A 56686-nucleotide genomic window follows, 5' to 3' on the forward strand; every position below is an offset into this window, starting at 1 on the left:
GTTGCTTTCATGCATTTTGTATTTTCTGTAAATAAAAACTGAGGAATTCCCGTGAGGAAATTTTCTATTTCCTCACGGGCACCTCTCCCTTTCTGTCTCTCTCTCTGACTGACTATTACTACACACTACACACAAATCTATTTTTTAAAAGTTCAGTTTTTCTTTGCTTTGATTTTTTCCTCCGAATGTCAAATATACAGATTAGCTGGTTGCTTGAACTGAAACGACAAGTGAATTAACTGCACAACATTCTGCAACTATTTAAATAATCGATGGACCATTTTTAAAATTGTTCCAGTAAAAAACGACAAGGTCTCTCTGATTTCAACATCTCAAACAGCTTTATTTTCTTGCTTTGTTTCATCAGGAGATGCAATCATTAAGTTCTGCGGTGCCAGCTTGTGAACCATAACTTGATTTAAATGTGACACATCTTCCCTATTAGGGCATGTCTTTGGGCAGTGCTACAAGCCTCCAGCGCCTATTTCAAACCCTTCCCTGCACGCCCTGTTCTGACCACTTCAACTTTTCTTTCAACAGTGCATGTTGGATCTCCTCCACCATGTCAAAATGCTGACCCCTTAGCTTATATATAATTATGTGAAAGATGAAAAAGTTGCGGCTAGTTGCAGATTGAAGACTGGAAGCAACCAGTTCAGGTTGATTCCACCAGATATACTCTATTGGACACTTCAGGTTTTTTCATTCTGAATTAGTGCAAGCCCCTGCAAATATCTTAAGAAATAACTATCATCCTAATCCGATGCACTGCCTTCATGGTTGGACACCGTGGGGAACTTTCACTCCAAACAGCAGTTTGGAGTGAAAGTTCCTTGCACTGGCGGAGCCTGTTCAGCTTGTCATGGGGCAAGAGTTTGAGGAGACCACGAATAGGTTGCTAATCTGCCACAGGGGCGACACAGAGAAACTGACAAATCAGAATTTAACATGCACATCTTTGGACTGTTGGAGGAAACCTGAGCACTCAGAGTCACAGGGACAACATGCAAACTCTGCAGAGAAAGGCCCCAGCCAGTGGATTCAAACCCAGGACCTTTTTCTGTGCAAACCACTGAACCACATAATGCACCGCCCATTTAATTCCAGAGCTGAGGAAGGAGCAGACTTGAAGGCGAGATTTGCTAAATTTAAACCAGACATGGTTTCTGGTTTTAAGGGTTGGAGTAACTGGACTTTCTGATTGCACCCCAAGTTATATCCTGGTGTTGGACTGTTGGACTGACTCTGGGAGATTGTAATGGCAGTTTTTCCACTATTTCTTGACATATGACTGACTGAAGAGTTCATAAAAACAATGTCTTTCTTCTGCAAGCAAGAACACGAGAAAGCTTATTCTCCTCCCACTAAAGTTCAGCCTTACAGGGACTCTCTTCTTAGACAGGTGTGGTCCTCCTGTTGGAAGCGCAGTTTCCAGGCAGCATCTCTGTGTTGTTGTGAGCAGCTACAGCTGTTAAATGATCCACAGCCATGTCTATCTTACTGTTTTTGAGAGGCGAGGGTAAAGCGTAGAGCATGAACTCTGAGCCCACTGACACTGGTTTTGGCAAACCTGCCATGGTGGTGACTTTAGATTCAGCGGAGATGGACGGCTCCCGGTCACGGCTGAGTGATGCTCGGAAGGAGTGTGGGTCCCCTGCGCTGTGGTTGCTCCTGTAACTGTACCGGCGGCTGCGGTTCTGATAGTAACGGTTGCGGTAATACGATGAGCTTCGAGAGATGGGCGGCTTCATGAGCGAAGGCCGGCCATTAGTGCGCAGCTGTCTGTGTTTTTCTATGAACACATGCACTGCCAGGACGCCCACCATCTCAGCCAGCACAAAGGACAGAGCTCCAAAATAAAAGGACCAGCCGTAGGAGTAGCTCTTCTTGTTGTCGCTCTGGCTGGGGTCACCTGAGTTGGCTGATATGTACACAATGATGCCAATGATGTTACTGAGACCTGCAGTAGTGTTCATAGAGATGAAGAGGGTCAGTCAGATGTTTATTTGTGGAGGAATTTTTGCAGTTGACTGACATGCTACAACTATGGAGGACTAAAAGTGGAAAAATGTAAATTTAATTAGTTAAATTAAAAAAAATTAAAGACACCAGTTAAATGCACCAGAAATAACAATAATGGTTAAAAAATGCTGAATGAATGCAATAATTAATTAAATATGATACCAATTCTTGTTTCTATTTGATTTTCTTCTTATTATTTTTTTTTGTATTTTTGTTACCTTTAAATGATTTTCCATTTATTTTCATTATTTTATTTTATTGTGTGTTTTTTTTAAAATTAGTTTTATTTCCTTTTGCTGTTAATATTACTTTTGATCAATTTAATGATAGAGAATTATTGAGTCGTTCAATCATTATTTATTTTTGGCCCTTTTGATCCTCCATACAACAAGAAAGTACAACCATTAAAACACCTGAAGAAAATAAATTTAAAAAAAAAGATAAAATACCAGAAAGACTAATGTAGAAAAACATAATAACAGTAATAAAAAAAAAGGGGGTATACATAAAACTGCTGAAACAACTCTGTGTGGCTGACCTGCAGAGACAAAGAGTATACCCGCAGTGAGAATGACATTATAGCGTGACTTGTAGAACTCGCTGGCAGCTACGCAGACACCCCCTAGAAATAATAACCCCACACTGAGGATGGGGAAGAGGCTGGAGGCTCGTACCGCTCCTGTGCAGAGGACAGGAGAACGAGGGTATTAAGACACCACGCAGATACCTCACACTGTCATCACAGCTGTTAAAAGTTCATGCAATTATTTGATACCCACGCAGTAAGTATTCAGCAGCGTCCTGCTCGTAGTCTGCATCGTCAGGAAAGTGATCGATATCCTTGCAAACACCCCGAAATGTCCCTGAAAACAGAAAATCAGACAATTACATTGTCATTTTCCCCTGTCTCCCTCTTCTTCTGTACTTGATGCAAATGTAAAATAAGCACAGGTATCTTCTCAGGTCAGTTTTTACTCATCCTGTCCACCTTCTAACCGTTTAACATGAATCAGTGCCCTCTTGTGGCCCTTTACTGTGTTTATATTGTGGTTGTGAGTTATGAGCATGCCCAAAGAGTCACTTTATGGCTTCACTTGTTCAGCCTATCAAATTTTAAACCTGGAAGACACAGTGTTGCAGTGGCTGTCCACACTCACTCATGTCATGTGATCACTTTTAGTTTTAGCTTGTCTCATTACTCTGTGTTTTTCTGCTTTTGTGTTTCTTATTACCTGCAGAGGGATCACAGATGTAAAGTCCTGCATGTCAGCATTGTTATATAACATTTTTAGACTGATGTACAGTAGATTTTTGTGTTAATGTCATCTTAATTTTAACAAATATTATTTTGCACAAAACTGTCTCCACAGAAAAAAAGAAGGGGGTATTTTTAATGACACTGCTGCCTCAGGAAAAGCACAAAGCTTAAAATGACCTGGGGTCTGAATTAGCTGCTGGTCCAAGCCTCTTCAGTGCTGTTCCTGAACACTGAGCGCCTCAAGTTGTGCTCATACTTATATCAAATCTTCTCTCTTATATTTCTACGCTGGCTGTTTTCCCTGCATGTGGGTGTCATACGCTCAAGTGAAAAGACAAATATTCCACTATCGCTCAACGCTACTTTATATGGCACAGACAGATAATAACCCTCGTAAGCCGTGAAGGCTCTGATGCATTATAATAATGTCTGGAAATACAAACATCAGCCTTTGTAACCTTTGGCCACGAGATGCCTTTTAGTATTTGCGCACACAGGATCATATTGACAAATGTGTCCCCGTGAGCCCGCCCTGATTGACCAGTATTGATGATGTGGCTCGGTCCCCATGGTTACCAAAACAAAACTCATTCATTAACAACAGATAAGCTGTGGCGAATAGGGCTGAGAGAAAAGATGTGAGGTGTAAAGTTATTCAAATTATTGTCACATTAGAAACAAGAGATCAGATCATCTGTCCCCATCTGGCTCAACAACAAATTTGTCTCTGAGTGCTTTTTTCGTGCATTAACAATTATCTTCATCTATCTGCCTGTTTATGGCTTTTTTTGCAATGCAAGCTATCTGACCAACACTCACTCACACCAGACGGTTAAAGCACTGAAGACCTTTGCATGCTCTGTTTCCTCTCCATTAAACCTTTTTTAGGTTGGCTTGGTTTTACAGGCGGCAGGGGCAGCAGCAGAGGGAGGGGATGCAAGGGAAGTGAGGAGGAAATCGAAAAGCCAAGCATTTTCTCTTCATTCAGAAACTTAGCAAAGCAAAACAGAACCAAGGATATAGGGTGAGAGAAGTATTGGTCGTGCTATTAAAGAGAAATGCATAATTAAAAATGTCATTTCTATCCATCATATAGCCGGGGCTAAACCTTCTCTATAGTCTTCTTTAAGATGTGTCCTCACGACTCCAGCAAACAATCAAAATCTAATCACAGAAGCATCCAAGTGCAAAGATGAGATGTCTGTAACAACAAGCCTTTTTCCTCTGAATGATTTCTGTGTTTAAGAGTTTAATGAAGCTATAAAAAAAGGAGAGATGGCCTCAGGTGTATTTTAAATGGCTGAGTTTGTCTGCAAAGAGTCTTTAATGAAATCTTGGTGAAGTCTAGTCAAGATCAAATATTTTAAAAAGCCTGAAACAATATTTATCACGTATGAGGAAATCTAACATTTTTACTTTATTATTTACCAACTAACTACAAATTTTAATGTATGTACCAAACATTTGTTATATGTATAGTGGTATCATCTGCACAGTGCAAGTAAAAAATAGTTTTCAAATAATAGTCACATATTTATAGTTACAATCACTATAACAGGGTATTTTTATGTCGGATTTCTACTTTTCGTGATACAGAATATAAATACTCCACTGAACTGTTGAGTGCAGAACATTTTCAGGTCTGTAATGCTATTACTATGTTGTAATACTTTGTAATACTATTACTATGTTGTAATACTTTGTAATACTATTACTATGTTGTAATACTTTGTAATACTATTACTATGTAGCTGCTGTTGTATGATTTATCGATGTAGCAATTATCACCCGATAGAGAAACATGATGCACATCTTTGTTTATATAATCAGCCCGTTAGAGGCCTGCTTGTAAGAACCGACAGTGTTATTGCTATTTAATATCGAGTTCACTCTGGGATGTTTTATAAGCTTCTAATGTGAAACCACATGCAGGTGTAGTGTGACTCCCACCCTCCGTGCAGCAGGTCCTCCACAGACCGGAGTGGGTCAGGACCTCTTCGTTCTTGCGGACCGTCTCGTTGTCGCTCAGGGTCTTAGAGCGGCACACCCCTCGGGAGTACAGCCAATAGTCCGTTCCCACGGCGATGGTCATGAGGCTGAAGGCACAGAAAGCCCCTGCTGTGGTCAGAAGCATCATCACACCCCGGTTAAACACCCTCATGTCTCCTCCTCCCTCTGAGGACCGAGTCTGGCAGTTTAGAGGTTGTTCAAAACTTTCCCTCTGTGTCTGATCTTTGAGTTGATCCAGGAAGGAAACTCCGAGCACATCTTCTGCCGCCCCATTTTCCTCTAAACTAGAAAACTTTGCTCACAAAGATGTTTCCATGTTAAAGGCACAGAAGCTTGATGTCATCTTGTTGGCTGTGCAGAACAAGTGAAGAAACGGCGCTGAAAGTTGGAGGAAATGGCATCAGCGGCACGTTTCTCGACTCGTTCTAGTTTGTTGTAACCCAACTCTGCACGGCTCAGTCTGCAGAATGACCCCGCCTGTCTGATTGTATGTGTGTGTGCGTTTGTCCGTGTGTGTGTGTGTCCCTGTCACTAAGAATAGCACAGGCCTCATGCAAACCAGTTCATAGTCCACCAGGTCAGCACCATGGAGAGCAGCAAGAGAGCAGAAAGTGGTGCGCATTATTTTCTGGCAAAGACACAATAAAACCTTTAGCTCAGCCTAGAAACACTTCAATATAAAACTGCAAAAAGGCAGCTTTACATTTTAAATTCAGTCTTAAAGTGGAGATAAGTGCCCGTGAACACTACAGCAGAGCTTCTTTGGTCTCTCTCCTCTTTAGCTTATAGGATGCAGCATCCATGTTTTTGAAAAAATATAAAAATTAGCAAATTTTGATTAATCTGACCAGAGAACGGTTTTCCACTTTGCCTCAGTGCATTTTAAGTAAGTGTCGGTTCAGAAAAGATGGAGACGTTTCTGGATCATGCTCACATGTGGCTTCTTCTTTGTATGATTGAGCTTTAAGCAGCATTAGTGGATTATAAAATGAACTGTGTTCACAGATGTCGCTTTCAGGAAGTGTTCCTGAGCCCATGCAGGGATTTTAATGTCATTCCTGTTTTGATTTCAGTGCTGCTTGAGGGCTCAAAGATCACAGGCATCCAATATCAATTTTCTGCCTTGTCTCCTGCACACGGCAAGATTTCCTCCAGATTCTCAGACTCTTTTGATGATATTATGCAATGTAGATGATGAGATAAGTCTAAGTCTTCACAACCATTCGCTGAGGAACGTTCTGAAACTCTTTGCAGATTGAACCTCGACCCATCTTTAGATCTGAGAAACTCTTCCTCTCTACGATTTCCTTTTTATACCCAATCATCTTACTGACCTGTTTCCAGTTAACCTAATTAACTGCAAAATATTTCCTTTTAGAACCACTTACTTTTCCAGCCTTCTGTTCCCCAACTCCTGAGACAACTGAGACATGTTGTTGCAATCAAAATTTTAACAGCAAATTTTCTCAATTCAAACATTTGATGTGTTTTCCATTTTATATTGTGACTAAAATATGAGATTTACGCAATGACGGGAGTCATCCACTCCTTTCAAATTTAGGATCTAAATTCACCTCTTATGTAAAGTCTTGGTCATTATTACAGTCATGGTAAAAAGAAGAGCACAAACTGTCAGTTTTTAGATTTTACATATGAGGATATGAGAAGGAAAATAATTTAAAAAATTTTTTAAATACAATCTCAAACAAACAAGAACACATGACATATTACACTGTGTAGTTATTTTACTAAAATTAAGCCATAACTTTAGAAGCACTCTGTGGGAAGAAAACTTATAAGCGTAAGGAGCGGCCAGGTGCTGCTAATCAAATGCACTTGATTAAACGATCATCAACAAGTGCGAACACTTCTACCTAAGCAGACGTTTGGCAGTCTGCTGCTCTGGAGCATCAGCAATGATGTTAGAGAAGCATCTGTGGCTGTCTATCAATCTGGGAAGGGTCATAAGGAAGAGGTTAGCAAAGAAAAAGTTGGATAATTAGGGAGAAGGAGTTCTGGGAGGCTAGGTGTACAGCAAAGAGAGAGGTGACAAAGGCAAAGGAAAAGGCTTGTAGTGAGTTGTGAGGCTGGACACTAAGAAAGGGAGAGGCAGAGAAAGGATGTGATAGGGATGGAAATGTATTAAGAAGTGAAGAGAGTGTGTTGAGAAGGTGGAAGGTGTGCATTGAGGGTTTCATGAATAAAGCAAAAGAGGAAGATAAATGTAGGATAGCAAAAAGTGCAGACAGAATGGAGAGGAGTGTCAGGGGTGTATTCTGACAGAAGGATAAAGAGTAAAAGGGAAGTTCAGGTTGAGCTGTTTGGAGACAAAGTTAAAGAGGGAGTTTGGACCTGTGAAGAGGTGGGATGGTCGATGTTTAAGAATCAGAGGAGGGTCATGATGTAATGAAGGAGGACGGGCAGAGAATTGGTGTGACAGAGGACCCCTAAAGGGAACAACTGAAAGATGCAGCAGCCACATTTGGTGAAAACCAATCAGCACAAACATCTCATATCACCCGTCAAGCACGGTGGTGGAGGAGTGAGGATTTGGGCTTGTTTTGCAGCATCAGGACTCAGGCACCTTTCTAGTTATTGAATCAACCATGAACTCCTCTGCGTACTAAAGTATTCCAGACTCAAATGCGAGGCCATCTCTCTGATAGCTAAAGCTCGACTGAAATCAAGATCTGCAACAGGACAATGATCCAATGAAAATGAAAAAGTATACTTTCTTTGTGCCATGACTGTATGTATGCTGTATGTATAACCAATAATGCATAATCAGGAAGAAAAAATAACATTTTGAAAACACTTTTAAATAGACAGAACTCTCATGGGGCTTTTTCTTTGGCCAGGTTTACTCATTACATGTCCTTTAATATTAATATTGTCATCAGTATTCACTCCACAAGCATATCATACAAGTGATTAAAAGAATAAATGAGGATGTGACTATTTAAGGCTTTGCAAAGTGAGTGGCCATGTGTGTGAAGAAGCAAAAGCAATAAACCCCAACCAACGAGCTTCCTCGCTGTAAAATGTTTTGTTATGATCAATCACCGTTTCAGCTTCTCGACTAAACTGCACATTATTATATATATGTCATTGGTGAACTTGCACAGCAGGCCTTTGAACACAGTGTTTCTGTTGAGAAGTTAAATGTGCACATTTAATAAGCGTTAATAATAGTTTCCAAAGAGCTGTAAGCAGAATCGCGCTGTAATCCTCTGCAGATTCATCAGTCCAAGCGACTTGTTTCATTTTCTCACAGAGCCACTTGATACTTATTATCACTACAACTATAGAACTGCTCATTATAGCCGCTTTAATTTCAAGAATACAATACAGATTTAAAAATCTGTATCGCTTTCGAGAACAATCCCTCCTCTCCATCGCAGACATAATATGCATCTCGGTAAGAAATGAAGCACGATCACAAGATTGTCTTTGATAATTTTTGTGTAAAATGGAGTTAAAAGAGGCAAAAAAAAAGGAGAAAAACACAAGAGAGCCAGAGTTTCTGGAATGTTTTATGATAATTCATTTTAATGCATCTTTCTGCAGGTGTCTCTCACGCGCAGGTAAACACAGCGCATGCAACACATGTACACTGTCCATTTACACAATCCCTTGGTTGCTTAATAAAAGTTGCCCACTTCCTCCTCCTCCTGCCTTTTTGCATAGTTAACACTTGACTGCCCCATCTTTTGCCCTCCCTCTGTCTTTCTCGTCTTATCACATTTCCTTAAAATGATATGAACGTGAACCGGGGGGGAGGCGGGGATGGAGATCAAAAGAAGATTTAAGGGAAGGAGGAGGAGGAGAAGGAGGAGGGGGGGAGAGAGAGAAAGGGGGGGGGGAGGAATAGTAGAGAAGTGCACGATAACATGAAAAACACTTCTAGCTCTACATCCCGTTCCTATTCACACATACACACAAACACAGGTCATACAGCACCGTTACATCGATACGCTCATTTACAGACAGCCAGACAGTCTTTGCTCCGTGCTTTGTAAAGCAAACTGTGTAGCCACGCATATTCAAAACACTATTAAGAGATACAGCATTCAGAGTGGGAACTAAAACTTTGATTTTGGATATTTCAGAACTGACTCTGGACACCTGATGAGGTCCGAGAGGTCGAAAGCGAGTCTTTAAACTACTGGACCAACAAACATGGCATGCATAGAGGAGCGGCACCACAAAGACTGTATAGGCCTACAGCACTAACCCACCGCATACGTACACAGTGCCATAGAGAAAGAGATTAAGCTAGAGAAAGACATTTTTAAATATCTCTGCCGAAACAGGCATTTGGGGTGGGGGGGGGGTCTCTTTTTTTTTTCCTTTTTTAATTTTTATCTTTGCATCAATTTGGAAGACGAAACGTGCTTAAGACTAAGTTCAGGACTAACTTAGACATGAGGTTATAAATCAGAGCTTTTTGAATTCAAAACCGACCTTCCTCCAAACCGTAGCCTGCACAGACACACGTGTGTGTGAGCGAGCGTGCATGTACATATTGATCATTGCAGGCTCATGATGCAACTTCCACAGGCTGAAGAGAAGAAAATCAAGTAAACAGACACTCTTGTTGGTGATCAATAGAGCACGTACACACTATTAGCACATTCACTGTGACTCTTGATCACCGCTCTTCGTACTGACCGGCTCACTGTGAGGTACTGGGAATACTAACCACCTGGAGTTTTCTGGAAACTGGCCACCAGCGGGCTTTGTTTCACACTGCTGTCTGTGTGTTTGTGGAGCTAATGTGACAGTTTATGATTGCCCAGTTTAGATGCTGGTGTGGGTCGAGACTGAAGACGGCGCGGCTCTGAGTCCTGATCTGATGCTGGATGGGTCTTTAATGAAATGTGGCTGGGCTGTACAAGCTGGAGTAAAGTCTGGCCGAGGCTGCCTCTAACCAGCCGGAAGTCATCAGACTTGTATGATGAATTCTGGGTTGGTGTAGGAGAAGCCTTGAAACTCGTTCTGGTCAAGGTTCATGATGAAGAGCTTGTCTGTCGGCGTCAGCTCCACCACCATCTTTGTAAACTCCTTGTCGAAGTTGCAGACGTCTCTGCGTGTTTTCTGACACACACACGCACAAAAAAAAAAAACAAAGCAGAAAGGAAGAAAGAGAATAAAGTTAGAGCGTACTTGTAAAAGAGGTTTTTTTAAAAGGCGGTTCAGACAGAGGGTTGACAACAAGGAATTAGAACATCTATGTTAGAAAAAGCACAAAGATGAAGCGTAGAGGAGGAGGCAAATACTTGTGACACAAGCAAAGACACAGTTTGATCATTTCCAGAGGTGGGACAAAGTCAGTGTATAGTGCCTGAAGTCTAGAAAGTCAAATTCAACGTCTAAAATCATGTGATGAATTCAAAATCAGTCCATAAAACACTAAAATATCCTGAAAACCTGCTTCAACGAGCTGCGGTCTTGTGTTTTTGGCTTAAAGTTTATAGGCCTCAGCTCCACTTGCTACTCTTTTTCTGCAGTGTAAATGACCAATGATGGACTGATTATACACGTCCACAGTCATGACACTTTAACTGATTGATGCTCAATCATCCAGGTAAGTAAATCCTAAAGATTGATTCTGTTCATCTGGATGAGGATGTACACATCCTGGACAGGGAGGAACGCTGGTTTGAGCGTAGAGTCAAGAAAGCCATTTACATGGAAAGGGAAAGACCATCTCTGAATCGAGGGGGGGCCTAAGGGTACATCTTTTGTCATCTTAAAATGCTGAGATTGCAGCAATTTAATGATCAATGGTCTTTGATCAATGGTCATGACAATTTGCGTATTAAAGATCAAGGAACTGACCTCACAGCCCATTGTTCATTTATTGGGCTGGTTTCAGTTACTGTGCAAATGTACTGTTTATAAGGTTGGGGAAACCTGCAGTCAGCTGAGACTGAAGAAGTGACTCCTGCTGAAAACGCTGCGTCCAGATGAACAGAATCAACCTTTTGGGATTTAACTGATTCAGTTTTTCATGCTTTCAAGTTTGATGTCAGCAGCATGTAAGAGCAAAGCTTTTAAATCCAAACTGAAGTCTGAAGTCTCCAAAAACGCTTCGTAGAGCTGAGGGCAAATGAAGACTCTCGACCCCTTGAGTTTGTCTTAATAGGGAAACTCTGTGAAATGGTCATAATGTAATTATATTGATCAGGTCAGCTTTAGTCTTTGGGTTGAGGTGATATAAAGTCATTTCAGGTCAAAGGACTTAAAGTTAAAACAATAATCTAACATTCATATGAACACTCAAACTGATTTGGTATCCTGATATCCTCACTTTTTCTTACTGGTCTTTTAAGGTTTCCTGTCATCATCTGTTTCAGTGTCCATATGAGCATCTGGCTATTTTTTTTTATGAATCAGTCGTGTGGGCTGCGTGTGCGTTTTGATGTCAGAGTCCAGTGTAGTCCACACCTCTGATCACTAGTAAAAGGTGGCACCACCAAAACTGTTAGACTGAGCACGACAGATCAGATTCCAAATAGACTGAGAAAGCAAGTGGATAACAAACAAAACACACCCTGCGGACGAACCCAGAAACACAGTCAAAGAGACCACCCTGAACAACTTCAACAGCACAGATGCAGAAAGACCCAAGACAAACTTCCAGAGCAAGAGAGAGAGAGAGAGGAAATGTTCCAGTACAGAGCAGACGAGGATCGATAAAAGAGACCTGCTGAGGACCACAACCGAAAGGATTTCACACAGGGAGGTGAAGCAGTGAGCCCAAGACACACGAGTCACTCACTCACACACACACACACACACACAGAGTTTTAGTTTCCTACCTCCTCGTTTCATCACAGGGCTTCCAGCTGAAATGACTTTCCCCATCTCTACCACTGGTCCACGTGTTCACCATTAGTGCACGAAGCAAGTGTATGTTTGTGGCTTCAGAGTGTTTCATTGATTCATTGATTAAAACTTTGCGTAAGGAGACTGAGTAACAATAATCACACAGTATATTTGGATTTATGTTTAACGATTTATAAATCGGACTGATGGTTTATGTGTCACAAGCTTTAAAGACGCTAATAAATCAGTTTAAACCTGTGACTGATTAAATTTTGTAGGTGCCACAGTTAAACCATTCAAGTTTTATACATTTTTATTAAGTTTTTCCTACGTCTACATGACACCATTAGAATTATTTTGGCTTTGCGGTGGGTTCAACCTTCATAAAGCTGCTGCAGGTGTTTTCACAAAATAGTCAGCATCCAGATGTAAGAAGACGATCCATTCAAATGCAGGAGTAGTAATTTCACTATTGACCAAGTATCACAGCAGAGCCATTTTAAATGATTTGATGCGTCAACAAATATAAAATGTGCAACTGCCCGGCAGTCCAACCTCAACTCAGACAACAGTAACAGCGATGTGACGAAATCCAGAAACTTCCTACACTGACCTTTTAAAGGGCTCACTAGTGTGCTACTACGTCTCGACCACAGACAGCGTAAAACAAGGACGTAGCTTAAAACTGTGCCGTAAACCTGCGTTCTTTTTAACAGCCAGCAGGGGGCGATAGCTGGAATTGAAAAAAAAATGACTTCCGGTCCTCTATAAATTTAAGGGCAAAGCGCCGCCTGACTTTACCTCAGTAAACATTTTCCTACTCCAGTTTATCTGCTCAGTCACTCCTTTCATGTCATACTGAATTAAAAAGATGATAGTTTTTTAAAATCTTGGTCCACGGTTCATTGTGATTGATTAGTCGTTAGCCAATGAGCATGCAGTTTCAGTCTTTTTATTACAAAAATGTAGTTTCAATCATTATTTAGGCATCCAAATTCTTTTAGTTTTTGTTGACTAAATAAAAGATCACAGACCAAACCCAAAGTTGATTCATTCGACTAAATTATAAAGTGTAAATGTGTTTTTACCGGTGAGAGCTGCTCCACGTGGTTTACAAAGCGTCTTATTTCCCTTGACATCAACTGTGAAACGTTTCCATATGTTTGCGCTTTCCTTCATCTCAAGCATTAAAATCTTTTCACGTTTTCACGACAAAACAAAAGCATAGGAGATTACTTCTGATTGGATCACTTCCAAACTCGTCCTGCCTTTCTACACAGCCCAATCAGTTTGGATCGGAACATTTTCATCTCGTTTTTATTCACTAACAAAAGTGTCAAAGGGGCATTTTGATCATAGCTTTTATTTAGTTATCTCATTTGTCAGAAAAAAAAAGTGTTTTATTGTTGTTGGTGGCAGAAGCTTTAAACTGGGGACTTCATTAACTAGTGGGTGTTATCACTGTAGCTACATCCATCCGTCTCTGGCCTTTGGGAAAGCTTTAAAAATTGTGCTAAAGCTTTCATAACTATTGTGAATGAGGGCCGCCTAGCAGATATTAGCTGTTGCTATTCTGCACTGTATGTGTGTTAAATGACACTTTTCCCAAACCAAGTCTGAATTTATGTGATGAGTTAGGGAACTTTTCACAGACCATTGAGAATTTGTGGTCCCTCTGCTTGGATGGGGGTATCTGATGCACTGTGTTTGGGTGCAACAACATTAACAAAGCAGACACAGCAGAAGTAGTCTGGTAGGCATCAGTGAGTATATTATCAGTTTCCAGTCATACAGGACAATTACACAATCCACTGAAGCATCTCTCTCATCCAGAAACAATGTATCCAAATACAGTATCTCTTTGATATATAGAACTCAATATATATATATATATATATATATATATATATATATATATATATATATATATATATATATATATATATATATATATATATATATATATATGTATAATTTTCTCTGCACTCTCTCTTGTTATTTCAACATGTATTCCTCACCATTGCCATCATCACAATAAGCGCTTTTTCATCTGGAAGAATAGTTTTTCAAGAAGCATTTTTGTAAAACAAACCCTTTGATATCGCCTTCCTGTCTCTTTTTTTTCCTTTTCTTTTTGATACGAGCTCAAAGAACATCATTTGACACACTGTTACTACCCTGCATCGTTACACAGTTACAAAAGTTTAATACAACTCAGACAGTTCATTTGATATATGAAAATTATGGAATATTGTATTACTTGTGAACAGAAACTATAATGCATATCATAATTATACATGTACTGCAAAATGGCACAAAATGGCTGCCTTCATCACAGTTGTTGAGTTGTTTCACAGCCTTGTGAATTCTGGACTTTATTTTGGCACTTTTGGACATCTTGTTTCTGTAAGCTAACAGACTATCGACTTCACAAAACTCTAAACACCTTCATCATATGTGAAATTCTCCAAAGATGGTTGTGCACAAGCAAAGAGATATGATCTCTGTCATTAAAAACAATGTAACTGTGGAGATTGTTTTCGGAAATTGATCATGAGAAGAGCTTTAAAAAAAAAGAAAGAAAGAAAACAAAAAAACCCCCAAACAAACAATGAAATTAAAAAAAAAAAATCACTAAGTTGACGCAGATTTTAGACAAAAGTAAACATTCGGAAAAATGATTAGTAGTCAAACAATCATAGCAAAGCAATTGGTCAATTTTCACTTACACTGCATGAATTACCAACATGTGATCATAGTACACTCATCAAAATCACCGATAGGTTGTCATAGTCAATATGCAATTACAAAGGAGGGCAACATAGAGACGGAGCAGGCTAAAGTCGGCCCTGAGGTCTGACTCCGACATCAGCCTGCCGGTGTGAGCAGCCGTGTGGCATTTAGGAGCGAGCAACATGTCTGTACTAAAGATAAAAATACAGCCAGTAGAGCTGCTACGAGAGCAGCAGTGTAACGTGACGCGCTAAACTACAATAAACTCAGAACAGTGTCGCTGCTGCAAACAAGATTAGCCGCCTACTGGCACCTTGACACTTGATTATTTTACTCGCATTTCAGTGGAGCACCTGTCTGCATTTCATGTGTGAACATTATTTAGGAAATACAAGAAATACATCCGATTCAATTTTTTTCTGAAAGTCAGATGAGATGATAAATATCACCCATGTTTATGCAGAGGTGTTAGCCTGGTTTACTGTGAAAAATGGAAGTTGGGGGGGACGAGCTAGCCTGGTTCTCCTCACTAATGTGGCAACAATAACTACCATTAACTACACAGAAATCTTTTATTTAATGTTTTAATCTTTGAAGCAAATGTAGCAACCTGCAAGGCAAAGGTTATTCAACTGAGAGGGTTAGCAGAGCTAGATTAATGAGCTAGTGGCTAACTGCTGACCAAGTCTTTCATTTTTTTTCTTTGCGCAATGTGTATAAAAAAAACCTGGCAGCTAGACTAATGTTTTACTGTTTGTAGCTAACAATCTTGAAAATATAAATTGTTACTCAATGTTTAGCACTGTTAACCGTTTGTGCTCGCTAGCAGTTTAACTGTGCAAATTCATGCTAATTTGCACAAAAAGTATAACAGACTGGAATATTTATTTTTAATATTAACATATTAACTAAAAAGATACCACCCTGCTTTGTAATATTTAAAAGTTGGTAATCAAGTTGTTTAGGAGTTATACTTTTAATGGGTTGCCGTTTATGTGCTACCTGTCAAACTTTACAGCAGTGCCAGAAGGTAAACCAACCAGGTTGCTCAAGGACAGCTAAATGCTACCTTTCAGTGTCATCATCTGTCATGTGGCTCTTTCCTTACAGGCCACTGATGTCCTTTAAGCATCTTAGGGAGGTTTTATATCATGTAACACTATTTCCCAACCAGGATATCTGTACTAGTGTGCTTGCTAGCTTCCCCATAAAGCGAGACAGTTGTACTGCTTTGTTTATGAGTTTAAGCCACAACTCGCAGCTTTGTTGTGTTGCATATCTGTGAAACCACAGAGACATGTTAATCTGCTTTACTTCTGGTTATCTTATTGTTGAGATTAGAAAGAGCCAGGCTAGCTATTTCTAGGTGCTTCCAAACCTAATGCTAACTGCTGGTCAGCAACCCCTGGTAACCACCTGATGCTAAGGAAAAGCGCGTATTCTGTGACCAGTTGGTTGCTGGCTGTTGCTAGGTGAAATTGGTCACAAAGAGGGCTGTGGGCTGAAAACCTCCATGCAGTTAGCTTATATGGAACACGCAGATTTGTCTGAAAAGACTCACAGTATTTGCAAAATGTTTGCCTTTAAAGTAAAAGTTGCGTCTTACTGCTGCGACCAAAATATTTTAAAAAAGCACGACTTTTACTTTGAATGCAAACTGTCTTTTTTTAAGTTTCACTAAAATTTGGAGAGTAACTATAGAAAATATTTGGCATCTTCCACGTAGAAATAGCATGCAGGTTTTGGGTGCAGCAACCTCTGTGCAACGCTTTTACCTAGCAACAGCCAGCAACCAGTCTCCAACCAGTCAGAGAACACACATTTTACGTTGCCAGGGGGTTGGGAAGTGTGTGACTGAGGCTTAATCCCTACCTAGCTACAACGCCACGTACATTAACACTAGAGTGATATTATCAAATTGTGATGAGTTAAAAGGAAAAGACACATTTCCCAAAATGTTGAGTGATTTCTTTCACCCTTCCAAATACAATATGAAATATGAAATTGTGATTTATTTATTTTTTGTACAGTATGTGTGGTGCAAGAGATACTAATGCAGACCAGTAATATGCGGCATGGTCAGTGATCTGTGTAGGAGTACTCAGGGTTAACAAATGAGAAGCCTTGGAATTCTTGCTGGTCCAGGTTGACTATAACGTCCTGATCTGGGGGGGTCAGCTCTGGGGGATGGCGTGTGAAAAAGCGGTCAAAGTTCTCCGCATCACGCCCACACTGCCATGGAGAGGAGAGGAGAGGAGAGAGATGGGGGGGATGCAGTGAGTTTGATGAAGGATGACAGGAAAAAAAGGACAACAAACAACAAAGAGAAAAAAGAGAAATACAACTAAAATATGGCATCAACCAATCAAATCATTCACAGCCGAAACTGTGGATTTCCATTGGTCCATACATGAGCCAGGTGACATCTGCCTTCATCATTGGTGACTACACTCACAAAAAATAAATAAATCAACTCTGCATTGGTGAGTGTAGTGACCAACGGCAGGTGATGGTTGGGTTTGAAGGATGAGCAAACTAATCCTGATAACTTACCTTAAAGGTTTGAGCAAACTGTGGCATTTTCTTCACTACTGTGCAAAGATTTCTAAGGCATTTAGTGAAGGCTGATAAAGTGAACAGCTGAAGTGAGTCAGCGTGTCATATACTCACAGCTTTCGGTTTGAAAGGCGGCTGGACTTCCTTATTCTCCAGTTTTTCCCAGTCTATGTAGCGGAAGAAGGCGTGCTCCTTGATGTCTCTCTCACCTTCTGGGCCGCAGCCCAGACGCTTAGCCGGGTGTTTGGTCATCAGCTACAGATTACACACAGACATACAATGCAAGATGAGTCGTATTCATTTAGTCTTTTTAAAACGGACCCATAATCAATCTGCAACATGTATGTATTACATAAAGGCAGCATTTTTAAATTAAAACACAGCAATGCAGAGTCATTATGTCATGCAAAATATTATTAATGAGATGAAAAACAGTGATCTTTATTAATGTGTACTGTAACTATTTAACGCATTAGTAAACAAATAAAAAGATATCACAGATGAGGAGGTGTGGAGGGCAAATAAACAAGTACAATCATCGTTTGCTGCCACGAGCTGTTAAGAGGCAGTTCAGCCTCACTGCTGGAGGGTGCGCACTAACACGCAGCAGCCTTTATAATATGACGAACCCTCCAGTGCTCAGAGTGAAAAACAAGCAGAGGTTTCAGGGGCCACATTAGGAGTTACCCTGCATGTGTGCGCATGCAAGCATGTTTTCTTACCCCCTTGCAGATAGCAACTGCTTCTTTGGACATGGATTTAGGGTATGAGACGTGATGCTCCATGATGGACTGGAAAAGCTCATCTTCATCTTCACCATCGAAAGGCGGCTAGAGAGGCACAAATGCGGACCCTTTTTTTTAGTTGTTGTTTTGGTAAAAAATAATAATAATAATAATTTAAGAGGGTAAGCAGTAGATGAATACAAACCTGTCCAGCAAGCATTTCATAAAGCAGGACTCCAAAAGCCCACCAGTCCACAGACTTCCCATAAGGCTGATAGGCTATGATCTGCAAGAGAAAGAATAGGGTTGCAATCAATGTCTGAAAGATTAAAATAAACCAATCAACAACTAGACAGTGGCTAACCCGTAAAACACACCTCTGGAGCGATGTAGTCTGGCGTCCCACAAAAAGTCTTTGTGGTAACGCCATCAAGCATGTTTTCTTTACACATTCCAAAATCTGCAATCTTTATATGGCCCTCAGAGTCCAGCATCACATTGTCCAGCTTCAGATCCCTGCAAAAACATCCAAACACACAGATGTTACTCACATCTGTAAACTAAAAGGGACCGGAAACTACACGCGAGTAGCCGAGCTGATTCAAAAACCATCTCACCGATACACAATGCCCTTGGAGTGAAGGAAGAACAGGCCGATGGCAATCTCAGCAGCATAGAACCTAAAACAGAGGCAAACATCCGTCTTTAACTGTAAGGTGCGTTTGGTGATGCTCTGATCTCTCCTATTGAAGCCCTTCAGAGAGGTTAAAGTGTGCATTTTAATTTTTTAAGCACCACGAATGTTTGTAAGTATAACGCACAAAATGCATAAAAAGTTCATTTTATAACAGTTTTGGCTGCCACTTTAAGTAATGTATAACCTTTCTGAGCTGCAGGGCTTTTACTGCAAAGGAACTCGTCTCTCCTCATACACGGATCTGCGCAAGTGTTAAAACAGGAAGTGCCTGTTAACCTGTCATCTGGTAAAGGTTTATCTAGACCTTAAGTTTGCACAGTCTTCAACAAAGATGCCAGCATTATGTGAAGACCAGCTGCTGAGTGCATGAATGTAAATACAGACAGTTAAGGATTATGTGACAACAGTGGCAGAAAAAGGTAGGTGCTGCTTCATCCCTGTAGCTAACACGGAGCTATGTTAGCAAAGCTTTGAGGTGGAATACACAGTTTAACTCGCCATCTGTTTAAACATTTCCTATTAACGGCATGTTTTGATTGTGCTTGTGTAAACACCATGTGTGTAGATACAGGCTGAGAAAAAGCTCTGTTAACTTGCATTATGTAATGTCATGCTAATTAGCCACGTGCACATGTTGCTTACGTTAATGAGCCAAGTGGAGCTGCGGTAGTTAGTCCCTAAGATTCCCTGAGCTGTTATGTTTATTGGGCACATATTACACTTTTCATTTTTTTTCCTCTATCATGCAGTACGGAAACAAAATGAAACTACCATAAAAATAAAGACTGTTCATTTCTTTTATAAGTGAACAAGGGGGGTCAAATTTCTTTTTTCACCAGCTATATATGAAGATAAAATGGCAATTTTTTATCTCACTCAATGTAAGTCAAAAGCTCTTCTTTCAGACTAAACACTGAGTCAATGAGAACAGATATGTTTAATGAGGTCATCAGGAACACAGCTGTTCAAACCTTCTGTTTGCAAGATGGAGCCAATCAAAGCGTGGCTGACTTAATGGAAGGAAGAGGAGAGCCAAAACTGCTCGTTTGAGACAGTGAATTAACTGACGAGCTGCACCGAGATCCAGTAATGTATAAAAAAGGATTATTTGGAATTGTGAATATGCAAAGTTATCTTAGTCCTGAAGTGCGATTTGGAGATCTGGAGTATTGTTGCATCACTTATAAGTAAGAAAGCAAGAACAGACGAGGAGAAGCAAAAACAAGATAATGGTGGCACATCAACTTTGATGTAAACTTATTAGTTAAGGAAAGGCAATGTCTGGATGCCAAATTCTGTTTTGTTAATCACCATTGAGTTTCTTAAGTGGGAGATTGTTTAAGAGCATCGAAATGCTTGATTCTCTTCTAGATTTGATCAAACTCACTGTCTGTGTGTGTGTGTGTGTGTGTGTGTGTGTGTGTGTGTGTGTGTGTGTGTGTGTGTGTGTGTGTGTGTGTGTGTGAGAGAGAGTGTGAGTGTGAGTGTGTGTGTGTGTGTGTGTGTGTGTGTGTGTGTGTGCGCGCATGCATGCACTCACACAGCATGAGGCTCCTTAAACTTGCCGACCTGTTGGATATGGTACATAAGGTCTCCTCCATTAATATACTCCATTACAAAATACAATCGGTCCTAGGAGCAATAAAGAAGAAGCAGGAGACCAGAAGAGAGGAATAAATTATTCAGAATCACAGTTTACCGACAGGCTGATAATTACACAGTTCAAATTTACACAGTAAACAGACCAAAGCAAACAAGCCATGGAAAGCACTCTGATAACATTATAAAAGATAAGAAAGAAGCTGGTCTCGCTTCAAGCTGTCTCACCATGGTTTGGAAGCATGAGTGCAGCTGAGTGAGGAAAGGTGGTTTTCCTGACAGGGCGAGGACTCTCTTCTCCACCATGGTGCACTCCACGTCATCGTCTTGGATCACCACGTCTTTTTTCAGGATTTTGATGGCGTACAACTCATCTGTGCCTTTCCTCTCAGCCAGCATCACCTTTGAGGGAGTCAACCAAAGGAAATCAGTGAGTTTTAAAGAGATTTAATTCTGCCCACCGGCTGCCATGTTTACATCAGAAACATCACATTTCTACTGACGCGTGCCCCACCTTGCCGAAGCTGCCCTTGCCCAGAACCATGATGAAGTTGAAATCTGAGAGCTTGACGCGGTCCTGATTGCCGTTGCTGTCGTACTTGCACACCGAGGAGGAAGAAGAGGAGTCAGTGGGCTTCCCTGGACCCACTCTCGCTCTCTAGAATTAAAATGGGGAAGGGGGAAGACGTAGTTTATTAGAGAACAAGAAATAGGCAAGAGCACAAATTAAACCAGTCGTCATTCTCGTCGATTTCTGTGAGTCTTACCTCAAACCTTTGCCGTAGCTCCTCATTACCGTCCTCTCCATCTGGCTGGACGGGAACATTAAAGTATTCTCCTTCCTCCTGGGACAGCAGCTTAAACCTAAACCCCAGAATGAAAGCAGAGCATTGCCAGACAAAATCCAGGATTATCACCAGACTATGACAACAAAGCCTCCTAAACATTCACACCCCTGCACGTCCTGCCTGTATCATTTCTAGTTACACCTGTGTAATTTTCTCACCATCCATCTATCCCTTGTTTCTGTAGCTCTGAGATCCCAAAGGACAGTGATCCCATGAAGTCATTCCTGCTGGTCAAATCCCAGTCCCAGACCTCTACTGACAGACGGCGGTCCTTGTCAGTTTCTTTGAGGTTGCTAAAAGGAAAAAAATGGAGGACAGTCAAACGGAAGATAAAGCGTGTTCCTAATATAGCTAAAAATGAAAACCTGAGATCACAGTCCTCATCTCTCTCTGTACAAACTTAAAAAGAATGCAGCAAATCAGTTTTTCATACCTTTCCTACCCGAGAATAGCTCGAAAAACAACGAGCACAAACAGGAGGAGGAGAGAGGACTGGGTCACTTGCACGAGCTCCAGTTAGCTTTGCGCATATGTGACTCAAAACGAGGCCAAGTGAGTAACTTTAATCAAAGGCAAGTTATGTTCAACAAAAAGGTGTCTCACAAAGTGAAGGTCTCGTTCCACGTGGGGTTGAGGGAGCATTTGATGGTCTTTGTCTTCTGCTTGCTCTCACTCTTGGGATCGGGAATCAGCTTGAGCTTGACGTAGGGGTCTGACAGGCCATTGGGATCCATGGGCACCAGGTTCTTAGCCTCTTTGACTGTGGGGGGGAGGTTGAGGACATAAATACAAATAAGTGCCAGAAGATCCCAAGATAAAACACACTTTTAGACTGTCCGCAATTTGTCCTTTCCCAAAGTGTTAGCGCAACCCATCCATGTCTAAAGCTGCAGCCTGCCCTAAATAACTCTGGCCACATTAGACAACACTTAACAACAGTTTAGTTTCTGTTCCATAATCAATCCACAGCTGTCTGAAAGGGAGCGCTGGCACGTGGCTGCATGTCCCAGTGGCAATGTGGGTCAATCGTTGGATCATTGATCAACTAATGGACTTTCCGGTTTTAGTCTTAGGCTGGCAGAGAGCTTTGAGAGGCACTCAGTGCGCTCGTGTGTGTGGGAGCACTCACTGGTGACGGTGAGAGTGTCGTCAGTGATCTGCGCAGAGATGTGGATGCGTCCTCGCCTTTCCGTGTGATCCGTCCCGCACAGGCTCGGGACGTTGGCGACGCATCGCTTGTGGATGTTCATCATGCAGTCTGAACAGAGAGAGAGAGGAAAATTGTGCAGGTTGGTTATGAATCGCAATCATCACAGTCTGTCTAACATGTGACAGTCTGTGCCCTAAACCCCCCCCCCCCCCCCCCAAAGTAATTACCGGAAGGCTTTCAGTCCCTTATTGCCAGATTAAAAGAGATTTAGGGCTGCACCCTAACAGACACGGGGGGCTTAAAAAATTAATCAAAAAAACAAAGAGGTAAATTTGGAGACAGTTAGATAATAAGTAAAAACATGCTGGGTACTTAAAGTAATGAAAACTATTGAACTCTCAGATCCTGGACACCAGACCAAATATCACCCATACTCGTTAGGTCAGAGCAACCAGAGATGTGACCTCACACACCCCCAAAGCCATCCTATAGTCCCTGACATATGTAAATAAAAACAGATCTATCCATCAAATCCATAAACCCATACTTTATTCATAGTAGAACACAGAAAAAACATCAAATGTACCATTTTAAGAAAAATATACTGGCTCATCATGAATTTGATAGGAGCAACACTTCTCAATACAGGGGCATGTCTACCACTGTAGCAACAGCAAGTCTGCAAACATCTGAGATCTGAGGATGCTCCAAATCCTTTCAGTTGGTGAACTGGACTGCAGGGAGGCAAGTTCAGCACCTGGGCTCCTCTGCTATGGAGCCAATGATGTTGTAATAGCTGTAATACGAGGTTTAGCATTGTCTTGGTGAAATATGCAGGGCATCACCTGTAGAAGATGTCATCTGATGTTGCCTTTCTAGTTGTGCAAGCTGCCAAATTCCATAAACAGTAATGCACTCCAATACAATTAGAGATGCAGGCTTTTTGAACTGAGCACTGATGACAAGCCAGATGGTCTGCAGGATGTGGCGTCCACGTTTTCCAAAATAAATTTCAGACTTCGATTCGTTTGACCACAGAACAGGTTTCCACTTTGCCTCAGTCCATTTTAAATGAACCTTGGCCCAGAGAAAATGCCTGAGGGCTGAAGAGCACCAGCACTAAAGCCATGTGTTGTATACACAGGTTGGTCAGAAAAGTTTAAAGATGTGTCTTCAGTAATAAAAGGCACAGCTAAACATTAAATCTGGACAGTGAGAGTAGAATACAGTTTAAGTCTCATTATTTTACAGACTAGTAAGTGGGAAACAATTTGATCAATGCAAGAACACAGACAAGTCTAATAACCCTTGGTCATTTCTCGGTACGTCCACTAGATGGCAGACATTTCTGATGTACCACATTTTGCTCCACTCTGTTGAATCAGTGGGTGGTGTTGAGGTTCTGAAGGTGGAGAGTGAGAAGTTAATCTCTTGCTCTCTGTAGGTTTTCTTTTCCAGTAACAATGATGTTTCTGTGACCGTGGATTTCAATGTATTATCTCCAACAGGCACTAAACACACCCATGAGAACCATTAATCCATTAAAGACTGTAAACCTTGAAGACTACTTGTGCTTGTCTGCCAACACTTACAGAAATAAGTCTCATCTTCTGTATAATAATTATACATTTACAATTAATGAACAACTCGAGTGTTTCTATGGATTAATAAATAACCAAACCTGCTTGTAAATTATGTCAAATAAGGTACTCTTGTATTTTCATGATGCAAAGTCAAAGCACAATGAGGAAACATCTGCCCACTAAATAATGCTGGCCTGAGTATAGCATTGCAGAGAGGTAACCTACTTCCTCTTCGTGCCAACACAAACTGTTTGTGACACAACTAAAGAAATGGAGGGGGGGAAATATTATGTGCAGCTTGATTATTGTGAAGTATGCATGCAAACTGCAGTCAGTGTTCAGCAGTGGAAGCTTTAACTTTACTTTAGCTGGAGCAATATGTGTGTCATTAATGCTGTAAAGCATTAACGACAGAGTGAAGCTTCTGTAGTAGAAAAACTGATCAGGACAGGAAAAGAACTGATAAATGGGCTGATTTGGCTAAATCTGATATCAGATCAGATATAATCTAACAAATGTCAGTTTCAGCATAAACTTTTATTGTCAAATGAAAAGCTTCTAGGTGACAGAAATGTTGATCTTTGCCCGAGTATCCTGTGCTGCACTCTATGCTGCAACAGGATTAGTTTTTTCGCCCGTGCTCATCTACATTGTGAAAAACTGAACACACTGAATTTGCCTTTTTTTTTTACCACAGAAGTGAAGAAATCTTAAAAACCTGAAACTTGTGGCCAATTCCTCAAGTCTTCCTCTTTCTTTTCTTTTTTTTTTTTTTTACACCATCTCGTAAATGTGAGAAACAACCAGATTTTATTTTCTAAACGTAGTCTACTTCCATACAAGTATCAAATCACCCAATCACATGGCAGCAACTCTATGCTTTTAGGCATGCAGACATGGTCTACACGGTCTGCTTAAGTTCAAGCCAAGAATGAGGAAGAAACTAAATTTAAATGTTTCTCAATGAGGCAGGGTTGTTGGTGCAAAACTGACTGGTGTGAGTATTTTAGAAACTGCTGATATGCTGGGATTTTCCCACATAGCCATCTGAAAGGTTTACAGAAAATAGTCAAAAAAATGGGAAAGGAAAATAAAAAAATCCAGTAAGCAGAAGTTGTCTGGGTGAAAATGCCTTGTTGAGCTCAGAGGAGAATGGCCAGACTGCTTTGAGCTGAGAGGAAGGCAACAGTTACTCAAATCCCCACTTGTTACATTCAAGGTATACAGAAGAGCATCTCTGCAGAAGACCCTTACATTGAAGCAGATTGGCTGTAGCAGCAGAAGACCACACCAGAGGACATTTTTTAGTTAAGTACAGAAAACCACAGCTATAGGTAACACGGGTTCACCAAAATAAGACAAGAGAAAATCAGAGAATAAATGTTGCCTGGTCGGATGAGTCCTGATTTCTGCTGCGTTATTCAGATGCTCGGTAGATGAGATTCAATACTCTCATGTCATTATTGACCAGTATCTCTGAGAAATCTTTCCAGCACCTGTGCCACAAAGAATTAAGGCACCTATAAAGGGAAATGGGGGTCCAGCTCAGTACTAGCAAGGTTTAAAAAGAGCGTAAAATGCAAGCTTCTAAAGCACAAGGCTTCCTTTCTGAAACACAGGCAGATATTCGTGTACTTACGGTCACATTTCATTCCCTGGTGTATCAGCCCGTACAGGAGGGAGCCACAGTGGTCACAGAAGGTGGGGCTTGAGTAAGTGTGGACCCTAAACTTGTGTTTACTACGAGGATCCTGTAAAGAGGAGACAGAAGATGCTTGAGTGCAATTATATTCAAGTAACTCAGACTGTTTCGGGTTGTTAAAAGATTTAAAGCTGCAAGGTTAGGTGTTCTCAGTTGTCCTGTTAGTCGGCATTTAAAGCCTGGACTCAGCTAAATTACAAGAAAAGGGGTTCTCCATTTCCTCTAACAGGTTCTTAATCATAATGTGTTTAATTTGCAAACCCACATGGATGCAAAAATAAAGTATATGGATAGCAGAACATTTCAGTCAGTGACTGATGATGAATCATTTTAAACCATGCGATATATCACGGCGCAAAGAAAAATCATATGATCTCCACTCCCCATGGCAGGGATTAGCCATAAGTAGATGACTTACAATACTGATTTTCTGATTTTCTCCAGAGTAAAGCCTTTAAATGTTTAAATATTTTACAGAAAAACAAAAAAAAAACTAATGTGAGCATGAGAGGCCAAGAGATAGAGCTGGAAAACTGAGTAACTTTGGAGGATGCACAAAAATAGGTAACAACAGCACTGGTGATATAACAAAAACAAAGAGCGGAGTTTGAGATTAATAAACATCAGTGACATAATTTAAAATGAATTCAAACCCACAAATGGTGTGTGTGTGTGTGTGTGTGTGTGTGTGTGTGTGTGTGTGTGTGTGTGTGTGTGTGTGTGTGTGTGTGAGTGAAAGAGAGTGGGATATTGGGTCATTAACCTGATGCAGCCAGCCAGCACATTCTCCTATACTGACGTGTCTGAATGTGATTTGTGGCTGACATGTCAGCAGGAGTAAGGCTAGGAGGTTAGGGCTGTGTGTGTGTGTGTGTGTGTGTGTGTGTGTGTGTGTGTGTGTGTTCAGGTTAAATATTTTTTAATGCATGAAGCTGTTCTGCCGTTGAATAATGGTTATTAATAAAATGAGCATAGTCAGCATTGGGTTTTGTTTTGCTAATGTGCTGTTTATTGAACACACACACACACACACGCACACACACACACGCACACAGACCTGTGCATTAACAGAGGTGTGTGTGTCTGACCTTTGCTTTCAGGTCTGACTAAAAATAAGGAGTAAAGGATTGAATAATCAAGCTGTGTAGATGTTTTATGCGTGCACAAGTGTGGGTGTTTACTTTCTTTATACTTACATCGGAGGCAGGTCCCTTGTCGGCCCCCGGACAGGAGAAGGTGACAAATTCATGACAGCGCTTATGGACCACAAAACAGCACACTGGGGGGAGGGAAAAAAGTGAAAATCAGCTCGGGCTTCTTTGCGGTGCCAAATAAGGCGGCACAATAACAACACTGAGATAAATCAATATGTCAGTTATGTGGCATTAGTCACTGCAAAAAAAGCTCCCCGTATTTCAGCAGTTCACATGCATTTCTTTCTTGCTTCCAACATCTATATTCAGTCTTTGCTTCAGTTTAGATGATTTTAAATTTAACCACAGCATGGTGGGAAGTCTAATAATCACGCCCAGTAACATTAAAGCTGCCACAGGAAACTTCCCATGTTAGAAGCTTCAAATGGCAGCAGGCAGTATAGCTGGTGATTTGACTGCTTGTTCCTGCTTGCTGCTTGAAATTATTCAGTGTAGCGACTGAAATAAACAGCTCATACTTGCATCCTTATATAGCACATGGCAGCTAGTAGGAAATAAATCCTGTTAGAGGGAAACTAGAAAGACAAAAAGTGCTTAAGATCTTCTGATCTTCACTCATTGCCAGGTAACGCAATAAAAGAAGTCTTATTTAAAAATAATCATAGAACAAAATGTGAATTTTTGTAACAAAGCTGGTTATTTTCTCTGTCATTAAAATATCAGAAAGTACCCATCACAAACTTAGAGTCAAACAAACAATCCAACCCGACGACGTTTAGTCCACCATCTGAATCTTGTTGGCGGGAAAAGCAGAAATACTTTGTTACTGTACAGCATGCTTATTTAAATGAACACCCCAACATAATACTATTCAAGACTGTGGCTCAGTTGAACACCCTAATAGTCTTATATAGACCAAAAAAAGAGAGCTATCAATTAACATCCAGAAGCTGGTTGAGTTGGGAGCAAATGACGAAGAACACAGACAAAAATGTAATTTTAAACATCGGTTTACAAGAACAAATCTCTCCTTCAGTTTATGTTATAAAGTTATGGATAGGGATGTCACCAGAACTGGGACTGATGGTACCTTTAGATTTCAAAACACTGAAAGCATTTTAAAATTAAAGCTGGTGTATGCACCGAGTAGGATTGTCCACAAAATCTGCACTAATTTACAATAGAAATTACCATCAGATTAAATATTCACTTGCAGCAGAATTAGTACCAACAGTACTGACACACAAACGTCACACAGCCCCTCCCCTCACTAGCAGCTGAACTGCTGTTGAAGCATCTTCAGACATCCCGATCTGTGAGGTCAGGAAAGCTAAAGTATTAAACAGCTAATAATATTAAGTGCTAGTATTAATAGCTACATTAGCCGTCTGTTATCATTTTGCTACGGATAACACAATTATTTGTGTCCAAAGTGAGTTACATTTCTCTTAAAGTACCAGACTGAAGCAACAAAAAGTCTACCAGCAGCTAGACAGAAACGGTGGCAGCCTACCTAATAAATCTGATCAGCAACGAAATATGGTGTCAAGTTACCAGAAGCACAGGAAATAAACAGGGCTGAAAGTCAATACATTTAATCCAACCAATATTGTTTTATCTTTATTTATCCTTTGTCATTCTTTCCATGTGTTATTGTATCTGTAAAATGGTATTGAGTTTGAAATTCTAGCATTGTGACGACCTTCTTGCTCCTCTTGGGGGTTGGAGTGGGATGGGAATTTTTGTTGGGTAGATTTGGAAGTGAGCAATTTTGAGGTATCTGCAGTTTATCTGAATATTTACTTTTCTGACCGCTTTTGACTTTAACACAAACATCTCTGCTTTCTACTACTTGGATTTTCAAAATAAGATCCTTCATTTATAACGTGTTTGTGGGAAGTTGTTTCATGTCACTGCACATCTTCCCTAAAACAGGCCAATTTGAACCTAACGGTAAGGAATAATAGCACAATGTGCTTATTGCTGATGTAAAAGAAGTCAAGTTGAGGAGGCAAAAAAATAAAAGAAAAAAAACAGAGTAAAGAAGCTAAAGTTAAAGGACGAGCTAAAAAAAAATATCCCTGAAAGAGCTGCTTTTCATTTTTATACTTTAAGTTCGTTTCAGCACCTGTGCTTTTTCACTTTTATTCAGTTAAAGAAGTTCAGTCAGTACTTAAAACTCTATCAATATCTTTTAAAATAACTATTAGTGTATCTACTCGAGAGAAAAATGTCTGCCAATTTACCAACTCTGCAGCGCTGGGAATATCTACATTTGCTCTGGACCTAGCTGCTCAAATTTGTTTTTGTTTTGTTTTTTCAGTTTGAATTTAGTTATTTGCTTATTAAAAAAATATTCTCAAGTTAATTTTTGTGTTCTATATTTGGTGTCCCTGTTGGTACAATATCGCCACAAATATGAGTGACAGCGAGTCAACACACGCTCATATCCATTCAGCTCAGTTCTATGTTGTTTCGTTGACTTCGTCATTTGCCAGCAGAAGCTAGCAGCAGTGCAAATGAAACAGAGGAGGCTAACAGCAGAGGGAGGTATTGCACGTTGCCACATCAGTAGCTATTGTTAGTGTACTAGTGCTCAAAGTCCTTCTTAAGATTTCTCTCTGTTTTTGACGCTCACTCTCAAAATGTTCAGGGAGAGAAACACTACTTTGGACGTTGGTTAGGTTAAACGCTTGCTGTTGGGAAGCTTTTATTATACTTATTTTAACATAACATGTCGTCCTCCGCTCAATTCAAATTCATTTTATACGTCAACTTTACATACACAACATGTTTAAGGAGGAAAAAGGAGAAAGAAAAACTTCCGTATCTGTATTTGAACACAGCTATGACTTGAATTAAGCTAGTCCAAATAAAATGAAGAGTAACACTAGAACGCTTCAATTGCACACTAATACCAACAACTGGGTATTTATCCATTCATCTCTTACATTTTTTTCATTTACAAAGAAAAGTTGTTTACATAAATCCTGATGTTGCCTTATGTATAAAAGAAAGATTCCCAGTCTCTTCCTCACAGTGGAGATTGCAGTTTGTTAATTATATATACTGTGGCAGATACCCACAGTTAAAGTATAGGTACTGGATTGCAACAGGGGGAAAAAAAAACTATATTGGTGCATCCCTAACAGAAACCCGACACTGTAAGTCTCCCTCGGTCTCACAAATTTCCATCTCCATGAACCAACACTCTGTAAGCTAGCTGCATGTTGCCTCTTTTTCAACATTATGTGCCAATTTAGAACACAGTGTTTGTTTAAAAGCACAAAAAAACAAACAAACACAACAAACATGCTGATAAATTGACAAAAAAATAAAAGCAGATTCTACATTGTTATTTATAGTAATGATGAACGCAAACCAATCGCCATCAACCAAAACTGAGGAGCAAGACTTGGGGAGCAGATCGCTAATTCAAGTCCACTTTGAAGAAAGAAAGTCTTATATTACACTTATCTAATTTACTTGATAGTTTCTGGGTTTTTAAGTTGTGCTAGGACAGAAATAGCAATTAACAGGTGTCAAGTGGCAAACCACACACACACACACGTACTGGGTGTAGGCCTGTGTGGACCAGAAGGTTTTCAATCTGTTTTTGAATGCCAGCACAGATCTAATTAATCTCAGGTCAGTAGGTTTTTTTAAAATCAACCACTGATTCAAAAAAGATTTAAGAAAAAAAATTCAGTAGAGCCAAACTAAAGCTCACAAAAAGAAACATCCACATTTTTGTCTCATTCTCAGACGCAAGTAAAGAGCAATCACAGACACAGAGAGAGTGGAACAGTTTAGTCTCATCATCAGCACGGTATTTTAAACAAAAACAAGAAATTTTGCACCACTTCCACTTTGAAATGGCTCACAGTGTTATCTAAAAACTGAAATCGGGCATGACAATGGCTCTAACGATCATGACTATGAAAATATTACCTCACTGCAACAAGAGCCAGTTCCTAAAACAGACACACACACAGACACACAAATGCAGGGTGACATTACGCTGTGCTTTAATCTTAATTATTCACCTTCTCATTACATTTGAATGAGGCACAGCGGCAACTGGAGGCACTTTCCACGGGTTTCTAGCAGTTAAGCAACAGAGTGCTCAAGGCCGTGTGTCCGTGTGAGCGTTTCATTAGAGCAGGAGTGAGGCTGGGCCACATCAGTCCGATTTTAAATCAAACAGACACAACAGTAATAGGGATGGGATGAAGACGGCCCTTCTGTTGCCCTGCACAATGCAAATGAGACCACGAGAGGGGAAAAAATAGAAGGCGGCGAGACAGGATAGACAAAAAAAAAAGAAAAACGAGTGAAGAAGCGGAAGATGTGGGGTTGTACGTCTGTGTGGACCAATTTGAGTTTTAGATCTCTGGAGTGAGGACACTTTTTCGGAAACCTAGCCCGCTCTGATCGAACAGCTGTTTGACAGTTTAGAGGTCGTTTCAGGGTCCGCGTTAAAATTAGGTTTACCTCTGGGGTTTGATAGCCGGGGTTAGGCATTCGGCTGTGACAGTTGGGGTTAGAGTAAAGGGGTCGGGGAATGTGTTATGCCAACGAGGGTCCTCGCAACGATAGGAGCACAAATGTGTGCGTGTGGGCAGGAAGGGATGGGGGCACAGCTGGGTTTGAGGCAATGTGAGGGGGTGGAAATTCATTTGTGTGTTTGCAGCATGTCAGAAAGACAGAAACAGAGAACTGGAGCGGCAGAAAACAGCGAAGAATGCAGCTGCACTTTAGAGCCTTTTGTTCATAAATCTGCACTGTCACTCACACACATCTGTACGCACACACACACAAAAAGGTACACACTACTGAAAGACAGGCTTAGTGACCTGGCGAAGGGGTCTTTGCTCTGTTGCTTAGCAACCAGGCTGAGCCCTAGAGTCGAGTCTACACACGCCGCCCAATTTTATCTGACTGACAGCATCGGCAGCGAACCAGAGCCGATCCAAAAAAGATTCCTGCAAAGGACTGCCAGTTTCTCATCAACAGGAGGAGCGCCGGGAAATTCCTCCATCTTGGATGATTACCAGTACACAAAGCACAGACGGGGACACTCATAATCATCCTTCAGGCCTTCACTTGCATGAATAAAATGAAGCATAAAGATAATGCTGTGCTCCTCGGTGGCTCTCTAAAGACTCTGGCTGAAGCTGTGTCCAGAAATAAAGTTATGATCTCCTTAATTTGTGGTTGGGAGTTGGAGATATTTGGATTTTTTGTTTGTGTGTGGGGCCATGACTTAATACCATTTCACCTGTTCCACTAATATCCGTCTACACATACTTCATTGATTAGAGTAGGATCAAATCATTCACCGGTGTATGTGAATGAGATTAACTGTGCTCCACCTGTTCCATTAGCACCACACAATTTTCATTATTGTGGGTTTAAGGTGCCAACTTTTATGGAGTTTAATCCATGTATGAGACTGATGACGCCGATGACCTGTCCAGGGTGTATCCAGCCTAGGACTGGGTGATAAGACCCAAAATTCATATCTCGATATTCTTTAGCTGGATGGCGATAAACGATATACATCTCGATATTTTTTAAATCCATAAAGTAAGAACAAAAAGAGTTCTTAGTCAAAGCTGTGTCCCAGACCTCACACAGGCACTTTTATTAACATACAGCGCAGATGTGCAAGGAAAAATTACTCAGAAATAAATTATCAGCATTTATTAAATAATAATGATCCATAAATAAAATAAAACAATGTTGTTTTTGTGCATAACAAAAAGCTCACAATTGTGCAGTCAAAATGTAAACTAACAGACACTGAGCATAATAACAAAGAGATTTCACAGCTGCTCTGTTCCCAAGTTCTACTGCGTGACTGACAGCCTGGAGTTTGAAATCTGCTTCGTAACCGTGTCTCTTAACAGGTGCCATTTGTGGTCCTTATACACACACAGTACGGTAATATTACGTTGAAGCAGAGTACATATTACTCCGCGAGGCTCCTCGGTAGCCGTAATGCTCCAACAATCCTTTAAGCAGTGCAGGTCCATAGCTTATCAAAGTCGTACCAAAACATTTTTTGAAAGGTTTCTGAGCGCCGTGTACCACATAAAATGGGACTCCCCACCATTTGACCTTAGAACTGAAGAAGCTTCTCGGATGAGAGGTGAAAGGTCTTCAAGTAACTTAAAGAAGTCCAGACGCTTTTCTTTGCAAGCTCCTTTGACTACGATGACCTGGATGACTGAGAACCTTCACAGACACCACATAAAATCGTTTCGAGGTCAGTAAACACAACCAGAATTCATACATAAGGCACATGGGATTATAAGGGGCACTGTCGATATCAGAAAATCAAAGGATTGATTTTAAGTGTGCCGTATTTTCCAAAAAACACGGTAATAACGACCCGCTAGCATGCTCTATCAAAAATAGTGCTTTGTTGTGTATCTGACGGACGAAAGCCAAACCAGTTCCACACCACTGAAGTTGCAGCATTTTTACAAACTAATTCTGGTTCATCAGTTTCATTCAACAATCCGCTTTCGCCCTTCTCATTCTTCGCCATGGCTTTTCCACTTTTTTCCAAAACAAAGGCACTGCACATGCGCGTTTTACCCATATTCTATCGCGATATTTTATTTTCTTATCGTTGCCCAACATTATACCGGTATTACCGTGAACGGTATGATATGGCCCAGCCCTAACGTGGACTATATCGATATAAACAATATTGTCACATCTCATATCTCGTATAAAAATATATCGATATATTTAAAAACTCGATATATCGCCCAGTCCTTATCCAGCCTCTTGATCACCATCAGCTGGGATAGGCTACACTCCTCCCCATCGCCCTGAATTGGATAAGCAGCTAAGAGCATGGGAGATGGATGATTACATCACATGCCATCTTTCTGTTTCAGTTCAGTGTTATACATCACATTGTACCCCCGACTCTCGCCCCATCTGTCCTGTCTACATAGGTGACCTTGCAGTAAAGGTCAAAATGCCAGTATGATTTGCATGTGGTGTTCTTTTCTAGCAGATAGTAGCAGTCATCAAAGTCACAGGTCCACTGGGTTCTAAGAAACTGAGAGCGACCCTGCACAGAGACACTCTGGTCCAAAAACTTCTTGGTTTAATCAGGTCGAGCAGTGTCTTGTTTTACAGCCGCAGCACTAAGGTCATCTCAGACATCGCAGGAACTGCAGGAGATAATGGCGTATTTTGAGGTGAGAACGGAAAGGAAGAAAAAAAATGAGGTGTTTCTTTTGTGGACAAGTTGAAGAAGTAAGAGGAAACTCAGTGCAAGCTGTTATGATACTCTCCGTTAGGCCCTGCTCAGGTCGGACATATTTTGCATGAGAGTAAATACTCTGGTTTATTTGGGTCATTACAGAGTCTGTTTGCATCACCTTGGGATCAGCACAGGACTGTTTGTTTTCACAGCCACAGTATCACTAATGCAGCTTTCAATCAGCGGCTTAAGACTAGCAGGGCTGTGTCGTTTGTCCACAATAATACCAGTATACATTTTCACGTTATAAAAATAAATACATAAACTGTCATCTTTATAGTTCAAGTGTCATTTAATATTATGATATCATTGCTATAGCAACATTTATATTGTGTACAACAACAAGACAAGCCCAGACACTTCTGACAGCCAGACCCGCACCTGCCTCCGATGATCAAAAAGTAAAAGTAAAAGTGGCAACGAGTAACTTGTTTCACTACTTAAAGCAGGAAACAAAAAAAGCACAATGAAGTACAACCAGGATACAGTGAAGGAGACACTAGCAGCTGGAGACATACAGCCCAAAAGTAAACAAATGGTTCAAATGAACTCATTAAGACAACGCATGATGGGAAGAGCAAACAGTGGATGGAAATTACGGACTGGTTGACTAAGGATATGATGCCAGTTCAGTGGATTTCTGTGGAAAAGGATCCCCTTAGGAAGCTCGTTAAAAAGCTCGACTCAATTTACAACTTCCCAGATAGAAAGTATTTTTCCGTTTTGTTTTTATTATGTGATTAATAAAAGTTTTCTCTTTTTTGAAATGGAACTGAAGGCAAAGGAAGGAGGGCGGGAAAAAGAAAAGGCTTCAGGAACAAGAGGGGAGGAGTGGGGGCAGAATGAGACAAGTTAGTTAAGGAAACTATGGTGCAGCTACAGAAGACTTGCAAGGTTAAGTTGGCTTAGTTCTTGCCAAACTGCTTTTACCTGCTTTGCTTTCACTAGTTTTCCCTGATTATGTAACACTTTTACTTAGAATTTCCACTTCCTGTGCTATCTTTGTGCTTTATGCTGTGTCACTGCTACTGCACTGTGCTGCTGCCGGCACCTTGTTTTAATAGATTTATACTCTGAATCGGGGAGTCTGTTATCAATTAATTAAATTAATTTGTAATTTTTTGTGAATATAAGCCTTTCATTTTGAACGATTAAGACAATGGAGGATGTCGGTGAAGTTCAGAGGACCTCCTCACCTTCAACATTACTTTAAGCAGTTGAAAATAAATTTAAAACTGTTTAATAATTAGTAAAACAATTGTCTAGACTTAAATAAAACCCTTTACACTTAAATTTATTCCCAACTCAAATTTCAAAGGCAGAAAACATCACATATTCCTCATTAGTTTCTTTACATCCTAAACTCATCGCCTACCACTAAACACTGAACAATAATAATAATCTTCAAAGTGAAGTAAACTCTGTGAACTTTCTTTAGTCAAGCCATTTATAGAAATCAACTCCTCAATCAGTTTCAAAAGTTAACTGTGTTCCAGTCACTGGCAGTGATTCAGCTACAGCCACGAACAGCAGCCCAAAACAAGGCGATGCCCGTCAAACTCTGATAAGGAGACCAGTACCTGATATAATCTCCTTTTCAAAGTGCAGAGGTCAGCAGTGCGTGAAGTGACCAGATCAGTGAAAATCTTAAATGTTTTGCTCCAGTTACTTTTTGGTGGATCAAACAACACTAACGCTGCATCTGCACACGGACCATACAAACACCCCACACAGTGCAGTTCATGGTGTGCATGTTTGAACGTGAATTGGGATTTAAGAGGAATTAAGAGACGTACTTCCATGTCAGCCACATCATCACTTACATGCAGATTTGTTTACCTGAGCTACAAACAAACCAGGCCCTCCCAAAGTCTAGGAGGAGGTGATAATCGTGCTGAAGATGTTTTTAACGAGGAAAATAACTGCTGCACTTTCCTCTGTTTAGATATGCACACACAACAAGGTCTAATGCGTCTGAGATGCATTTGTGCCAGCATATTGCAGCAGGGTTCAGCTCGAAACGGGTAACAGGGAGTAACCTGCAGCCTTCTGATGCACTGCATATAGTTTTTGTAAACGATGTAGATCAGAAATGCCTGACCAAAAGCTTTTGGAAATTGGACATACTGTAACATAAATAAAGAATAAATATACATTTTTAAATTACAGAAATAAATATTCATAGAAAATAATAGCGCAGGATATGTGCAAATTTAAGGTGCAGCAGGCAAATGCAATAAAAAAAAAAAAAGAATATATCTAAAAGCCTTCTGCAGTTCTTCCCTGCCATCAGAGGAGAACGAGCATGTGTACGTGCTTCAAATGCCAAAAAATATCAGTGTCAGCGCTGACATGTGGCTTCAAATCCAGCTCTCCCAGGAGGAAGTCCTCCACTGAGCCCATTGCGCCACTGTGTCTTACTTCCTACATTCACTTTTTCACTTTTTCACAGTATACTGTTCACTTCATCTGGCCTGAGGGAACCTGCGACAGCCGCCAATCACTGACTAGATTCTCTTAAGCCTGAATACAGAGCCTGGAGGAAGTATGAAGGCTAGTCCTTTCACATCAGTTGTGTCACAATATGCTGAATGGATTACACTTGATATGATTTGTTTGGTTTATTTTCTTTTTTGGCAACAACCTTATTAGTTCCTGGGACCGACGAGATACAAGAACCTACTGATGTTCATGTCATTATTATTTCACAGACAAGTTTGAATGTATTAAATCAGAACAAGGACAGGCATCAACAACACTGCAGCCCTGTTGTCGGCACATACGTTACTGCATTCTTCAAAATCAGTCATGCAGACAAATACAAAAAATTTAAAGTGTGATTACTATAGCATTAACTTTGGTAGGGTTTTCCGGACGAGACCTCAAGGCTAACTTCCATGACAAAAGGGCCTCACTTTAATGGGGAAGGTACCAGTAGACCTCACAGCAGGCCTGCTTTCATTAAGAGTTCAGTCACACAGCACTAGACTGCCTCGTAACCGCAGGTCGGTATTCTACTACTTCCTGTAAACATGTCTGTCATGAGAATAATCTGAAAGTGGACTAATGTCACTGTCTACAGAGGATAAAGTATTAAAAATATTAATTTAAAAAGTATAAGTGTATAATTGGTTATTTATGACAAATTTCAAATTCAGCAAGTTGTGTTTATTTGAATTGGGGACAATTTTCCTCTGCTACATATACAGCTGTTAAGTGATGACATTTGAACTCTGCTTTTGGGTCTAAACTATTCTGTGTTTATTAAGGCCTTTGTGTTTTTAACATGTTTTAATGCTTTGTACCTTGTTCATTTTACTCTGAAAAAGCCCCTAAAGTCAGTGATAACTATCAGCCTCTCTTGGTTTTTATTACCACTGTTCATTTTACAGCTAAGTTTTAAAACCTTACATGTAACTACAGCCCAGCCCATGCAGCAGTATATTAATGAGTAACCTCTTATTGGGGATGGATTATCTCAGCTGTTCTCCTGACTCATGTTTCGTCCGTTTACAGCATCCTGCAATATGATTGCATTTGTCCCTAACCATTGGGAACCCTCATGTTAACTTTTATCGAGTGGAAAAAAGTTAGCATTCATCCTCCAGCTTCACTGTGTTTACACTGTGCTAATCATATATTATGCTAGCTCTGTCGCTAGCCACCATGTAGCACATCATGATATACCAGCTAGGCCAACATTAGTAACCCTACAAACGTCACTACTGTTTAGTTTTCTGTCTTCATGTTGGAAGTGATAGCAGAGCTGTACGTTTTAATTTTTCTGCAATCACTCAGTCAGAACATGTGATAACATCTGGATGTTAAACTTAATTGTTACACCTGTGGAGGAGTCACACTGATCATTTTATTAAAGATGAATTTAAATAGTTTTTAACTCTCAGTGATGCTGCAGTGTTTGTTTGACTTTGGGACCTGCAGCGGAGTTTGGACCCGGAAACGGCCAATGACGTATGACTTAAAGATACTGTATCTACATGAGGAGTGCAACATGATAGCCAGGCTGACTCATTGTTGTGATGAACAGCAACAGTTCAGCTAGCGTAAGTTAACGGCTATCCAAATGTACCATAATTATGAACTGATACTAGATTTTTAGATATTTTTTTAAATAGTTCAAGTATTATACCCATTGTTTAAATATCAATAAAATGTCTATTTTTATGTTACTTCCATATATGCTCTTCTTTAAAAACACAGATCTGCTTTTACTTCTAAAGACACCTCTGCATTTGCAAAAAAAAAAAAAGAAAAAAGAAAGCAACATGTAGCAATATAACCCTAACTGTATGGAAATGTTAGCCAACTGGAACCCTGCAAACACAAACACAGCGCGCAGTCTGACGTAAAAAACAAACTAAATAAATAAATAAATAGATAGAGGAAGGTGGACGCCTTTCATGCTGTAAAACAAAATCTTTCCTCAATGGCCTAAAATGCTGTTTACATGTCAGCGAGGCCAAAACAAATAGACAGGGCCTTACCGTAAAGCCGGTCTTAACTACAGTTTCAGAAATAGTCAGATTAAAGGAGACTTTCAATCAGAATGTCCCCAGCTTAGACGTCTTATATCAAGTCACTTAAACTAGAAGTTCAATGCAAACTACCAACACTTGATGTTTGCTGTTTCCAGAGTCATACAAAAAAATGGCCAACTCAACATTTGAACAAAAGGCTACAAATAAAATGTCCTCAAATTGTTGTCAGGCATTCTTTTTATTTATTGATTTATTTACAAATCTCTCCACAAACTCTGAAATTATGTGGAATAGCTCACAAGATTTGGGACCAATGACCTTTGGGTGTTATGCAGATGCTGTTTAAACAGAATTTGAATATTTTTTCCCTGTTTATTCTACAAACTGTCAAAATAAACAGGCCACTTTGTTAAGTACACCTGTTCAGCTGCTTATTAATGCCAACATCAGTTTCCAATCTTGTCAGAACAGGAAACTGAGGCTGCAACATGCCAAGACTCATTAAACTGTGTAATACATTGGAAAATAGCTGCCTGGTCTGATGAGGCTCAACTTTTGCTGCAACATTTAGATGGCAGGGTCAGAAGTCGGCATAAACATCACAAAGCAACAGATCCATGCTGCTCTGTAGAAACGGATAAGGCTGCTGAAGGAGGTGTAATTGTGGGGGGTGGGTACTTTTTGGCACACTTTGCCACATCATTTAAAATGCCACAGCCCACCCAAATATTGTTGCTGACCATGTCAATACCTTTATGAGCACAGTGTATCTTCTTATGGCTGCGTCCAGCAAGATAGCACGTCATGTCACAAAGCTCTAATCATCTCAAACTGGTTTCTTGAACATGACAGTGAGCTCATGATGGCCTTCACAGTCAGCATGTAGCTGAATCAATAAGGTGAAGAATTAACACAGTTCTGAAAGAAAAAGCTGGGTCCAAGCTGGCACTCGGAAGGTGTACGTAATGAGGTGGCCATTGAGTGCAAGCCTGATTGTTTCTGGTAATGATTAGATTATTTGCTTAGCACTCAAACATCAACATGCAGGAAGGAAAGTTGCAAGTCTAAATAAATACCTTCCATGGAAATTGCTTCAGGGCTGCATTTCAGAAGTAAAAGCACTTAAAGGGAACCAGCCTGTCACTTGAGAAAATTTGACTTGTCACAGCAGGAAAGAATAGGTATAAATAATGACACGAGTAGTCATGTCATAGATCGTACCACTATCTGGCCCACCATCTCCTGCCAGGGCTTGCTGGGAATGCTTCGACAGAGCTGCAATTTTGCACACCACTGCCTGTGCTTTAAATACTGGGAGCCATTAAAATTGCGATTTAAAAGAGGCCTTTTATCATTAAACCAACTACTTCTTCTCCCTTCCCATCTCAGCGACTCATAAATCCCAGCCATAATTTATAACCACTTTGCGGCATTTTAAATTTGTCTAATGTGATTTTCACTTGTGAAACGTTCCCTGAAATCATGGCACGTTAGCTGAACTGAAAACTGTCCTTAACACAGCCAGTCCAACCTCAGTTCAGACACCTGCATCTGACTGCAGCAGGAAACAACAACAGTAACTTCCTCTTTTTTTTGCCCGCGGTGCACTCAGGTGTGCACACATATACAAACGAGGACCAGTAAAAGAAAAATGAAAAGCTGGGAAAAGAAAGAAAGAATAGAGATCTTTGAATACCTGCAGAACAGGAATCCAACACACCCACAACGGGCATAAGATACCTATATCACATGTACGAAACATAGTGTGTCTCCTGCTGGACACCCCCCTCCGCCCACACTCACGTGCACATACAATCCACCCTGCACGTCAGAACAAGTCCTTACTACACGCATGAAATTCCTTCAAACCAACAACAGTGTTGTTGACTTGCTGTGTGTGTGTGGGGGGGGGGGGGGGGGGGGGGGGTTGTGCACCTCCCATTCGCAATAACCTAATCTACACCCTTCTTCTTTCTCTCTCAGGACTCTTAAAGCACCAGCGTTCACTCTTAGCATCTAAACACTTTTCTCTCACCTCAGGTAAAACACAGCAGAGGAAAAAGCCCCTTTCTTTTACGCAACTTATATGTAGATTATCTGACTTAATGCCATAACATTCAAATATAATTAAAATGGCTATTTTTACTTTAAAGTGGGCCCCTTTTAAAGTTCCTTTATTCTCAACACTTTTATATATTTTAAGTTATTTAACCTATAAATTCAACGCAGCTACTAAAGGACGTAACAGTGTAACCATTTTGTCAGTGGCTGTTTCCAAAGTCATGAATAAAAGTTCAGCCGATTATTTACAGAAGTTATAGAACCAATCCTCACAAAAAGCAGAAGCTTGTGGTGCGAAATCTTTACAAAAGTTTATTTAGAAATTTCTCCACCGGCTCTCACATCGGGTTAAATTCACAGAAAAAACTTGCAAACTTTTTTCCTTCTTTATGGAAGGAAATGATTTTAGCACCTTTAAATGTTTTCCTTTGCCCTCCATTCATTTTCTGAAGCCCCATTCACACATACCTTGACACCTGTGGATGATCCCACTTACCCACAACAATCAAAGGTTGCTAGGGAAAAATGTGCTTTCCGCAACGGGTTGGCAAGTGTTTCCTAGCAGCTGCTAGGTTTAACTGGCTGCAAAGAGGTCTACAGTACAGTGCACTTGCAATTACTTTGGTTGTTAGCAGGTTGCTATGGTTGCCTTCAGTTAGCGTGGATAAAAGCGGTTTGTCGGGAAACACTCGACAACTGCTTGCCCAGAGGCAGTGAAACTGTGAAAAGTGCAACGCAAACTACAAACAGATAGTCACCTTCAAAAGTAAAAGCTGCACCTTTTGAAATACACAGCTTTTACTTTGAAGGTGAATGGTCTCCAAACAACAAGAGGCCACGACAATCTGCTGACGACCAAAGCAATCACAGGGAGGTTTTTAATGCAAATAATTTTATAGTCGGCCAGCAACTAGTCACCAACCAGTTGAGTAACACACATTTTCACCAGTGCCGGAGGTTCCTAAGAGATTTCTAGGCATGTTTAACTAAGCCCATAACAGCTTATCCAACTAAGAGTGGTGACAGTTTGCCAGTCTATCACAGGGCTAACACAGAGCAAAGGATAACCACACACTCTCACATCCACATCTACACGTATCAGTTACACCTCACAGCAGGTAGGTTCCTGGGTTCAAACCTCTGGGTTTGCTGTGATATTCTCAAAGTTTCCTTGTGCCTACAGGGGTTTCCTCCCACAGCCCAAAGACACGCACTTTAGATTAGGCTGTTCAGTGCAGTTACTTAAATATGAAGAAGGGTTGCAACTGATTACTGTATCAGTTATTTTACTCATGAATCATTCAGTTGGAAAAGATGAATTTGTTCAGTGAAATATCAAAGCATGACTGAGTGACCGACTGAGGGACTGGTGCGTCACAAAAACCAAACCATCAAAACACAGCGTAAAAACTTAATCACAACATTATTAATGGATAAACAACTTCAAGTAGCATTTCAGTTTCTAACAAACTGTGCACTGAAAATCTGAAGGACGACTCTCTCTTTTTGTCTTTATATGTGAACTGCAAACAAAGCTTTAGCTGCTGAACTCTACATCTGATTAATATAAAAGCAATACAAAGCTGTGGTACTGCACGGTTTCCAACAACGAAGCATCAACTGTGATTGCATCTGCACATCTTTCAGGCTATCGCATTAAAATCTAAACTTGTGCTCACTTCTCAAACTAATTTAGCAACGTTAAGATATGATTTAACCAGTAAATAAGCAACACAGCACTTCCTGAGAATTCAAGATAATCGTTTGCTTGTTTCTAAAGCTGTCGAACTCTAGAAAGCATCAGCAAAGTGTATATGTAGGCCCACACATCTGAAACAAGAACAGGATGCCAACTAGGCATTCAGTGTTCACTGGATACTCGAGGTGAATATTTGTTTGATCCACATTTAATTTACATACTCCATATTTATAGAAGTTTCAATGTGCGGTACAAGCACAGGTCAACTTTTGACCGTACTTGTTCTTCTTGTTGTAATTCATACCAACATTTCGATCTGTTCACGTGATCACTTTTACCAAGAACCACCCTGAACAGGAAGAACAGGGTCCCCAAAGACGACACGGCGGGGCTATGCTGCTGCTCTGCATGGCAGCAGACTTTCTGAGCACAAGTAAAATTAAAGGTGGGAGGGGCTGATACACAAGCTGCTCTTCAGCCTTTTTGAATGGCAGAAGTTGATTTGGCTAGATAAGGATCACGTGATTTTGACAGGATGTGTTTTTTCTGTGGTGTTTGAGCTTACTTTAACCTTTTCGGTTACCTTTAAGATCACTGTCATATCACACGGGCTAATTCATTCAGAAGCACCGTCTCATACTGCTGTGCTCCTCAGACACATGCAGCATTATTTTTATTAGATTACAGCTGATTATACGCTGCACAGACACATTTGTCATGTTTGTGCACCGCAGGACACCTCAGGCATTTGAAAGCTGTCCTTCCTTCCCGTCATCTTTATCAAACAGCTCTTATGTTTGAGTTGAATTCCTGAGACTAACGGTGCTCTGACATGATGTTTTTTCATCTCAATTATGCAGTGGTTACATCAAATTTAAAATTACTTATAAGTTTTATAAATTAAGCTGGACTTGATTTTAGGTTCATGAATACCCTTCAGCTTTCATCCGAGACCCTTTTTTGATTCTGAAGGCCAAAACAAACCTAAAAAGAAGTCCAGCTGGCTTCAACTCAAGCGCTTAAGACTACTCTGATCTGGATCAATGAGAACCTGCAAAGTCAAATTTATTAAATGACTTATTTTTCTTTCACTCATAAATAAAGACATCTCTGTATGTGTGTGTGTTAATGTGTCTGTTAGGGCTGGGCCATATCATACCGTTCACTGTAATACCGGTATAATGTTGGGCAACGACAAGAAAATGAAATATCGCGATAGAATATGGGTACGGAGCCTATGGAGCATTACGGCTACCGTAGGCAGGAGCCTCGCGGAGTGATACGTACGGTGCTTCAACGTAATATTGCCGTATTGCGTGTGTATTACCTCTAAGTTTTGTGGATATTAAACACGGTTATGCTGAGGATATGTTGGCCAATTTCCACTGGAAATGCATTTTGGTTAAACTGTCAGCAAGGAATTTGCATTTGCACTGTTACATTTTTATATAACTTTGATGCAAAAAACAGCTGCTTGCTTAAGTGAAAATACATTGATGGTTTTTTTTTTTTTTTGCACTAATAAAATTGTGGAGTTGTAAAGTATTTTGTCTAGTGTCAATTATATCATCAGTTATATCGTTATCGCAAATTTTCAAATCTGTATCATGATAAATGCTTTTGGTCATATCGCCCTGCTCTTCACCTCCCTCTAGAAATGGATTGGCTTTTTAAACCATCATGCACACACTCACACTCCAATGGATGCATCAGATGAAACTTTGGGGGTTCAGTACCTTAAATAGCATCCACAGAACCACCGACCTTTTAATTAGTGGATGCTCTACCTTCTGAGGCACAGCTACATCCAAACTTACAACACCTAGTCCTGTCCAAATATCAACCGAGCTCAACCCCCACTTAGCTTCCAAGATCAGACAGGAACCGTTTGGTACTCATTGGTTGTATTTCTGAGGTCAGCACATTGTCAAATTTGAGCTCATCTCAGTGAGAACGCGTCATGTTTTGGCTAAAATCTGATGAGCTGGGATGACCACACGAATGTTTACATTGTCATTTCTGTGAGTAGATTTATTGACGTAATGCATTCCCATTACCGGCCTAAACCTTATTCTAACCTCACCGCTAAACCAATCCTCTGACGAGGAGTTAGAAGGTGTAAACACACCTCTAAAACCTCCTCACTAGAGTAGTCTAAATTAAATTCAAACAAAATAGTAATGCAATACTTGGCTATGGTTTATGTTTATTGTGCTCTTTCGGTTTCTTGGAGGGCGTCGGGTTAAGCGACGACAAATTCAGTCACTCTCTTGTTGTGTGGCAACCCACAAATGACACGCTCAGCGAGCGCATTCTTACATCTGTCCTCGTTTCAAAGAGCATCACTCTGTGCACGTCTTCATGTGAGGACATCTGACAGCTGCAGTTAGAGAAATAACCCGGACCTCATTCTTTGTAACCCAGCGGGGGGTTTCTCGTTTTATTTTTGAACACCAGTAAAAGCAGTTTGGTTTGACATTAGCGAAGCTGGACAGATGAACTGTGCTGATTTTTTGTTTACTTTTTTTAAGTGGTTTAAGTACATTTTATTTTACAGCCCAAGTAACAGCTGAGGAAAAAATAAATAACACTTATTTGAGTTATTGCTGTTAAATTTGGCATTAACTTACAGAGCACAGCTCTGGTCTGCATGCACACGAGTGCTGACTGGATACTTTTCATATCTTTGATGTTTACTTTCTTCTCAGTCAGAGGCATAAAAGGCTTTCTATATGATTAAGAGTGCTCTGTTTTCACTAAGCTGGTTGAAACTTGCAATAAAACCTTATCTGACAGCAGCTCTACCTGAGAAAGGCCGCAGACAACTCAGGCTAATTAACTGCACACCAGTCCGTAGTCCAGGCGCCCGTGTGCGCTCGCTCACCCACATAAAGCGTTAATTTTTTCTACCTCCAGTGCATTTCCTGTATCAGCAGCAGAGCAGTTGAGGAGGGGACTTGGACTTTTTCACTAGTAATGCTATTACACAAGAGGCTAACGTGGAAACTCTGGCTGCCTCGTCCTGAGCCGCACATGGATGATCATGACCGAGGCTAAATGACTTGAGGTGGATGTCTGAGAAGGATGGTGAAGAAGAGGAAGTGATACAGAGCGACAACAATCGCCACAGCTGAGCAGCATGCATGTGATTGAGGGGTGTCACCGTGCTGCTGCAAGGGCCTGTTTGTGAAACTGCTTTGTGCAGAGGTCCATGTCTAGACACCCACCAGCACCTTGAGTAGCCACCCACCCGCAGCCACACATCACCATCCACCCCCACATGCACAGACACACGCCCACCACCATTTTACAGCTCCAATCAGATGTAAACAGCATGATAAATCCAACTTCCTGGTCTGTCTCCCTGCCATCTCTCCTCGGTCAAAACCAGACATCTCAGCTTTCAGTGCTCCGCCGACTCTTCTACTCTTACATCTCACACTGTCTCCTCAGCTCGAGCCTCTTCGGGGAGCTTTCCCACTCTCATTTATCACTGCTGGCAAGCACCTGCTTTGAGTTTGACACCTGCCTGCCAACACCATCCCGCCATCAACAAAAGAGTCAACAGGTCACCGTTAACAGTGTGCAGACCTGAGGCCCCCGAATATAAGAAACAAACACACACACAGCAACACTCCTTCAGACAGTGAACATCCGTCCACACACCCACAGCCATATGCAGCAGAGGGATTTGTGAATGAGCCGCTGCTCTTACCTTGGCACTGGAATCCCTGCTTCCCAAAGCCCCTGTGGACAGAAAGACAGGGCTGTGAGATTTGGGGAATTCACAAGATATGCATTGGCAGTGACGCGCACGCGCACACACATATCCAATCACACATGATCTCACACGCGCGCGCACACACACATCAGCGGGGCCCTGTGTCTTCAGCAGCATTCCTCCAGTGTCAGAGATGGGTGTCCGGGACGATGCGGTAAAAACACCGAGCAGCAGCAACTGCTCTGCGGCTGCCGACACGCCATCTCTCCCCAACAGGCCCGCGGTGTTGTCGCATTGTGGAGAATTGTGGAGGGGGGTGGGGGGGTGTATGGCGCACCGCGGTGTTTTTCATGACAATGACAATGAAAGAAACACTGCGGTGTCAGTGTGGACGAAGGCCGATTGAGCCGCAGCAGCAAGTGAATCACCTGTGTCCTTTCCCCTCACACACACACACGCCCGCGCGCACACTCACCAGATGAAGTCCGTGCAGTGGCTGCAGAAGGTTGGCTGCTTGAAGAAGCGCGCGATGAACTTGTGGTTCTTCACCTCGTGCACATTCTTCTGACGGAGGGCTCCCTGACGGGCAAAGCCGCGCGCGCTCTCCGGCACCTCTCCTTCGCTGTTGGGGTCAGCCATCTTAACGAGGAAGCGGCGGCGGTCCGAGAGGAGGAACGAGGGGTGAGGAGAGGGGAGAGAGAGACGCGACGGAGGCGGCGGGGGAGGACGAGTCGTGGTACAGGTGCCGCCTCCTTCTCCTCTTCGCCCCGCTGGCCGCCGCGGTGTCGCTCGTGCTGCCGGTGTTTTTGTCGGTCTGCGTCCAGCTCGCGCTCAAGCTGCTGCAGCTGCTTCTTCCGGCGGGTCCCCGTGCCGCGCGCCTGCTTCCCTCTTCTCACCGATGTGCCGCTGCTTACAACTCTCTCTCTCTCTCTCTTCCTCTCTCTCTGTATTTGTGCGTTGACGTGTTGTTTGTGTGGCACACCTCTGAAGCGATCTCTCTCCGTCTATGGCACCACGAGCCCTGCGTTCTTTCACTGTGATGTACTTCTGGAGACACACGCATCCAAACCAGTCTGAGACGCCAGTTAACAGAAACCAGTGATTGCCCACGAGCCCGTGAGTCAGAGGCCCCTGAAGCTCCGATTTCAGAGAGTCCCTCATTATTAGCCAATCTTGTGACCCCGTTTTCTAAAAAAAAATCTACCTTTAGTCATAGACTCTTATTTCAGTATAAACATATAAAGAGCATTAGAATTTCAAGTTGAACTCGTGCCTCTGTGTCTGAATGAAAACTTACATTTTTAAATATTTCATTGATTATATACCTCTGACTTATTCTGTAAAGTGTAATTAGATGTGTCTATTGTCATCAGTGTTTTCAGCATTATTAATGTAGCTTTTCAGAGTCAGTGTGGACTTTGATCATCAGCACCTATTTGTCAATATATATGTAGACAGAGAATATGGATTCTGGAAGTGAAAAATGTGCTGTTCCTGTAATCATGCAAAGACTCCTACAGTGCAAAGTGGAAACCAGGCGGAGGTACAGTGCAGCCAGGTAAGCCATACTGTTGTCTCTAGATTACAGACAGGCCCACAGTTTGCTTTTCCTTTTAGTCTTATCAGATACAGTAAAACTACTACATAGTCAGAAGCATGAACATTACAAACTGAGTACACAGGACTTTGTGCATTTCTGTGGAGAAACTAAATCAGCAGCTTGTAGAACCACCTTTAGCCTTTACTGTGTTGCTTCAGATCACTGAGGATGTGCAGGAATTTGTTTATGCACAGCTCTCTTTATCAGAAAAGTTCAATCAGGCTGAGGTGTGGACTTTGACTGGACCGTTGCAACACCTTCATTCTTTTCTTTTTCAGCCATTGTGGCATAGATTTTGCTGTTCTGTTTTGGGTCATTGCCCTGTTCAGTGATCCAGTGTGGACCAAGCTTTAGCTGATAAACAGAGCTGTTGGTCTCACATTTGACTCTAGAGGAGTTCAAGGCCACCTTAATGACTTCAAGCTGCCCAGGTCCTGTGATTGCAAAACAAACCCAAATCATCACCACTCCTCCACCACGCTCGACAGTTGGTATGATATCAGCCTGTGCTGATATGCCGTGTTTTGCTTTTATCAAACATGGCTTCATGCATTATGGTCAACATCTCCACTTTAGTCTCATATGCTCAAAGGACATTGTTCCACAAGTGTTGTAGTTTGCTCAAGTACAAATTTCCAATCCTAGACCATGCTCTATGTTGTTTTTAGAGAGAAGAGGCTTTCTCCTGGCAACCCTTCCAAACAAGTCATACCTGTTTAGTGTAAATTTAAATGTGCTGTCATGAACTTCACCATTTAACACACTAACTGAGGCCTGAGTTTGAGATATAGCTCTTTGTGCAACATTCAGTGAAACTGCAAAAAATCAATGTGAACTCTGAGATTGTTGCATCTTGATAACACACACCCAAATGCTCTTTTTTTTCATAACTGTATTTTAGGTTATATGTATCTGGCAATCTTCTTGTAGAGGAAGCCAGTCAAAATTTATTTTTCAGACATTTTTAGTTTGTGTTTGTTTATTAACAAAACTGCTTTTATTGTCAATTTACATTTTTATATGGCTCTACTAATAATAACAATAATAACAATGTTATTAGAATTGCTATTGTTTTTAATTATAATTATTATTAATTACAATTCTTTTGATTATCAGGGAGGAAACATTGCAAACCATCGCATTTGTAAAACTACTGTTGATTGTTTCAGTATTTTTACATTCAAAATAGCTTAAAAGAATTAATCAGTTGTTATAATTGTCACATATTAGTTTTCTGTCAAGTGACTCACTGATTAATCAAATAATCCTTTCAGTGTTAGAGTGCTCATTGGTTCCTCAAGAAATAAACACACTGGCAAGTACAAAGCAGGTCGAGTATGTACAGTATGCATTTAATCTGACGTTTCAGCAGGTTGAACTAGCCGAGGCAAACACAACATGTTGATCCAGGTATCTTTTTTTAAAACTGACAGGCTGTGGTAAAGTCTTGCTTAAGCTTCCTGTGCAGGCTACTGATATGAGGTTGGGATCACGAAGGAAGATAAATGTATTAATTCACCCAAATCTCACAAGACTGCAGTTTTTTTCTGTCCCTGGGAGTTTGCAAGTCAGTTATTTTGTTAGAGAATTGTAATTGCTTGAATTGAACATCAGTTAAGACATGTCAGCTTAGCTCTACAATAATCTTGTCCTGTTATATTTTTAAAATGGCAGAAGGGAGGCGAGGTTTTTCAGTGTAAAACCAGGAGAATTCAGAGCTGTATCGGGAGGATTGACCAAAAATGTTTTGTTTTTCTCATTGTCTTGTTAAACACTAATTAAACCTCTTCAAACCTTTATTGGATCGGGCTTTCCGGTTATCTGACCAAATACAGAAGTGTCGCCTTCGTGTCCGAATGAGCACCTTAAACACTTCTACGGTAAAGCTACCATGGGTGGGGCCTTTGCAATATTTGAATATACCTTTCCACTTACAACAAGTCAGGATGCATTCCATCAGATTAATAAAAATGAACACATGAAATTACAGTATGCAGACCTGCCTCTTGTAAATCTTGAGTCTCCAAAAGACTGTTAGGGAGAACAGCCTCACTGGGGTCAAGCAAAAACTGACTGTTACACTGTGATCTCTGACACAGTTATATATGTTAAACAGGCTTTTTTTCTGCACACACAATGACCTGAATATGACAAAACATCATAGGAATAGTTGGTTGTTGGAGGTGCACACAGCAGTCTCCACCATTCATATTTTCCTTATAATATAATATTAATAATATAAAAATAATAATAATTTTATCTATAGGCACCTTTCAGACCCTCAAGGTCACCTTACAATAACACAAGAACAATAGCAGCAATAAAATATAATAAACATGGAAAAATAAAATTTAGACATAAGGTAAAAAAAACAAAAACAAACTTTGACTTCTAATTTTACTTCTATTCAACACATGAAATGTTACTAGAATACAATGTTTTGTGTTGAAGACAGAGCCTTTAATAGATCAGATTAATAATGCTCGTCAGTAATGCTCATAATATTAGTAGTGACAACTGCATGTTAAAATGACCCAAAGTTATTTTGTTGCTTCCAGCTGATCATAGAAGTCTTTCTTCTGGGATTATTACATATCTACAGCACCAGAATCCATACACTAACATTTCCAAAGAGAGAGAGATGATCTTGCTTCAAATGTGGCTACAGCAACATAAACATTTAAAAATAATTAAAAAGAATCTAAGAAGTAACTGTCCTCAACACAAAAACAGGATCAACCAGGCTCGAACAGCCAGATAATGTTCTATACTTCACTCTGTGCAGCTGTTAGAGTGACAAAGGTTATCTGATCGGTTCATTAAAATGTACTAAAATGTGTATGGGTGTTTGTCTATATAACCACAAATGGCCACTTCATTAGGTACATCTGTTCATCTGCTCATTAACACAAATATCTAGTCAGCCAATCACGTGGTAGCAAATGTGCTTTTAAGTATGTATACAAAGCGAAGATGACCTGCTTGAAGTACAAACTGAGCATCTGATTGGGGAACAAAGGGGATTTAAGTGACTTTGAATGTGGCGTGGTTGTTGGTGCCAGACAGGCTGGTCTGAATATTTCAGAAAGTGCTGATCTACTGAGTTTTTCAGCCCATAACCATCTCTAGGGTTTACAGATAATGGTCTGGATAAGAGGAAATATCCTGTGAGCTGCAGCTTTCTGGGTGAAAATGCCTTGTGGCAGTCAGAGGTTCCAGACTGCTGAAAGGTGAGAGGAAGGCAACAGTAACTCTACCACTGTTACAGCCAAGGTATGCAACAGAGCACCTCTGAATGCACAACATGCATGCCCTCATCAGTCTTGATTTCTGCTGCAACACTGAGATGATTGCATAAACAACAAGAAAGCATGGATGCATCCTGCCTTGCATCAGTGTTTCAGGTGGTGTAAGGGATACTTAATTGGTACACTCAGTACCAACTGAGCATTATTTAACACCACAGCCCATCTGAGTGTTGTTACTGACCATGTTGATGCCTTCACGATCATAGCATAGCCTTTTTATACACCATGTCACAAAACTTATATCATCTCTAGGGAATTCAAGGGAATCTTCTTGAACATGACAATGAGTTCATTGTACTCCGAAGTCAGCCAACTGAGCATCTGAGGAGTGTTTCCAGCAACCGCTGAGGTAGGGGGCCAACCCAGTGCTAGCATGTGTACCCAATAAAGTGGTCAGTGAGTGTACATCTAAAAGACAGAAAGTTATTGCCGCAATGAGAAAATCAGCAATGTTGTATTGCTGAAAAGTGTTTTTATAGTGATTAAAGTAACACACTGAATTAATATTCTGTTATTTGCTACTCACATTTGCACAATCCACATGTGATCCATAAAACAAGGTATACAAGTCTATTTAAAGTGTAGGCGGTGGGGTGTTTCCTTTGATTCCTGTTTATATTAAACGCTGTTCCTTCAGTCTCTCTGGAATGGCAGCGTTATGTGTAGGAGGTTATGTGTGAATGACGGAAACCTTTGCCTTTTCTGAATATTTGAACCTGTCATGTTACAGGTTTCATGTGAGAAAATGGGCTAAAAGGTGTCAGTCTGTCACCTTCCCACAACTCAGAGCAGCCATTCCAGCAATCAGTTTTAGCTGCACTGATGGCTTTAATGATTGAATGAAAACAAGAGTCTCAGTTGGCATGACTAAGATGATTGTGCAATACTTTTTTAGCACACTAAAAAAAGATCAAGTCACACTTATCAGTGGCAGATAACCTCACTGGTTGCTTTTCACCTATATTTTCCCCGTCTGCATGTGATGCTTCTCGCTGTTAAAGAAAACTGAAAAACAGTAAAATGCTTTTTATTTCCCATGCCTTTTTTAAGGTCAACATAATCTAGAGATCTAATTTTAATTACATTTCACTTAAAAAAAAATTTTTTTAAATGTTTATGTATGGAAAATATGTGAGCGTTATGTTTCTAGAGAGAAGTCTGATGGGAAAAAAAATCATAAAAGTAGGCAAAAGATCACGCTAACCACTGATAAACAGTGAATTTAACAAGAATATGCTTGTGTAATAGTCGGAATATCTGGAAAAACAGGTAAACAGGTGCTGCTGGAGTTTGTAGACACTCTGAGGCAAATATCTGTGTAGTTTAGATACTGGTGTTTATAATGAGTGTTTATGGGATTAAGCTTTCCACCATTAGTCTGTGGTGCAAATGTTCAATAAATTGCTTGAAAAAAAATCTAAGGGCTCATTTTTTCTAGGAAATACAGAGGCAGTGTTGGAACTGCTGTCCTGTGCAAACTTGTTCAAGCTCTGAACTTGATCCAAATTTCACTCACACTCCCATTTTTTCTTTGAACACCACTTCTGCCAAAACAGAGGTGACAGAGCAGTCGGCAGTCCAGCACTGAACATGGTCAATGGTAGCAGAAGTACAAACAGAAACTGAGATGGACCTGGCACGTTGCCTGTTTTCATGCCCATGCACAAATAATTGAACTCTTTGGAAAGTGGGTGTGAGAGTCTGGGAAACTCAGCCAGGTAGTAAAGTACTTTCACACCATTGTAAACTGAACAACTTGGCAGAAGTTCCTCTGCTTTTAAATGTTTTTTAGTTTAAAGAACTCCGTAGTGCTGTTTATCTTGACTGATTTTGCTTTTGTGTTTGTTTTGATCATCCCTAAATCAATAAATTGTGTCAAATTAAAGCCTTGCTTTGTTTCAAAGGTTAATTCATTTCTTGCCAACTCTAGAAATGTTCCAGGACGTTTGTTCACTCTCTACGGAGTGCGAGGCAGATCTCACTGCACACTTTCACCATTTCCACCTGTTCAAGTGCCCATTAATACAAATATCTAATCAGTCAATCACATGGGAGCAACTCTGTGCATTTAGAGATGTAGAGATAGTCAAGACAAACTGAGTATCGAGGCATGCAAAAGAGCACGTCAATGCACTCACCAGTTGAACTCAACTGATTTGATGGGCTACAGCAGCAGAGGACAATACTGGATGCTACAGCTTTCAGCTAAGAGCAGGAAACTGAGATTAAAGCCAGCGTGAGGTCAGATTTAGGCATAAACAGCATGAAAGCAATTATCCATCCGGTCTTGTATCAACACTTCATCCTGCTGGTGTTGGTGTAAGGATGTTGGTACACTTTGGGCCTCTTACCACCAACTGAGCATCATTGCAGCACCGCAGCATTGCTGTTAACGATGTCCACACCATGACCACACTGCACCAATCAAAGTTTACAGTAAGATAATGCACCATGTAACAAGGTCCAGATCATCTTAATCTGGTTTCTTGAAAGTGACAATGGGTTCACTGTACTCAAATGAGCTCCAGAGTTTCTCAGTTCAACAGAGCCCCTTTGGGGTGTGATGGAACAGGAGATTGACATCATAAAAGTGTAGTTTGATGCTGTCATGTCTGTATATACCCAAATAAGTAAAGCCCACTTGTTTTGCCTGATATTCTCTGTTTTTCATCAGAATATGATAATTTGATCTCGGGTAAACTGCAGATTATATTTTGGTCTGTAACATATTAGTATAATAGAGAGATTTTACAGGAAAATAATAGGGTGGCATTTCCAGCATAAAGGTTCATTTAAAAATAGCTTAAATAAATAAATAAAAATAATATTTTATAGCTTCATTGGCTGGGCATGTCTGCAGGACCACATAAATTGTAGTCTCCCGCCTTCTAGTGGCTCAGTCAAGGAAAAGCAAATTCCACCGTTTTTTGTTTGCGTAACTGTGGGCGAGCTCCTCCCACCAGGCCACAGGCTATTGGTTAATACTCTAAGCAAAACCACGTGGTTGGTCAGCGGGTGCTGTCCGTTAAACCTGTACGGAACAGTTTCCACACGTCCGATCGTTGTGTAAGCGTCTCTCCCACCCTTGAACCTGCGGTAAGTATCACCTAGACGAAACTCAGGCTGTAGTGAATGTGTGAAGAGGGAAAATAACTTTGTGTTTTCCCTCAGTCATGCCGACGTCACCTGTTAAAACGAGGATCCCCCTCACCAGCTTTGGACACTTGGTAACAGAGGTGAAGGTAGGAAGGGGGATTGATCCGGGGATTTCCAGGTGAAATGAAACGGTGCATGCGGTGGAGGGGGATTTAGCTGCTACAGAATGGATATGAAGGGGTTTAAAAGACAAACAGGAGGGGGGTGGGTGTCTATAATAAACATTAAGGGGGGTCTTAATGTTTAGGTTATCATTTATGTGTTATAGTGTCATCAATAAGCAGCAATACCAGTTACCTTTGTCCTGCTTTGTCTTCTCTGGTGGATCTGCCCAGTGAATGAAGCACATTTCCACAAGCAGCACAACGTCTTTATTACCTTTGACTTTATTATGTAAGATTGTATTTGGCTGCTATTCTGTACAAGTGGAATTCAACTGAAAGAGGCAGGAAGCAGACCAACTATTAAAAGAATATACGGAGGGCAACAAAAAAGACGGCTCCTTAAAACTTGGGCTAAAAACAGTCTGTGGAAACTAAAATCATCCAAAAATCCCAGTAAGACTTACATCATACATGCCTGTAACTGTACTACAGACAGATTAAACAATGAATGGGGTTGTGGGGGATTTCCTTAAAGATCAGAATCTGCACCAGGAGGACCCGGGGCCCCACTGCACAAGTGTTAGGTCTGAAATTCGTGTCTGAGGATTTCATCCTGGAACCTAAAAGCAGTCGGGGCACCGCCGGCTAACACGTGGAGATCTTCTCAGACGCACTGCTAAAAAACGGTCATGCAGGAAGATGTTGCATAATGCAGCTGCATCTGCAGGCTCTTTCACATCTGTCGTATGTGCTCAGTGAGTAAAGATAATGCGGCACCAGAGGCGCACCTGCCAGCTGTAAAACAAGTGCTAGGTGAGCTAGGTGAGCAGGTCCCACCGAGTCACAATGGCTTTTGCTTCCTGACTGGACTGATTGATATGCCTGAAGTGTTACTGTGATGATGGATCAGACTAGAGAGTTTGGGGTTTTTTTAAATTATAAAATAAAGACCTGTTTATTAACCTCTTAAATGTCAATGTAAATTGTTTATTTATTTATTTATTTGTTTGTTTGGTGGCATTTATAATTTCTTAGTACCTTCTAGATGCCAGCTCCTCTGATTAATATATTTTAAAAGACTTTTCCTTTAAGTAACAAGGTGCCAAAAATAAAATATAAATAGACTGGACTGCAGGACGGGATGTAAATGACAAACATATTATTTAGATGCTAAAATGTTAACTATAAACTTATTTATTCCTTCATTCATTTGATCAATATTTGCAATCCTTTTGTTTGACCACTTGGGGGCAGCAGTCAATTTTATCTGAACACTTGTGGATCTGCTTTTTAGTCCTACACATATGCATGAAGTACTCTTTGTTACAAGGGAGCAGCCACCCGTATATTTTTATTATATACATGAAGTACACAAGTAAGAATAATATATACCTTTAACTGTTGGTTTGTGCTGGTGAAAAGTGTCAGTGAGCTTGGGTTAAGGCAGGGATGTCCAACTCCAGGCCTCAAGGGCAGGTGTCCTGCAGGTTTTAGATATCATCCTGGGCCAGCACACCTGAATCAAATGATAAGTTCATTACCAGGCCTCTAGAGGACGTCAAGACATGTTGAGGAGGTAATTTAGCAATGCAAAAACAACCTGCAGGACACCGGCCCTTGAAGCCTGGAGTTGGACACCCCGGGGTTAAGGCTTGCTTCTGCACTGGAGCCGTAATGTGCTCAGTGCTGCCCCCTGCGCTGGCAGTGCAGAAGACACCACTGTGAGGTGGCCGGGCTACTTTTAAACTGTGTAAAAGGGAACCACAGGTTCCCGTTGTCATATGATGCGTTATTATTAGTAGTAGTAAAACATGAAATGCTGACTGTAAGCAGTTTTAAAGTTACTAAGCGATTGATTCAAGAGAAAATAAACAGAAGACAGGATGTTTTTCATTTCAGTCTCAGTGATATTGTAGTTCATTCCTTAATGAAAGCTACAATTTAAAAACTATATAGACAAGAAAGTGTTTGAGTTAGTTTTTTTTTAACTTGTTTGTATATAGATCTAGCTTTATATTCTTTCTTATTGTGTGCCATCTGTAATGTTTGACTCAAATACCCCACAGAACTGGACAGCATAGCGAGCTCCCATCCTCTGTCAACCTGTCACCCTTATCCCACAAAGTTCAGGAACTGTGGGATATGATTTTTGTTTAATTGTCATGTAAATGTTAGGCAAGACTGTCACATTTTTTATTTTTCATTAATAGTTGTACATATCAACAGGAGTTTGACTTCAGTTTTCATACACCGGCTCCTTCCAGCTGTAGAGCTGCTGCTGGTTTCAGCTGTTGTTGTTTCAGGCTCCGTTTGTCTGTTTGAAGGGGAAGGTGGATATAAGACTGCTGTTGTAACCACAAGAAGAAGAAAAACAAAACAAGC

The 56686-nt window shown here is 40.8% G+C and overlaps 3 protein-coding genes across 4 annotated transcripts in view; 1 reads left to right on the forward strand and 2 right to left on the reverse strand.

Moving 5' to 3' along the window:
- Positions 1-322: 322 nt before the first annotated feature.
- On the reverse strand, positions 323-8709 carry LOC146517216 (voltage-dependent calcium channel gamma-3 subunit-like). The gene is made up of 4 exons (XM_085162453.1): positions 5231-8709; positions 2802-2885; positions 2561-2701; positions 323-1960 (listed from the first exon to the last, which is right to left on the reverse strand). The coding sequence occupies exons 1-4, from the start codon at positions 5439-5441 to the stop codon at positions 1395-1397; spliced, it is 1002 nt and encodes a 333-aa protein (XP_085018579.1). The 5' UTR covers positions 5442-8709; the 3' UTR covers positions 323-1394.
- A 101-nt stretch (positions 8710-8810) lies between these two features.
- On the reverse strand, positions 8811-47197 carry LOC146517217 (protein kinase C beta type-like). Of its 2 annotated transcripts, none has more exons than XM_085162452.1 (17): positions 46612-47197; positions 46131-46162; positions 26911-26993; positions 25652-25763; positions 22409-22537; positions 21883-22039; positions 21438-21572; positions 21199-21295; positions 20946-21089; positions 20660-20833; positions 20373-20464; positions 18753-18815; positions 18513-18651; positions 18341-18421; positions 18133-18240; positions 17525-17665; positions 8811-10387 (listed from the first exon to the last, which is right to left on the reverse strand). In XM_085162452.1, the coding sequence occupies exons 1-17, from the start codon at positions 46773-46775 to the stop codon at positions 10235-10237; spliced, it is 2004 nt and encodes a 667-aa protein (XP_085018578.1). In that variant the 5' UTR covers positions 46776-47197; the 3' UTR covers positions 8811-10234. The 2 variants fall into 2 exon arrangements, with proteins under 2 accessions (XP_085018578.1, XP_085018577.1); XM_085162451.1 differs by lacking the exon at positions 8811-10387 and adding an exon at positions 13012-17086 and having other exon boundaries at positions 46612-47195.
- A 6810-nt stretch (positions 47198-54007) lies between these two features.
- The window catches only part of LOC146517218 (ATP synthase F(0) complex subunit k, mitochondrial-like), an 11053-nt gene continuing 8374 nt past the window's right edge, over positions 54008-56686 (forward strand). Inside the window, exons 1-2 of the mRNA XM_085162456.1 lie at positions 54008-54140; positions 54216-54286. Of these exons, the coding sequence (XP_085018582.1) occupies positions 54218-54286 (69 nt within the window). The 5' untranslated portion in view covers positions 54008-54140; positions 54216-54217. The remainder of the gene's footprint in view (positions 54141-54215; positions 54287-56686) is intronic.

Source organism: Neolamprologus multifasciatus, chromosome 6, assembly GCF_963576455.1.
Source record: "Neolamprologus multifasciatus chromosome 6, fNeoMul1.2, whole genome shotgun sequence".
Classification (NCBI taxonomy): domain Eukaryota; kingdom Metazoa; phylum Chordata; class Actinopteri; order Cichliformes; family Cichlidae; genus Neolamprologus; species Neolamprologus multifasciatus.

What these genes read in the sequence shown, in the direction of transcription:
- LOC146517217 (XM_085162452.1), bottom strand. Translation starts at nt 46,775, where the DNA reads ATGGCTGACCCCAACAGCGAAGGAGAGGTGCCGGAGAGCGCGCGCGGC. An exon ending in ACAAGGGACCTGCCTCCGAT is followed by an intron (nt 25,764 to 26,910) that starts GTAAGTATAAAG and finishes TCCTCTTTACAG; the next exon opens with GATCCTCGTAGTAAACACAA. An exon ending in TTTAAGGAGCCTCATGCTGT is followed by an intron (nt 18,816 to 20,372) that starts GTGAGTGCATGC and finishes CCTCTGTTTTAG; the next exon opens with GTTCTATGCTGCTGAGATTG.
- LOC146517216 (XM_085162453.1), bottom strand. Translation starts at nt 5,441, where the DNA reads ATGAGGGTGTTTAACCGGGGTGTGATGATGCTTCTGACCACAGCAGGG. An exon ending in GAGGACCTGCTGCACGGAGG is followed by an intron (nt 2,886 to 5,230) that starts GTGGGAGTCACA and finishes TTCTGTTTTCAG; the next exon opens with GGACATTTCGGGGTGTTTGC. An exon ending in TATACTCTTTGTCTCTGCAG is followed by an intron (nt 1,961 to 2,560) that starts GTCAGCCACACA and finishes ACACTACTGCAG; the next exon opens with GTCTCAGTAACATCATTGGC.